Below are 61,019 nucleotides of genomic sequence, written 5' to 3' on the forward strand. Positions count from 1 at the left end.
ACGTCCGACTGTGGTATTTCTTTTAAAGCCCTGTCTGTGATGTCGCTCAGACGTCCGACTGTGGTATTTCTTTTTAAGCCCTGTCTATGATGTCGTTCAGACGTCCGACTGTGGTATTTCTTCTTAAGCCCTGTCTGTGATGTCGCTCAGACGTCCGACAGTGGCATTTCTTTTAAAGCCCTGTCTGTGATGTCGCCCAGACGTCCGACTGTGGCATTTCTTTTAAAGCCCTTTATGTGATGTCGCCCAGACGTCCGACTGTGGCATTTCTTTTAAAGCCCTTTATGTGATGTCGCTTAGACGTGTGACTACGGCATGCATTTTATTTATTTACCTTTCGACGCGTCGCTCTAGACACCCGATCGGTTTTCAGTTATTTATTTTATTCATCAAGTCCTGCAATATTATCGTTATTTTATGAGCATCATCCTTGTTCATGACGCATTCATGCATTCATTGATTATATCTTTTGTCCGAACTCTCTTGCGAGTACTTTCAAGTACTCACCTGGCTTGTTGATTTGGCCAGATGTTGATGAAGGCGATCTCATGGATGAAGAGTTTGATAGCGAGTCCGACGCCTAGAGGAGTCCCAGTCAGTCCCGTACGATCCTGTCTTGGTCATTGTATTATCCGCTTCCACAACCCCGAATAAATTCATCGAGCCTCACCTCGACGCTCGATGTACTGCCAGTAGAAGTCAAGTTATCCACCACCACTTTTCCTCGAGCTAGTAGCATGCCACCCCACCCATGTGTCATAACCGCCCTTATGTAAGATATTGGCGAGTTTGTAATAAACTGTTGAGCAGCCTCAGCTCAATCATGTAATATATTTGATGCTACTGGTTCTCTGTTGATCAAGCTTTTGTCTACCAGAAAGGATGACTTTTCCTATACTGGGTTTAAAAGATCGGTTTTATCAATAATCATATTATTGAAAAGCCGGTCGTGACATAATGGAATTTGGACTGTACAATTAGAAAAACTTAAAGATGTATTAATGTTGATTGCTTCATTCCATTCCACATTTTTACCGCTTGTTGCATTAAGGTCTGCGCTTCATTTTTATTATTTTGTGCGTAACTTAAAAAGTCTGATTTATGAATAGTTCTGGCATGCGACCACCATAACTAAAAGTGATGACATTTGTTGCAAGCTAAGATGTTGATACTTACTTCAGTGCTATCTAGTTAGGTGGTCATATAATTAAGTTCAAAACTATTACATGGTCCATGTATTTGACAACAACTTCATGTGTTACTACATGAGAAGTACAAAAATACTGCTAGTGAGAGTTCATTTAAATCCTTGTCAGTTCATCTCCTCTCTCTCACTCACTCACTCTCTCTCTCTCTCCATAATTTATTTTTAGTTCTATCTCTCATCTTATTACCCGAAATTCAATTGTTCCATGTTGCGTTACCCCATTTAGTCAGTGAACGGTTACGAAATGTTTTTGTACAGCGCCAAGCCTAGCCTTTTATTCTTATGCTTGTGAGAACTTGTCCAGTTTGCATGGGAGAACATATTCTATTCCTATTGCTCTCAAGTTGTTTGTTGACATGCCTACAAGAACTAAAATAATAAATCCTTTGTGATGTTTCTTTGTTGTCAAATAAAAGCTATTTTTATGCATATGTGTAGTATAAACATTTGCTATGGAGCAGTACACATATTTAAACTCCTCATCCCGGTGAGTGGTCCGACACCGCCATCCGAGGTCGTCCACCAACCCCGCCAGCTAAGGCCATTCACCAATGCCTCAGTGTGAGTTCGCTGTTGAGAACAAGCATGGCCACCTACTATTCGCGGTAGTCGCCTTGGCCGCCCTCGGCCACGAGCTCATCCACCATGGTTACTGGCAGCCGTTCAAGTGGAGCGCGGGGAACAGTCCAAGATGAAATCATGGCCACCATCTTCACCATGCACGGGGATTTTGTAGCAATTTGCAAAAAAAGGTTTACACATCTTCAGATTATGAAAAGCTAATAAGTTCAGACTCTGGAAGCAGAGATCGTCGTTTGTTAAAGGTCTGGTGTTTAGGTAGTGGTTGTGTGGTATCTCCACCGGCACTTTTTGTCAAGACCTCAAGAAGATATATCATCTCAAGGTGAAAAAATACAAAATCCTTTTACTGCTCTCTTTCTTCTCTCACTCATTCATCTTATTATATGCACACAAATTCATGTCATCCTAAATTTGATACACTGGTGCGGGAGCAAAAAATAGATGCACAAGTTCATCTCCAGTGACACACTCGGTTCAAATTCTAATTTTAGTTAGTGTAATTCTTATTTTTTTAGTTCAACGCCGATTTCTGACTTCCTCAGCCATCACCTCCACCTCGTGTAAGTACGCTGCCGAGAACAAGCACGACCACCTACAGTTCTCGGTGGTCGCCTTGGCTGCCCTCGGCCACAAGCTCGTCCACCATGGTTACTCGCAACCGTCCAAGTGGAGCACGGACATCAGTACAAGTAGAATTGAAGCCACCATCTTCACCAAGCTTTGCACAGCCGTCCAAGTTGAGCACACACAACAGTCCAAGGTGATGCATGCTCACTGATGGATTCAACATATTTTATTAGTTTGAATTCTGCATGTCTCAATTCTGTGGATGCTTACTGCTCTCTGAAATGGCGATGGTGTACAATACAAAAATCTGAATGCTCACACTTGCTACTTGCTATAGTTGATACTAGGCTTTTTTCCAATATGCTACTTGCTACTTGTAGTTGTCATGGGTGCTGGCTGGACAGGTTGTTTTTGTTAATATGATATTAGCCAATTACTTTTACAGACCTCTTATTGGAATTGGGGCTGCAACTAAAGTAGCAAAAATATGATGTATTTCAAATATCATGATGAAAACAAGGAACCTAACAACTCTTCATCTCAAGGTGACTAGTTTCTGAACCTATTATCTAAAACTAAAATGAACCATGGAAGTAGAACAAGTAATTATCAGTCTTGGCTGGGCATGGAACTGATTTCCCCTGGTCTTGGAACTGATTTCAAGAGTAAATTATGGAAAAAATGAACAAGTACTTAGGTCCAACTTGCAAACTAGTAGCAGTTCTATAGTGCAAGCATGCATCAAATTTCAAAAGCGAACCTGACTTATATATAAAATGTCTTGATCCATGCTATCAGAAATCTGAAAATAAACTCAGTATAGTTCCTATATTTTTAGTATATGTTCTACTGTAAATTAGTATGTGTTCTACTGTAACTTTTTTAAAAACAGTATATGTTCTACTGTAAAAAACATATATAAAATGTCTTGATGCATGCTAGCAGAAATCTAAAAATATACTCAGTACAGTTCCTATATTTTATTTCAGTTCAATTTCAAACTCTAATTCAGTCTAGTTCTGGTTTTATTAAACTTGCTATGGAGCTTCCATATTCCTAGTGCTGGAGAATTGGCTCAACCCAACCCGCAACTCCGTTTGCTCACATGTAAGTCCATGGTTTTACAAAGAAGCATGGTTTTACAATCTTCCAAAGGTATTTGATGTCCGCGACACTTGCATGTTTGATGGACACCTCACTCACCGTTCACCAAGGCCTTTCTCATTTCGTTTGCTTTGCTTTTACCAGGGATGCAAGGAAGGGATGAAAAGAAGTTGGGGCACAATTCTTGGATAATTGCACCATGGAGCACGTGGTCCTCAGTTAAAACAAACACAAAACAATTTCTAGTGCATTTCTAGTTGCTACTTGCTGCCACTGGTAAATTGGACAAGTTCAGAAAGTGTCATGGAGCAAGCTCAGTAGAGATTGTGCTGTTGACCTTTCTTACTGAAGCACCTTCCAGTTGTTACTTGGTGCCATTGTTAAATTGAGAAAGTTCAAAGACTGTCATAGGGCAAGATCTGTGATTTTTGGTCATTATTTTGTACGATTCATTTGGCACAAGCTTTGTGTGATTTTATGAAGCTTTATACAAAACGGTGTTCTATCATAACAAAAATTATGTTGTCGGTGTAGGTGTAAAACCATAAAACAACTTCATGTAGATCTATAGGAGAGAGCTTCACCTATAAAAAGTTCATTTGCAGATATAAAAGTATGTTTTGAGGGCAAGTTCATGACAGAAAAACCATAAGTTCATAAATAAAAAGTTTTGCTATTAAAAACCCTTTTTTGGAAATTTAGAAAAGAAAGAGATGTGAGACATTCAGAGAAGAATTGAGGAGGTTTCAGGTACATAGAATCCAGAAAGTTCAATGATAACAAAGCAAAAAGTTCGGAATCACAGAAAGAAGGTGTCCAAAAAAAGATAACACTATGAAAACACCAAAAAGAAATAAAGTTCACAAACAAAAGTTCAACTTGCATATAGAGGCATGTACAGAACTTCGTTGCAAAAAAATTTGTTTGAAGAAAACAAACATATCATTTTATTGTATTTAAATTCAATCAGCTCTACTAGATAAGCTACTCAAGTTCAAAGCTAACGACATCATCAATTTGAACAGGGAAACAAATTCAAAAGGTCAGTGAAAATCTAGTCCGAGCAAAATCTAGCCAGTGAAAACACGCTCAGTACAAACCATGTGGACATCAGTTCAAATACTCTTTTTTTCAGAACCATTCAAAATTACTCTACAAAAAATATCTCAGTACAAATACACACATACATCAGTACGAGTACTCTATTTTTTAGACGGGAAAACACGCTTAGTACAAAACCATATGGACATCAGTTCAAGTACTCTTTTTTTGGAACCTTTCAAAATTACTCTCTGAAGAATACATCAGTACAAACGCACACGTACATCAGTACAAGTACTCTGTTTTTTCTGACAGAAAAACAACATGATGAGTCTCACCGTAATCCAAATTACTCTTCAACGGTTGCGAATATGAGAAAACATTCAACATGACTAAGTTTTGCATTTTTTATAGCTATCCAAGGTTTATTATTTGCCCCATTTCGACATTTTTAAAAAAAATCACGTTTAAAATTAAATTTAACCGTATTCAAATTTGTTTTTAAACCGTAAGAAATTAGAAAAACATTTCAATACAAGAAAGTTGCGCATTTTCCACAGCTTTCCAACGCCGTATCATTTGCATCAATCCGACAAATCGTTTGCAAAAAAACGCAAAAATATATTTCGCTCAGAATTTCACTATTTTTTAAATTACTTTTAAATCGTATTGAATTAGAAAAAACAATAGATATATGAAAGATGCGGATTTTCACCAGCTTTCCAAGGCCATCTTATTTGCTCAATTCCGACAGACCGTTTGAAAATTGAGTCCGAAATACAATTAACGTTTTCGATATTGAAAAAACAGTTTCTTCAAAACTGCTCCTAAACCATGATGATTTTGCAAAAAACGTTTAATATACTCAAAATATAGTTGTCAAGAGCTTTCCAACGATATATTACACGCCACGTTCCGATAAAAAAAATGCAAAAAAAATTTGAACTAAAGAAGATGATATGTTAAACAGAAATGAAAGCATCCGTTCAACCGCTCGAAATTAATCAGTACAACTGCCTGAAAATCGCCAGTTGAAGTAGGGTAACAGAATAATATTCTGTTACACGTAACAGAATAGCCCAGATGTGTATATATATATATATATGTGTGTGTGTGTGTGTGTGTGTGTGAAATCTCTCTTCGTTCAATATTCTTTCATGAATTGTTCAAGTGACCAATACTATGTTTGCTAACTTCCAATAAATTTACCACCTCTACTTCTTATATGTGAAGTCATTACTCCCCATGGTATAAACATATGAAGCATATATAATTTCAGATTTACGATATTCAATTTATTCAACCATTACTCATAGGATATAAGTGAAGCACGTGAGTAATTGACAAACTACTCCAAAAAATATAAGTGAAGATCAATGAGTAGTCGAATAATTATGTAACTATGTGAAGACTCTCTCTCATTTAAGAATTTCAGATCTTGGGATATTATTCAAACAGCAAGCAAAATAAAATAGAATGACATTGCAAGGATAGCACATATCATGTGAAGAAGCAAAAAACTTAGGCTCAACCAAAACTAACCGATAGTTGTTGAAGTGGGATGCCAACCGAGGCATCCAAGCTTAGATGCTTGAGACTTCTTGAAATACTAATTAGGGGTGCCTTGGGAATCCCCAATCTTGAGCTTTTATGTCTCTTTAATTCCTTTTATATCACGGTTTCCCTAAATCTCATAAACTTCATACACACAAAACTCAACAAGAACTCGTGAGATAAGTTAGTACAAATCAACACAATAACCTTACCATTCTCTACTGTAGAAAATCACTAAAATTATTGTTTGATATTGCCTACTAAATGCCTCTGCATATTTAACACTCCTATCCTCAAATAGAATAATTAAACAAGCAAACATACGCAAACATAATAGCAATCTGTCTAAACAAAACAGTCTATAAAGAATGCAAGAGGAATCATACTTCCCTAACTCCAAAAATTCTGAAAAATTACCACGCTGTAGAAAATTTGTTGTTACTCATTGTGTCAAAATTTCAAGATTTTATCATGTTCTTACTATTCACCAATATTCAAAACATAACAACAAACTTTTTGTTTTCAAAACAACAACGTATAGACTTGTAAAATTAGCATGGTAAAGGCTATACTTGACTTTTTATATTGAACTAAAAGATATAAAACATGTATATGAATAACAGCAATCAAATATAAACAAAATAAAATGATGCTCCAAGCGAAACACATATCATGTTGTGAATAAAAATATAGCTCCAAGTAAAGTTACCGATGAACGAAAACAAAAGAGGGGATGCCATCCGGGGCATCCCCAAGCGTAGGCTCTTGGTTGCCCTTGAATATTACCTTAGGGTGCCTTGGGCATCCCCAAGCTTAGGCTCTTGCCATTCCTTATTCCGTAGTCCATCAAAACTTTCCCCAAAACTTGAAAACTTCACAACACAAAACTCAATAGAAAACTCGTAAGCTCCGTTAGTATAAGAAAATAAATCACCACTTAGGTACTGTTGTGAACTCATTCTAAATTCATATTGGTGTTGTATCTACTGTATTCCAACTTCTTCATGGTTCATACCCTCCGATACTACTCACAGATTCATCAAAATAAGTAAACAACACATAGGAAATAGAATCTGTCGAAAAACAGAACAATCTGTAGTAATCTGGAAAGTTTCCATACTTATTTAACTCCAAAAATTCTGAAAAATTAGGACAATCTAGGAAATTTGTATATCAATCTTGTGTAAAAAATTTAGACCAAAATCACGTTCCAGTGAGTTTTCAAATTTCCTGGACTGAGCACAAAAGTTTCTGTTTTTGCATAGAATCAAGTCAACTATCATCCACACTATATCAAAGGCTTTGCTTGGCACTTTATTGAAACAAAAGATATAAAACATGATTACTACAGTAGCTTAATCATGTGGACACACAAAAACAGTGGGGGTAAATGTTGGGTTGTCTCCCAACAAGCACTTTTCTTTAATGCCTTTCTAGCTAGGCATGATGATTTCAATGATGCTCACATAAAAAATAAGAATTGAAACACAAAGAGAGCATCTTGAAGCATATGACTAGCACATTTAAGTCTAACCCACTTCCTATGCATAGGGATTTTTTGAGCAAACAACTTATGGGAACAAGAATCAACTAGCATAGGAAGGTAAAACAAGCATAACTTCAAGATTTTCAACACATAGAGAGGAAACTTGATATTATTTCAACTCCTACAAACATATATTCCTCCCTCAAAATAATTTTCAGTAGCATCATGAATGAATTCAACAATATAAGCATCACATAAAGCATTATTTTCATGATGCACAAGCATAGAATTTTTATTACTCTCCACCCAAGCAAATTTCTTCTCATGAATAGTAGTGGGAGCAAACTCAACAAAATAACTATCATGTGAGGCATAATCCAATTGAAAATTAAATTCAAGATGACAAGTTCCATGGTTATCATTATTCTTTATAGTATACATGTCATCACAATAATCATCATAGATAGCAACTTTGTTCTCATAATCAATTGGAACCTCTTCCGAAATAGTGGATTCATCACTAAATAAAGTCATGACCTCTCCCAATCCACTTTTATCAATATTGTGAAAAGATTCAACGCCCTCCAAAATAGTGGGATCAATATTACCTAGAGTTAGCACTCTTCCAAACCCACTTTCATAAATATAATCATCATAAATAGGAGGCATGCTATCATCAAAATAAATTTGCTCATCAAAACCTGGGGGACTAAAAATATCATCTTCATCAAACATAGCATCCCCAAGCTTGTAGCTTTGCATATCATTAGCATCATGGATATTCAAAGAATTTATACTAACAACATTGCAATCATGCTCATCATACAAATATTTTATGCCAAACATTTTATTACACTCTTCCTCTAGCAATTGAGAACAATTATCGAAATCCTTATTTTCACGAAAGACATTGAAAAGATGAAGCATATGAGGCAACCTCAATTCCATTTTTTGTAGTTTTCTTTTATAGACTAAACTAGTGATAAAACAAGAAACTAAAAGATTCAGTTGCAAGATCTAAAGATACACCTTCAAGCACTAACCTCCCCGACAACAATGCCAGAAAAGTGCTTGATGTTACTATGCAACCTTCTTCTTGTAGACATTGTTGGGCCTCCAAGTGCACAGGTTTGTAGGACAGTGGCAAATTTTCCTCAAGTGGATTACCTAAGGTTTATCAATCCATGGGAGGCATAGGATGAATATGGTCTCTCTAAAACAACCCTACGGCCAAATAACAAAGAGTCTCTTGTGTCCCCAACACACCCAATACAATGGTAAATTGTATAGGTGCACTAGTTCGGCGAAGAGATGGTGATACAAGTGCAATATGGATGGTAGATATAGGTTTTTGTAATCTGAAAATATAAAAATAGCAAGGTAGCAAGCGATAAAAGTGAGCGAAAACGATATTGCAATGCTTCGGAACAAGGCCTAGGATTCATACTTTCACTAGTGCAAGTTCTCTCAACAATGATAACATAATTAGATCATATAACAATCCCTCAACGTGCAACAAAGAGTCACTCCAATGTCAATAATAGCAGAGAACAAGTGAAGAGATTATTGTAGGGTACGAAACTACCTCAAAGTTATTATTTCCGATCAATCCATTGGGTTATTCCTATAAGTGTCACAAACATCCCCAAAGTTCGTAGTAAAATAACACCTTAAGACACACATCAACCAAAACCCTAATGCCACCTAGATAATCCAATGTCACCTCAAGTATCCGCGGGTTTGATTATACGATATGCATCACACAATCTCAGATTCATCTATTCAAACCAACACAAAGAACTTCAAAGAGTGCCCCAAAGTTTCTACCGGAGAGTCAAGACGAAAACATGTGCCAACCCCTATGCATAAGTTCACAAGGTCACTGAATCCGCAAGTTGATCACCAAAACATACATCAAGTGGATCACGTGAATATCCCATTGTCACCACATATAAGCACATGCAAGACATACATCAAGTGTTCTCAAATCCTTAAAGACTCAATCAGATAAGATAACTTCAAAGGGAAAACTCAATCCATTACAAGAAGGTAGAGGGGGAGAAACATCATAAGATCCTACTATAGTAGTAAAGCTCGTGATACATCAAGATCGTGCCAAACCAAGAACACGAGAGAGAGAGAGAGGGATCAAACACATAGCTAGTGGTACATACCCTCAACCCCGAGGATGAACTACTCCCTCCTCGTCATGGAGAGCGCTGGGATGATGAAGATGCCCACCGGTGATGATTCCCCCCTCTGTCAGGGTGCCGGAACAGGGTCCCGATTGGTTTTTGGTGGCTACAGAGGCTTACGGCGGCGGAACTCCCGATCCAGGTTTTGTTCTAAAAGTTTGGGGATATACAACAGGTGTTGGCGTCGGGAACAAGTCAGGGGGGTCCACGAGGCAGCCACGAGGTAGGGGGCGTGCCCAAGGGGTAGGGTGCGCCCTCCACCCTCGTGGTGGCCTCGGGACTCTTCTGGTCCATCTACAATGCTCCGTGGGCTTCTTATGGTAAAAAAATAGTCTCCGTAAATTTTCAAGGTAATTGGACTCCGTTTGATAGTCCTTTTCCGCGAAACTCAAAAAGAAGGAAAAAACGTAAACCTCATCCCAGAAGTGCATAAATTGAACAAAATCTTTCACATTAGCCAGTTTTAGGTGGCACTTGTGCTTCAAAGATGAGTGGTCTTAGGCCAAAGGTTCATATCTCCGCGGTGCCATACCAAACAAACTCAAACATGGTGGCTTCGGCCACCGCCCTCCTTTGGAGGTTAAAATCCGTTTTCTTGTGTGTGTTGTATTTGTCTCTCTTGTGTTTTTGGTTCTCGTGTGATTCATTGTGTTGTTGATTTTCTCATCTAGTGCAAAGTGCTCCACATATACCCTTCTAGTAGTGTTGGATTTCACATGCTATGTATTTGGAAACTTAGACTAAAATGCTCCTTCAAAGCCTGATAAGAATTTCCATTTGGCCATGCCTTCAAGGGATATCATTGGTCAAAAGTTCCTGAGTACCCCGTGTCCACGGGCTTGTACCGTGCGCACGGCCCCCCCGTGTCCACGAGCTATGTACCGTGCGCACGGGGTCTGCGATTACTGGCCCTGAAGAGGTGGGGCGGGGTGGGGGCTTGGGTTCATTCCCACCAGCGCCCCCTCCACACCCCAGGGACCTCCAGCGTCGCCGCCGTCGCCTCCCCTCGCCGGTGCTCCTCCAGGTGCCGTCGGGGATCGTTGCTCCATGCAGATCCTTCGAGACGGGGTCCTCCTCCGGTATCTCCCTTCCCCCTCTCTATCTTTTCACTCCATGGATACACTTCTAGTTTTTAGGGTTCCTCTTTGATCTCTAGTCTAGGGAGGTAGTGCTGCATAGTAGACTTAACTAGGCAATTTGAGCACGATGTTTAGAGCCGAGACAACTCTCGGTGGCAGAGCATTGGCTATGCTTCAACAAAACTTACACTTACTTTTTTGAGGGAAACAAAACATGCACTCCACAACAGAGAAGGGTCACCTGTGAAAAGCATTTTTGGAACACGGGTGTCCTGAACGCTTTATTTGGAAACAAACCCTACACGGTAATATGAATGTATACTACACATGTGTAAAGTTTGATGACGAAACACATAAAATATGGCAATTCTTAAATTTGAAAAGTTAAACCATGCACACATTGTTCATCCCCCCAAAAAAATCCACGCTCTTGTCTTCTTTGTGTAGCACATGTTAATTTACTTCGTCATCAAACTTCACAGGTGTATAGTGTATGTCCATACTACCACATAAAATTTTTGTTAGTATTTTTTAGAACTTTTAAATATGGTTTTAAAACTATTTGAAATGAAGTGCTGACCCGCTCGCTTGCTCTGGAGCAACGTTGTGGCCCTCCCATGTTCCATACCGTCCTGACCGACAGACACTTTGCAACAGTTCAAAAAAAAAAAGCAGACACATTGCAATCCACCGCGCTCCTCTAGTCCCCGGTCTCCAATTTCAAATCCATCCGCCGCCACGTCATCGATCCGCGCCACCAGCCTCGCACCCGCACCCCATCCGACCCTTCATTTCAATCCAACGTCCCACACCCACCGTCCCACGGATCGACCCGGCAAGCGCCTCCCGCCCCAAACCCACCAAAATCCCGCGCTTCCCTCCCAAATCCTCTCGATATAAACCCGCCTCAGCCCCCAATCCCAACACAAGCTTCAGCAGCACTTCCTCTTCTTCCCAATCTCGCACACCTCTCGGAGCTAGGCGGAGCGGCGATGTCGGGGCGCGGCAAGGGCGCCAAGGGGTTGGGCAAGGGCGGCGCCAAGCGCCACCGGAAGGTGCTCCGCGACAACATCCAGGGCATCACCAAGCCGGCGATCCGGAGGCTGGCCAGGAGGGGCGGCGTGAAGCGCATCTCCGGCCTCATCTACGAGGAGACCCGCGGCGTGCTCAAGATCTTCCTCGAGAACGTCATCCGCGACGCCGTCACCTACACAGAGCACGCCCGCCGCAAGACCGTCACCGCCATGGACGTCGTCTACGCGCTCAAGCGCCAGGGCCGCACCCTCTACGGCTTCGGAGGCTAGATCCGTGGGTTCCGCGGGTGGCGGTAGCGGTAGTTGGGACTGTGTCTGTCGTGTGTCCTCTGTGATGTGTGCTGTGGGAGATGGGATTTGCTACCGCTTTGGCGTGCGTCGTTGTGTTCCGTGTCTTGTTTTCATAGGCTGTAATACCTTGTTGCGGTCAATGAAACTAGTTCTGTTCTGAATCCTTACCAAGTGCTTCGCTGTGTTGAATTCAGTTTTGGCTTTCTAACTTTGGTTGATCTGTTCTATTATACTTCTCGTTTTAGATAGTGTGTAGCTGAAGTGCAATTGATTTGACTTAGTTGAAACGCAATTGAATGAACGATTTACCACTCGTTGCAATGTGTAGAAGAGATGCATTCTTTTGATTTGGTTTGGTTTCACTGGGGAACGAATCTTGATATATTTTTTCTGTGCAGATCTACAGATGCAGAGATGTTATTGTTGGAGTGGTATGAAGTATGAACACTCCATAAAAATGTGAATCAAGACGGCAGATACCTATTCCTGAAATCCTGATCAAGTACTTTGCTGCGTTGAATCTGGTTTTGATTTTTATAAGTCTGGTTAATTTGTTCTACTGTATTAGCTTTAGTTGGTATAGCTTTACTGCTGCAACTTTACATTTGAGTTATAATTGAAATGGAACTGAACCAATGTTTACATTGGACAGGTAGCTGAACTGCAATGGGTCCGGTATTGAACATTCGAGTTGTTGCTGAAATGCAATTGAATGAATGATTATCCCTCGTTGCAATCTGTAGAAGAGATGGACCTTTCTGTTTGGTTTTGGTTTTACTGGGGAGTGATTCTTGAATTTTTTCTTGCAGATCTACATATATAAAATCTTAAATGTTTCAATGTTGGCGGGGTATAAATAATCTAGTCAATACAAATATGAAATCAAAACGCCAAATATGCCCTTCTATTTCCTGAATGATACAACGAGCATGTGGAGCAACTACCAGAATGTTTCTGAATGATACATCAAGCACTGGGGCAACTGTCAGACCATTTCCGAATGATACATCAAGCCTCTGGAGTCTGGAGCAACTATCAGATTTGAAATAGTACATCCGACAATTACAACTGCATGTAGTATGTAGAACAACTATCTGAGGCTCTGCACTAAACTGATATGTTTCCTAATAATCAGCTCGTTCCTCAGAGGAATGTACAGTAGAGATTATATTCCTTTCCTAATAATAATCTTGTTCCTCAGAAGGATATACATTACTACAACCAACTCATAGGATGATTTTTCTTCTTTGAGAAATTGTAAGTCGCTATCAATAATTCTCTAGAGCAGGAATTGCTTGCCAGTGTATGTTTTGCCAAACTCCCAATCCTTGGGCACAACATTGAAATTGGTCATTGTCGTGCCGTCACTCGAGGTGAGCTCAAAGGACACCGGCTGCCCTGTGAGATCTAAGTTGATGTGCCATATCTGGCCCCAGTTGCGGCCCATATCGAGCCAGCCAGACTCTGTTCCTTTGATCTTCACTGATCTCACATCACCAGCGCCACCGACATTGCTGATTAGGACTGTGAAGAAGAAGCTCTTCCCGGAGACCGAAAACCGCACGCCGCCTTCACGAAGGCACTTGACGCTGTTCATAAGAAAGCAAGTCAATCTCAGCAAAGAACCAGAGGCATTTTTTCCGACAGGTTAATGCTATCAGTAGCTTTATTTGTCTTCGTTTGTTCTCATGCGAATCCTGCAAACTACTTAACAAGTAATGAAGTGGCCTGACACCGATTAGTCCCAGATCATAGTAGGATTTATATTTCCATGTCAAATGCCCTCATATCAATTGTCCTAAGAAACATGAAATCTCCAGGATCACGAAAGCACATTGATAGCAGAATGTTGTACAAATCCATCATTCAGGAAACCATCTCAAAGAAGCACCTCAACTTTTCAAGCAACTAGACAACTTAGACGCACATATCGATTATTACACCCTTCTATAATATACTTTTCAGTTTAGCATTCGTGCACGTTTTTAACTTTATATTCTGAATGACTCAGGAGTAGAACTTCACTAATTTACAGATGCGATCGTAATCTGTTTGAATTCGAACACTAACAAATAAAATGAAGTGTAAGCACAAGCTAAGATGATTAGTTTCAGTTCAAGACGGTCCTAGTAGCACCAATAAATAATGAAGTTTTCTGTGGAAAAATAATCGAATGAAGTTGTTTCAAAGGGACCTCAAAGAGCTACCAACCAGTGCATAAATATCTAACACAAACATAGAATAACAAGGACAACCACAATTAATGTGCCACTACAACTTGCAGGGCCAATTTGATTGTCACCAGGTAGGTATCTCATGCATACCTGAGAAGCAGATAACTTGTGTAATAGGCTAATAGCTTTATTATTGATGATGTGCATTTTTGCTGTTCCGTGAAACAGTGGTTTGTTCTCTACCATACATCTATTCTTTCTCTTGGAAATAGTGCTGATTGCTATACGCTAACAGTAAAGGAGCTATATAACAGCTGATGAAGCTAAAGTCTGACATAGTTTAGTCGCAGAGCACAGCAGGATCGATATTGCTGCCAATTGCCCCAGGCTAATTGTCATCTGATGATTTGAAACATGAAATCTTGAGGATAAAAGAAGCACATTAACAGCACATTTTATTAAACCTGTCATTCATGAAAACATCTAGAAGAAGTACCTATTATTATAGATTTCTGCTACACCTTTTAAGTGTGGCATATATGCAGGTTGCTAACTTTATGTTCTGAGCAGCACCAGAATAGTGCTTGCTAATTTACCAAATTTGAGTGTGAAGTGTTACCATTTGCCATATCCTAATCTGTTTGGATCTTAAATACCAATCACAAACCACAAAAAGAGTAAAGCTAAGATAATTAAGCGGCCAGGCAAGTAACTGTCCAAAGTTCCTTTTTAACACAGTTTTAGTATTACAAATAATCAACTAAATTTCCCTCAAGAAAATAGATCAAGTTGTTTAAAGGATCCCAAGGAGCTACCAACTGGCATAAATATCAAACATAACCACAGAATATTAAGGACAACACCAGTTAATGCGCCACTACTATTTGTAGGGCCAGTTTGGTGATACCGGGTACTGGAGGGCACATCATGTAAACCCAGAAGCAAATAACTTGGTGATGCTAGTTCGGTGCAGATCAACAACTCTAGAAGTTCCAAAAACATTCTTGCAAACTCTCCATTAATATGGTTCAACCAGTCCTTACAGCAGTCAATATAATTTTTAAGCACTAACTGTCAATAGGATCCACATTTCTCAGAATTCCTCAGTTGTCAACAAAACCCAGGATAATCACTCAGATAAGAGGTGCTTAGTTTCTTTATGTTTTTAATTAATTTCTTCGTATGAGTTATCATAGCTCAGCATACAGATTCTGCACTCTAGTAACCATAGACCGTCGTGAATCGTGGAATAAAATTTATATGATGTGAAAATATATACAATGATGAATCCAATGATATATATTTGGTGGTGCATATGTTAATATATCTTTCTACAAACTTGTTTAAAGTATATAAAGTTTGACTTTAGACAAACCTAATATGCGGAGTAAATAAAAACGGAGGGAGGACAACTAGTTATCACCAGCTGCATTATCATCATCGAGATGATAGCGCTGTTTTAATTCCAACAGAGCCCCAAAGAAGAAAATAAACTGAAGGAGCCACGGAAGTCTAATGCTTACACCAATGAATAGGATGCAAATACTGAACCAAACTGTAGTACAGTACAACTATAATTGATCAAATCACGCAAATCGAGCATGTGATACTCTAGATAGTCAATGGCTCGATGCTGCATCAAAAGGCTCATAGGTGCTTTCCTCCTAACCCAAACACTGAATCACATTAGTACATTTACACTTGGTTCTATGCATCTTTGTACTACCTTGTTAGTAAAGGAAAGCCACATTATAGAGCATAAGAAGGCCAGGACAGCAGATAAAACTACCCTAATTCGAATCCTAACCAAAAGAACTTGCACTTCACCACAGTGGAAGAGGGCCCCCATGATCCCCCCCATACTTTCCTCACCAACGGACACTTGCAATTCAGCTTTTCCGGGATCCCACATTGCGGCAAACCAAAGCAATCTCTAGCTTGGCAAGCACTTTTCCAGCTCCACACAGATTGAATCAGGAAACCAAGGAAACTTTTGCCTTAGATCTAGCCGAACATGGAGTCCAAAGCAGAGTGAGATCGAGTGCAGGCAAGAATGGAGCATACGTACCGGCGGTACTGGATGGGCATGACGCCGGCCTTCCAGAGCGCAATCTTCTCGAACGCCTGGATGGGGAGGAGGAAATGGTGGTTGGGCGGGTTGCAGACGCCGCCGGCGTCGGCCGGGAAGCCGTAGTTGGGCGGGCAGAAGTTGGTGGCCGTGACGACGATGGAGGTGCCGGGGAGGCAGTACTTGAGGTCCTCCACGCACTTGACCTCGTAGCAGCCGCCGCAGGCGGCGCCGCGCTCGAACAGCGCCGTGCTCAGCCCCACCGTCGCCATCCCGTACCCGTGCTTCCCCAGATCCCCGAACCCGCACGCGCCACCTGCACGCCGCAACCCACAAAAAGAAAGCACAGATCAGCTCCGTACCCATGTCCATGGCCACCAGGATCGCAAGAACCAACTGTGGTACGAGCAGAGAAGCTCCGGTAACCGAGCGTGCGGTTAGTGGAAATTCCGTTGGCGGCAACATACCGAAAGAGGAAAACTAATTAATGCCTGCGGCATGGATGCGAGGAATTTTGGTAAAAGTGCAAGGACAGTTTGGTGGATTCGTTTCTTGGACTGCTACCATGACGAAGGGAGGGCGGAGAGCGAGGCGAGGTTTGTTCGTGCTTACCGATGGCGTCTCCGGGGTCGGCGGCGAAGTAGGAGGACTTGGCGTTGCGCCATTCGGAGAGGGCGGAGGAGCCGTAGGAGGAGGGGTGCTGGTGGCCGGCGGCGAGGGCCGGGAGGAGGAAGACGACGAGGAGGAGGAGCGGGGGAGCCATGGCTCCCAGCAAGCAGCTTTTCGTCCGTCCGCCCTCTCAGTGAAGTGAAGCAGGGGAGAGTGTGAAATGGAGGTGGAGCTGTGCTTCAGTGCTTAGGTGTTCTGTCTTTTTAATTTGCAGCTTCTGGGGCCTTCTTTGCCTTTATACATGTGCACACGGGCATATTTTTAGTGCAGTTTTTTTTTTCTTGAGTGCTCCAGCTTTTGATCAATTAATTCTTTTTTCCCCGGAAAAAGTGCATTTGCTCTTTTGTTTTGTCTTCTTTCCTGCTGCACCGCAGCTTCTTGCCTCGGTGAAATGGCTAATTTTTTTTTGGCTAAGTTAACATACTCTTATCTTCATTGAGAGGTCCATAAACCCGGGTTGATGTTGATGATCAGTCCTGCTGATGATGCTTAAAACAGTTGTGATGGTCGACAAGCCGTCGGTTCGGTGGTCTCATTCGACCCGGTACATCCGACCATACTAGGTGGTGTACTGTCGACATTGTGGGAGCCATGGAACACATGGCAGCAGGCCAGTAGCTCCGTGTCGGTACATCCCAGTTTGCAGCTATTTTCTTCTTCCATCCGTGAAACAGTTTTGCGGTTCGTTCTTTCGGCCCTTCAATCATCCGGGTGCCGAACAGAGACGCGCCAATCCGACAGGAACGGGCTCTGGATTCTGGAGCGCGGGGCACACAAGTACTCAAGGTTTTGGAATTTACAGCGGGCGGGTGCCCGTGACGTACGTGCATGTGAGGTGGTGTGGCGCTCTCCTTTCCTGTCTCCTTGTGGGGATGGCCGACGGGAAACGAAGATAATTGTAGCCTGGGCTGCAGTGCCACTGGCACTTCCGATTTTGAATTTCGATGGGGAGTCGAACCCGAGCAATTGATCGATCCAAGTTGGCTCTAGTCAACCGCTGTAGCAAGATCCGGTTATGTAGGCGATGAGGCGAAATACTAGTGGATGGAATGATAAGATCAAGATGGGAGTGTTTCTAGAAGATGGTCAAAGGATCTCTTATGAGGATTCTGTACCTTGCTTTGGAAGCAAGAGCAGCTCCAACGGTTTTCTTAAAAGACTTAGGCCTTCTTTGGTTCATAGGTAGAAAAATCACAAGAATATAAAAGTCATAAGAAATGAGATGACATGTATCTAAAATCCTATGAATAGGATGATTCACACCATAAGAATTTTTTCATTGATTTTAGCCTGATATTTATTTTCCTATGAAATGTGGAGGATAACAAAAATTCTTGCATAGAAATAGGATTCTATTTCTACAAACAAAAGGGCTTTAAAGGAATTTTTCCATACAAATCCTATCATATGAAATTCCTACAAGATTTCTTCAAACCAAAGGAGGCCTTAGTGGTTTCACTGGATGGCTGTATAATCTATAGGAAGTTGTTTGAAAGCAGTTTTTGTCAGTTTTCGCAAATTTCTTCCCCTGTTTTTTCTTCCAGTTTTCCATTAAACTTTTCTAGCTAATGTCCGAGGGACTACAAGTCAGTGGCGGCGCGATGGGGCGAGGTTAGTGGCGAGGTGGCAGCGGCAGCAGCAGCGTGAGGGTAGCTGTGACGCAAGGTTGGAGAGGCGGTGGGGCGGCACGGCGTGGCGGCAACACGATAGTGCGGTCCGGCGGGGCGACGCCGACGCGTAAAGTTTCAGCTTCTAGGCGGTTTCTAGCCGCCAAAACTTTTACTGGAGGATGATCTTCGTGTAAACCAAAGGGAAGATGGGCCTACTTTACATGATACTCTAAAGTTACTTCGGGTTTACGAGATCTGTTGCAGAGTGTTTTCTCTTCAACTTCCTGTTAATACCAATCTTTTTTGGGGGAGAAAAATTCACTAGAGGTCATCAAACTTACGCTAGCGTTAGCTTTAGTCCATGTGGTTATAAATACCCGCAATACGGTCATCAAAATTGCTCTAAAGGGTCATCTACAATCCATTATACGGTTTCTTGTACGTACACGCTGATATGGCAGTAGTCAACAGGTGCCACGCATGCGCTGACTGCCATGCCATCTTGTTCGCCTGAATACAAAGGAAAGCATGGGGTTTTGCAAAAACGCCGGAGAACAAAACAGCCCTCCTCGGCCGCTGTCTTGGACCGAGCCGTCGCGCCTTGGTCAGATCTCTCCCCTCGGCCTCCCCCCGTTCCCAAATGGTCCGTTCCCGCCGCCGCAGCCATTCCCTGCGGATAAGGAGCCGACTGAGGCTGCTCCTGCCGCTGCCGAGGAGAAGAAGATGGAGGTGGCGGCGCCCGCGAAAGATAAGAAGGCAGAGGATGCCAAACCAGAGGAGAAGAAGGCAGAGGACGCGGGGCAAGAAGAAGTCACCTTAGAAGGGGAAGAAGGACAGCGAGAAGCCCAATGAGGAAGGGAAAGCCAAGGAGGACATGAAGGAGGTGGCGGTGCCTCCTCCTCCGTCCAAGGCTACGCCGCCCTCACCGTCCAAGATGTAGCTAGCCACCGCATGAGTCACCGACGATCTTGAGATCCTTCCCCAGACCGCTGTTGAGCGGAGCATGGCCTCCTCGGGTGGCGGAAGCACGTCGTATGACTTGGTGGATCGTGTGCCTTACCTGTTCCTCCGGCTTCTCAAGGCGAAGAAGAATCATGACGGCGGCGACAAGTAGCCGCTGTACACGCAACTCTGCATCGGCGCACACACCGTGCGGATTCGAGCCGCCACGACCGCCGGCGAGTGGGACCAGGTGTTCGCGTTCCACAAGGCCAGCCTCACCGCCTCCTCGCTGGAGGTCGCCGTGCACGAGGAAGCCAAGAAGCCGGAGAAGGAGGGCGAGCCCACTCCGCCGGACGCGCACCTCGGCTTCGTCTCCTTCGACCTGCAGGAAGTGCCCAAGAGGTTGCCGCCGGACAGGCACTCACGCCGCAATGTTACACCCAGGAGGGGCAAGCCGAGGATTGTACCGCGGCCTGCGACGTGATGCTCGTCGTGTGGGTCGGCACGCAGGTTGACGAGGTGTTCCAGGAAGCGTGGCAGTCCAACTCCGGCGGCAACCAGGTCCAGACCTGCTCCAAGGCGTACTTGTGCCCCAAGCTATGGTACCTCCGCCTTAGCGTCATCCAGGCGCAGGACCTGCGGCTGCCGTCGCCGCCGGATGCCAAGGCGAAGCAGTTCGGCCCCACCTTCCCTGAGTTGTACGTCAAGAAGCAGCTGGGCGCCCAGGTGTTCAAGACCGGCCGCATCGCGCTCGGCAGTGCGGCGGCCGGGGCGTCCAACCCAAGCTGGAACAAGGACCTGCTGTTCGTCGCGCCGAGCCGTTCGAACCTTTCCTGATGGTCGCCATGGAGGACGTCTTCTCCGGGCAGCTGGTCGGCCAGGGGCGCGTGCCGCTCTCCACGGTGCACCGGTGCTCCGACGACCGGGTCGAGCCGCCGTCACAGTGGCTCAACCTGTGTGGCGACGAGACCGGGCGAGTACGCCGGGCGGGTGCACGTTTGTGTCTGCCTCGAGGGCGGGTACCACGTGCTGGACGAGGCGGCCAATGTGGTGAGCACGTGCGCGCCACGTCCAAGCAGCTGTCCAAGCCGCCGGTGGGGATGCTGTCCAACTACGCGCTCACGGCGGTGCGTCTCGTCGGCCTGCGCAAGATGGGCAAGCTGGAGCTGAGCATCCGCTTCACCTGCACGTCCTGGCTTACGATGATGCAGGTGCAGCGTCCGACGACGAGCTCATGGTGCCGTCGCCACGCTCGCCCACGCTGGAGACGACGAACCACCTCGGCAGCGACGACGAACCAGGGGAGAAGGGAGAAGGGAGAAGCAGGGGAGTGGCTCGGTCCGACCCGACCAGGTGGCTCGATCCGACCAGGTGGGGAGGGGATAATAACTGTCAGTTTTGCAAAAAAAAACCTGGCTCCCTGCGTATTCGAGCGAGCTGGCACATGTGGCAGTCAAAGCACACTTGGCATCGGTTGACTCGGGCCAGCTCATCGCATACGTACACAAAACCGTATAATGGACCGTAGATGACCCCCTAGAGCAAGTTTGATGACCGTATTGCGGGTATTTGTAACTACAGGGACTAAAGCTAACGTCAGTGTAAGTAAATGGATCTGTAGTGAATTTTTCTCTTTTTGGGGGAGGACTTTTTCTTCTTTCTTGTTTTTCGCGCTAAAGGTTCGACAACACCAAGGGCCTCTTTGATTCGTAGAATTCTAGAAATGCGGTAATAGAAAAAAACATAAGATTGGATTATGTTGCCCATCACAATCTTACATGATTTTGAGTTGTTTGATTGTATTATAGAAAAAACAAAAGACCCTTTTAGAGAAGTTTGAGTTGATGTTAGAAATCCTACGCAAAGTAGTAAAAAAAACCTAGGATTCAATCCAGTGAAGCAAACAACCAACATAGAATTTCTTTTCTAAGAATTTTAATCATTCAAAATTCTGATCAAATCCTTTGAATTGAAGGAGCCCTTAGTACGTGTTACCTCCAAAACCCGGAACGGCAGGTGCCCAAGGAAGAAACGTTGCTTCAGAGCGGAAAGCAAATGTGTAGCCGAAGCATGATCGATTCGAGTCCAAATATGCGCTGTTGCTTCCTTTTTCTGCTCCATTTCTTTTGTGTCTTGCGCAAACCGGGAGTGGCGGGGAATGGCGCATGAATGCATATGATGGACTCAACGGTGCCTCACCCGGGCCGGGGCCGGGGCCGCGTCCGCACGCAGCAGCGTCGGAGGCCCACCTTCGTCGTCTCCTGCCCGCACGGGCCTAGCTTTGAGCAGCGCTGCGCTAGGCCCGTTTGATACACTTTTGGGCCCTGCATTTTGAGCCCGAATTGTTGTTTCTTATTTCCCGGAGCCTACGGGGTTACACACTTTTGAGCCCAAAAATAGTCGCTGCACTTGTAAAATCCCAGTACCTGTCTAAATAAAAAAATCCCAGTACTTCCTTTGTCGACTTTGTTGTCTGAAAAAAGAGGTCTTTTTTGCCGACCATGTAGGCCGAACTCGACAGCATTGACTAGACTGTTGCGTGGGCGTTTTATGCGTGCGACATCTACTGTCCGTGGATGAATGGAGAGCACGCGATCAAGTAGCAGGTAACCACGAGGGCCACATCAGCGCTGGCAGCCTGCAGCTTGACATGGACGGGCGCACGGCTTCGAGCCACGAAGCACAGGTAACCGCAACCGCTCGTCACGATCGATCGGGACGCTCGCATATTGTCCTAGCTTTGCGTTGGCGAGCACACACGTCGCTGACTCAGCACACACGACGGCCTATCTTTATTTTTCCTTCTTCCTTTTCGTTGCCCCCTTCCGCTGACCTGATTTTCACGCTGCCCATAATTAGAGATACACAATTGAAAATAAGATAAATGATGATAAGCATGGGACCTCCATGCGTGAGACGATTGAAGAAACACCAGGTTTTAGTTGATTTCATCAGGCCGCTGGACTGAAATCCAGCTGTCGCCTTTCTCTTTCTCCTCGCCTCCTCGGGACAATGTATAATATTGATCTTCTTCCTCCTCTCCGCTGCATCGGCTCGGGTTCCGTCCAATCCTACCGGCTGTGAACCAAAAAAGCGCCACCCCTCCCCCCTTCCCTCCGCGCGCGCATCGGTTAATACTTGTCCTCGCCTCCGCTGCAACGTCGTGGACATCTCCGTTGCCCCTGTCTTCGACGAGGCTTGACCTTGTGAGATATGAGCATTGCCCTTCTTCTAGGTGGGTCACTGGACCAGGATTACTAAAGAGTTCTAGAACTTCACACCCAACGAGTGCAGTGTGGCACTCTACCAATGGAGATTTTCGATGCATGTAGTGGGTGAGACTACAAAAGGAAGACCTGCATGCTAGAGGGTCCTGGACCAGATAACAGGAGATAAACAACAGTTGTCTAGAAGGTGAATCATGCTATAATTCTGATGAAAAGAATACATCGCATCAAAGGGAGGACACTCAATGGTCGATTCTTAGGGCCCTCTCGTGTGACGGCATCCATCATCATTTGGCCAGACACAGGTGACTATGCCATGGGGATGCCGAAACATTTCAACAAGAAAGAAGGACAAAACCGATAACGAGGAGAACGGTATAATGAGCATGTGTATGACTCAAGATAATACCGATACACCTCAGGTTTTGTAAAGTATTGCGAAGCAAAGGGAATATCACATGATAACAAAAGGTTCACTCGAATGTCATTCTTGTACTCATAGGGATCGATATGGACGTCCACGTTTCCGCTATCAGTCATCGAACAAAGGGGTTTTGTTCATGTCTATGTTTACATAACCTACAGGGTCACAAGCTTAAAGTAATCATGATCTGCTAAGTTAGCAGGACAGGAGTAACGAGGATTTATTTGTGAAATAGTTTTATTAATATTCAAAATAGTTTTGAGAGGAACCAGAAGCATTTTGGGGTCACCGGAAGGGTTTCGAAGTTTATCGGACAATACCGGGTATTACCGATAAATAATATATAGGTGGAAAATGTTTTTGGAGACATTAAATTAATAATAAAAGACTCTAATAATTGTTAGGACTCTTTTATATTTAAATAAATATCGACGAGCCTTAAAAAGCCAAGTAGTGGAAGGTATTGGGCCACAAGGGGCCAATAAGGAAGGCACCCACTTTTTCCACGCGGGGAGGCTAAATTGGACCAGGGGAGGGATTCCTCCCTCCTCTAGGCCGGCGCACTAAGGAGGAATTCCTTCCCTCCTTGTGTTGGCCCCTCCTTCTCCCTCCAACCTATATATACTAGAGGATTTGGTGCTTTTAGAAAACACAAGTTTTTGGAGGCTCCTCTTGTTCTCTAGTTCTAGTTCTAGTTGATCCTAGTCGATCAATTAGAGCTTGACCTAGATCCTCTAATCCTCATAATTAGAAGCCCAGTGTGGTTCTAGTCCCCTCCCTCTAATTATCCGATGATGATTAACTCTGGACGGTGAAGCGCTATCGGATCGTGAAGACCGTACGCTTGAAACTCGTAGAGAGGCCATGCTTTCGGTCTTTCGTTCGAGGGACTGTCCGTGGGAGATTCACGGGATCGTTCATCTATGGTTCGAGGGACTCCAAGTATGATATACATCGACTCATCTTCTTCCGCTGCAACTCGGAGTCAGTAACAATCGAATCTAAACTGTTAATGCATCTTCATATTGTTCCTGGGTGATCGTACGGAGATTTTTTCATTTTCTATTACGTTTCCCAATAGGGGAGCCCCGTGGGCCACACACGCTCCCACCACGATGCGTGAGGACGCGTGGAGGGGTCGTGTGGGACCCCTAGTGCTTCTTTCCACCGCATATCGATACCTATATTTTTGTTCGCTCCAAAAACCCTAACCATCGAGAGTTTTTCAGTTTTTGCCGCTGCACCTCTCTGTTTTGTGGCGATCCAATCTGGAGGCCTTTTCGAGTATAGTCCAATCTGGAGGCCTTTTCTGGTATTATGTAGGAGGGAAAATCATCAAGGTGGCCATCTCCATCACCATGACCGTCCGTGAGTAGCTACATAGTTTTCTCTAAGGATGGCAATGGGTCGGGTATGGATCGGGTTAAAATATATCAAATCCATATCCATATCCATGAAGACAGTCTCTGCCCACCCATGGAAAAACCCATGGGCGAAAAATTGTGTCCATGTCCAAACCCGATGGATATCCATGGGGTCCTCTCAACACATATACATAAGACATAATTGAAAGTGCAATCATGCTCTTAATCATATTTTGATGTTGATGAGAACATGTATGCTAGGGACTAATCATGTTTATCAAGTATATCTCAGGATTGTGTCCAAAGACCATGTGTGTGGATCATGACTAGGGACAATATGCATATAACTCAAGAATGGAGATACAAGACATTGGCTTTGTTTATGGTTTGTTCAGTATAGGGATCCCGCACTATTAAGAGGGGATCGTTGGATCTAGTGAAAGACTTGCTCAAAACCCACAACTCCTACTTTTTCTCTCCGAACGTCGGGTACTCTACGGACGTCCGGTCCCTCTCAGCTGTCCGGACGTCTGGCTCCCTCCGGTCGTCCGGTGTTCCTTTACAGAATGATATTTACGGGTTTCCGAAACTCTCCGGAAGTCCGACCTCCGGACGTCCGGCAGGTCTCGGACGTCCGACACTTTCACCACAGAACTGTATTTACGGATTTCCGGGCTTCTTTGGACTTCCAGGCTCTGGACGTCCGACACGTCTCGGACGTCTGTATCCTGTGCACTGATCTGTGGCTCATATATTCCCAGTGGCCGGACGACTGATGCGTGTCGGACGTCCGGACTTATTTGTGCCACCGAACGTCTGGTATTGTCCGGACGACCGACCTATCATGTGCACTAAAGTATCCCAAACGGTCATTTTACCATACCCACTATATATATACCTGTCCCTTCCATGGGATAAGGTTGACCATTCACTTTTAGCTTGCTAAGAACACTCTTCACTCTCTCTCTCAACCACCTACACCTAATCCTAGATCCCCAAGTGATCTAGGAGCATTTGAGAGAAGTTCTCCGATCAAGTGATAGATCCACTCCTTCCCCTTCTTTGCACCAAAGGAGAGCAAGTCTTGAGCTTTTCCCCAACGTTCTTATTACTCTTGGAGGTTGGAGACTCCTAGGCGGTAGGAGTCATTCGGAGAGGAATCAACCTTTGTGATTACCCCCGGAAAGTTTGTGAGGGTTTGGAGATCACCCCAAGGTCTACCACTAGTGGTTGAGAAACGCCTCCGTGGTGTTGTTTCAAAGGGATAATAGGGTGAGCCTTCGTGGCATTGGTGTGCCTTCTTGGTAACATCCACCTCTCTAACGGTGACTAGCTCTCCTCCAAGGAAGTGAACATCGGCATACATCCTCGTCTCCCGGGGTTGCGGTTATTCCTAACTCTAACTCTCTACTTGTGGTTACTTGTCTCTTTGCACTTACTTACATCATATTGTGCTTGCTTACTTATATGCTTGTGTTACTTGCTTAGTACTTAGTACTCACTTGCAATTGTTAGGCTCACTTTCATATTCCGCATTATTGCCTAAAATTGCTAAGTAATAATTAAACTTTGTAATTATACCTATTCACCCCCCTCTAGGTCCATCTCGATCCTTTCAATTGGTATCAGAGCCTCGTGCTCTATTCTTGTGGCTTAACCGCCCTAGAGAGAGATGAACCCTGATGGGACTCCCCTGGTTGCAGATCCAAAGGATAAAGGCAAGGCTTCCTCTGAAGTCAAGTCCTTTACGTCTGAGGATCTAGAACAGGCCCTTGCTAAGAAAAAAGAGGAGCATGATGCTTCTCTTGAGGCCTTGGTCCAAATGAGATTAGCCACGTTGTCCACGGTGCTTGCACCACTCTCGGGTGGTGCGGCTTCGAGGCCAACTGTGCCTGCTTTGTCACTTGGTCAACAACCTCCTAGCAATGAACACGCCAGTGTTCCTTGTATTTATGCAAGACCTCAGGTTGAGAAACCAAGATATAATCCTCAAGGCAAACCTCCTTTACTTAGTGCCACTTCTGATTTTGCTTTGTGGAGAGTTGCTATGCAGGATCATCTTTGACATGGAAATGATGAGATGCTGGAGATCATGGAGTATGGTTATCATGTGGTTGATCCAAAGAACCCTACACCAAGAGAAATTTATGACAAGAATCTCAATGACACTGCAATCATGTGTATAAGGAGTGGTATGGATGAAAAGCAAAGGAGACCGTTCATACACATCACAAGTGCTAAGGAACTATGGGAAAGTATTATAAGATCCAAGACTGGCACCTCTACCCTCCGGAGTGCTCAATATGAAATTGCCAAGGGGAAATTGCAAAACTTTTGTATGGAGAAAGGTGAAACCCCCAATCAACTCCATGAGCGTCTCATGACTCTCACTGCCGACATTGAGTCATGTGAGTGTGACAAGACACAAGATGGATTCAACATGACTAAGCGATTCCTTATGGATAAGTTGCTTCATGCTCTTGCCCCATATCACCATCAAATGGTGTGGGACATAAGACAACACCATACCTTCAAGGAAATGACCAGAGATGACATCATATCCACCTTCCAACTATTTGAAGAGTCAAAGGCTAATGCCACAAAACATCTTGCCATGCATGGTACCCCATCATCAAAGATCAATCTTGCATTGAAGGCCAAGCATGTATGTGAAGATGAGCAAAGTGAAGAAGAAGAAGAAGATGATGATGATGAAGATGGTGATGAGATTGAATCCGATGAGGGCCCTTCCTATGAAGACATGGCTCTCTTTATCAAGAAGTTTAGCGCGGGAAAATTCAAGGGAAGATTTCAAAAGAAGATAGTAAGAAAATGCTACAACTGTGAAGAAACCAACCATTTCTCAAACGAGTGCCCCTATGAGAAGAGAGAAGATAAACCAAGGTTTCCCAAGACCTTTCCCAAGAAGAAGTTGCCAAATCCTTTGAACTCCAAGCTTAAGAAGAGAGATGGAAAAGCAATGATTGCTCAAGAAGAATCCAATCCGGATGATGTTAGTGGTGTTGCCGGAGTTGCTCAAGACTCTCAAAACCTTTTGAGGTTAGTAAATAAGAGTGGTGATGTGGTCACCTACAACTACATGAAAGACTACAAGGGCAACGCTCACAAGTGCCTAATGGCAAAGGCCGTGGTAGATGATGGAGAGGACCAAAGTTCTCCTGACAAGGTAAAGGTAACTCCATGATCAAACCCTCCTCTTTTCACTCCTTCTACTCCTAGTGATGAGTATCTTGATGCGGAGGATAATTATGAGGATGATGGTCTAGATGATCCTATGCTTGCTAAACTTAATAAGTTCATGTGCTCCCTCAAAGGAAAGAAGCTCACTATGTTTCATATGCTTATGGAGATGGTGAGTAAGCACACCATCACCATTAAGGAAGTCGAAACCCTCGTCACCGAGGAAAAGGAAAAATATGAAATCCTTGAGCGGAAAGTCCAATATGAGGCAGCACGAAATGATGAACTATGCTTAAAAATTGGTGCAAATATTGATGTTCATACTAATGATCTTGCCTCCTTGAAAAAGGCTATTGACTCTTGCGAAGAGTTGATGAATGATAAAAGTAAGCTTGTGAAGTCTCATGCTTCTCTTTCTAAGGAATGTGAGCTTCTATCCGTGTCCCTCAAGACAAAGGAAGAAGAGCTCACCCTTCTTACAAAGAGTTTTGAGACGCTCAAACTTACTTATCTTGAAACTCTAGCCAAGGCTTACTCTTCTCCTATTATCAATGTTGATGCTTGTACTCCTAACTCTAGTAGTGATCTAGCATCTATTCTTGAGGAAAATCGCTTTCTCAAGGCTCAAATCGAGAAAGGTCTCATGACATGTGCTCAAGGGCAAAAGAACCTTGATGAGATATTGAGCCAATACAATGAGGTGTTTGCCAAAGAGGGACTTGGGTTTGACCCAAGCACAAGCAAGAAGAAGACATCCTCTCAAAAGTGCATGACTCCTCTAAAGGAAACATTTGTGCGAGAAGGGCATAAGGAGAAAGGTAAGGTTGGTAGTGGGAAGGCCACAAGGGGCATGCCCACTCTCAACAAGTCAAAAGTATTCATGCCTCCATCCTATGTACTTCGTAAGACTAAGGATGGAGAAGTTTATGCAAAATTTGTTGGTCCTCGAAATGCATTCCGGTTCTATGCTATTTGGGTCCCTAAGACCCTTATGACTAACTTGAGAGGTCCCATTGCAAAATGGGTGCCTCTAACCAAGTCATAATTGTGTGTAGGTTGCTTTCTCCGGTGGAGTAAAATGGGTGATTGATAGTGGATGTACCAATCATATGACCGAAGATAGCAAATTGCTCTAGATTTCATGGAAGCCATTCAACCATTCATGAGAATTTTGTTTGGTGGAGGTTCAAAAGGACAGGTACTCAGGTTGGGCAAGGTGGCTATCACAAATGACATGTCTCTTGCAAATGTCATGCTTGTCCAATCCCTTAAATACCATTTGCTTTCTGTTCGCCAATTGGCTCCTGTTGGTTATGATAAACTTTTTGTACTAACGGATGTGAAAGTCTTTAAGAGAGATACTCTCGAAGTGGCCTTTGTTGGAGAGTTGGATGTCAATCTTTACACGGTTGATTTCTCGAAAGAGAGCACATTCCATGCAACTTGTCTAATGGCCAAGGCCGACAAGGGGTGGCTATGGCATCACCGGCTAGACCATGTTGGGATGAGAAATCTTCAAGATATCTTAAAGGGGAATCACATCCTTGGACTAACCAATGTCTCTTTTGAGAAAGATTGTGTGTGTAGTGCATGCATAGCCAGGAAGCAACATCAATCAAAGCACCCACCCAAGAACATTGTGTCTACTTCAAGGCCCCTGGAGCTCCTTCATGTAGATCTTTTTGGGCCTCCTTCATGGGATAGTCTTGGTGGGAAAAAGTATGGACTTGTCATTGTTGATGATTACTCAAGATATACATGGGTGTTTTTCCTCAAGTACAAGGACAAGACGAAGATCACCTTCATAGATTTTGCCAAGCAAGCACAACACAAATTTGACAAAGAAATCTTGGCAATAAGAAGTGACAATGGCTCTGAGTTCAAGAACTATACCTTGGAAGAATTCCTTAGTGATGAAGGGATTGAGCATAAATATTCAGCTCCATACACTCCTCAGCAAAATGGTGTAGCTGAAAGGAAGAACCATACACTTGTAGAGATGGCAAGGTCCATGTTGGATGAATACAAGTCACCATATAGTTTTTGGGCCAAAGCTGTCAACACTGCATGCCATGCATCAAACCGGCTCTTCCTCCGCACTATATTGGAAAAGACTCCATATGAGCTTCTAACTGGGAACAAGCCAAATGTCAAGTACATTCGTGTATTTGGGTGCAAATGTTTCATCCTCAACAAAAGAGAATGGTTAAGAAAATTTCAATCCAAAACAATTGAGGGCATATTTGTTGGCTATGGATCAAACTCTCACGCCTATAGAGTCTACAACAAATCCAATGGATGTGTTGTAGAAACTTGTGACGTGGTGTTTGATGAATTTAATGGCTCCCATGGGGAGCAAGTTGATCTAAGTGATGTAGGTGAAGAAGATTCTTCTCAAGACATTTTGACCATGGGTGTTGGTGCACTTCTTCCTATGGAACAAGAACCTCATGATGATGAAGAAGAAGATGGAAGCTTCACACATCATCAAACTACTTCAACACCCATACCATCACAAGTTCCTATTGCTCAACCAATGTCCTTAGCTCAAGGAGAAGAAGATGATCAAGTTCCTCTTCATGATAATCTTCAAGAACAAGATCATCATTAAGGGCAAGAACAAGAAAGTCCAATCATTGATGATGAACCTTGACAAATGCAACATGAACAAGAAGATCTCCCTCCACACATCAATGATCCATATGTTGAGGACGTGGTTGATGGACATGAAGTTGAACCTCGAGAAACTCTAACCTCCATCATGCCTCGAGTGGCCGGTCGTGTTGATATTGACAAAATTCTCACCGGCATATCGGAAGGTAGAGTCACTCGTAAACATTTGACAAACTTTTGTGTTCACTTCTCTTTTGTGTCTAGTGTTGAGCCCCTCAAGGTACAAGATGCTTTGATGGACAATGATTGGTTAGTTGCTATGCAAGAAGAGTTGAACAATTTTGAACGCAACCAAGTGTGGTCATTAGTCAAGAGGCCACCTACCGAGCACAACGTCATTGGAACAAAATGGATTTTCAAGAACAAGCAAGATGAAACTGGTGTAATCATCCGTAACAAGGCAAGGTTAGTGGCACAAGGGTACTCACAAGTTGAAGGTTTGGACTTTGGTGAGACCTTTGCCCCCGTTGCCCGTCTTGAATCCATTCACATCTTACTTGCTTATGCCACTTTCAATGGCTTTACATTACATCAAATGGATGTGAAGAGTGCTTTCCTTAACGGTCCTCTACAAGAATAAGTATATGTGTCACAACCACCTGGGTTCGTTGATCCCGATCACAAAGACTATGTGTACAAACTTCATAAGGCTTTGTATGGCCTCAAACAAGCACCTCGTGCTTGGTATGATCATTTAAAGAAGTTTTTACTCGATGATGGTTTTGTGAGAGGGGTGATCGATCCCACTCTTTTTACTAAGAGGGACAAGGGTGATTTGATCTTATGCCAAATCTATGTAGATGATATCATTTTTGGTTCTCCTAACATTCATTTGTGCAAGAAGTTTGCGGCTTCAATGACCAAGAATTTTGAAATGTCACTTAATGCGGATTTGAAGTTCTTCCTCGGATTTCAAATTCAACAATTTCAAGAAGGAATTTTCTTGTCTCAAGCAAAATACCTCAAGAATATCCTAGAGAAGTTTGGTATGACCGATGCTAGTCCATGTAAGACACCCATGCAAACCAAAATTGCTCTCACTGAAGATACAAATGGTACTCCTTTCGACCCATCTATTTACCGCTCTATGATTGGTTCATTGCTTTATCTTTGTGCATCTAGACCAGACATCATGTTCAGTGTATGCATGTGTGCTAGATTTCAAGCTTTCCCTATGGAAAGTCATCATAAGGCGGTTAAGCATATTCTTAGATACCTTGTTCACACCCCAAAGTTGGGTCTCTGGTACCCCAAGGATGCTAAGTTTGATCTCATTGGGTACACGGATGCTGATTGGGATGGAGAAAAAGTGGATCGTAAGTCCACATCCGGTGCATGTCAGCTTCTTGGATGCTCCTTGGTAAGTTGGTCCTTGAAGAAACAGAATTGTATCGCCCTCTCTACCGCAGAAGCTGAATACATTGCTGCCGCCAGTTGTGCAACTCAGTTACTATGGATGAGGCAGACTTTGAAGGATTACGGTATCACCTATAGACATGTGCCTCTTCTATGTGATAATGAAATTGCCATCAATATTGCTGAGAACCCCAAGGATCATCTCCACACCAAGCACATTGATATTAGGTATCACTTCTTGAGAGATCATGTTGAAAAGGGTGATATTCACATTGATCACATTTGTACAGATCTGCAACTAGCAGATATTTTCACCAAACCATTGGATGAAGCAAGGTTTTGTCGACTTAGGCGTGAACTTGGTATCTTGGAGCTTGACAATATTATGTGAAATCTAGTACCCATTCATGCATGAAATTAATGTCTTGTCTAGATGTAGGCATATATGTAGGGGGAGACACTCAACTCATGAGTATCCTCACCCTATGAAATGCATAAAAAGAACAAACACTCTCAAAGCTACCATGACATCTAACTATGGTGCTTTCCATGATGGAGTAGTGATTATGCACTCAAATTTCAAATCTTTCTGTGCCATGTCACGTATACTCATACATGGTGGCAGTAGCCACCACTCGTATCATTAGAACAATATTCGAGTGGTATGTGTTTATTATTGTGGGGTTAGGATACTAGTTACTTAATAAGAAATTCTTACTATGAACGGTAATCGTCATCTCCTCATCATGATCAGTAGCAGATAAAATTGCTCCTAGTCCTCTCACCAATTCTGGCGCCGGTCGTCCGTGGCTTACTGGACGTCCAGACATTTCTTCAACACCGGACGTCTGTAGATCTCTGGACGTCCATAAAAACTTCTCTGTTGCACTCAGACTGGTCGTCCGGCCTATCCGAGCGTCCGTAAAATCCTCTCTGTTATATTTCTCTTTCCTGGCCCACGAGCCGGACGTCCGTGCATTCCCGGTCGTCCGGACCTTTATTCGACATCGGTCGTCCGTAGGCTGCGGCCGGCTCCTATATATAGCGCGGGGTAGGTTTTCGGGTCTGTTACCCTCATCCTCTTGCTCCATCTCCTCTGTTCCCCACCGCTGCCGCTCTAGTCCCGCGGCTCCTCGCCGCGGCCACACGCTGCCGTGCCCCTTGCTGGGGCCCCTCTCTGCTCGGGGTCCGTGACGTGGCCTCGCCCCTCGCCACGGTTCCTCTGTCCGCCTCTGTCTCCGCTCAAGATCCGACAGTCATACTTGGCCTATTGCCTGATTCGCTCCGGTCGCCGGCTTCCTCCGTGTTCCTCACTCCAAGGTAGCCCCTATCTTGTCTCCCTCATGCATCGATTCCTCGATCTATGGTGGGGTGTTGATTTGAGTCTTCCTTCTCCCCTAGGTCGTGATGCCTAAGACCAAGCACTCCGCATGCAAGCAAGTCACCGGTGGTCTGGCTCGTTTGTATCGTCGTGGTGGCTCGTCTAGCAACTCCTCCTCAGAGGGATCAGACTATGAGGATGAACTTGAGGAGGTGGAACCGGCCCCGTTTGTTGATGTTTGCATTTCTACACCCAAGCCGGGAACTCGTCGTCCCACCTTCCAGCCTCCTCCTCCTCCGGTGCAACCCCACGGTGATGCTCGTCATATATCCCTTGAGCCTCCATTACCACTCGGCCGCCATATTAAGCGGTTCAACAAGGTTCCCACCGCTTCTTATCTTAAATTGCATCGCGATGTTGATCAATTTACTGTTGTTAGGGATTCTCAGGATAGTCGTTTTCGCACTAATGTCCAAGCCGACATCTTTACCACTATTGTCATTCCTAAAGGCTTGTCTCTCCATGTCTGCATTGACCTAGAGCATATTCGCACTCATCCGGATAAATATCCGGGGGCTATTGAGTTCATTGAGTCATCTAATCTTGCTGCTCCATTTGCATTTCAACATGACTTTAACCAAGCTGCCATTCATCACTTCTATGCCACATGCTATTTTAGTCCAAATAACACTGTCACTTGGATGACCTCCGATGCTGTGCTCACATCATCTTATGCTCAATTTGTTAATGCCCTTGGGTTTCGTGACACCGGGTTCAAAATCCACAAGGATGATCCCAACCATAGGCCCAAGGGCATTGAGGTCTGTGCGGATCTTCTCAAACCGATAGAAATGTTGACTAACATAGAGAAACAAAAGGGTCTGAACCAAGTCTCCATTTGGCGCTCCCCTTTTTACATCATCTATCAGTGTGTCATCTGCACCATCTATCCCAAGATGGGAGACAAAGGCTCTTGCAATAGCTATTGCATTGATCTCATGCATTGCCTCTTTGCATCCCCCCAAGGGAAGATAAATGTTCCACACTTTCTATGGCATGAGATCCGCCTCGCTATCCTTCAGCACAAGCGGGCCTTTCCTCATGCCCCCTTCCTTCAGGATTTTATCGAGAGTGTCGCTTCTTTTCCCATTGCCCGCACTCACGTGTATGAGCGATGGGTTATTCCAGCTCACATGGCGGCTGATCATGTTCCTCCTCCTCCTACTCCTGCTCGTCGCACCGCAGCTAGTGTTCCTTCTCATGCTGCCCGTTCTCCTTCCAGTTCTACACCCTTTGGGCGCATTGCTCGCTTTCTTGGGAAGTCTCACTCTGCAATGATGAAGATGTTCACCTTTCATTGCTCCCAACATCACGATGTTGTCACTCGCATGGTCACTTCCAAGAATGCTCTGAAGGCTCGTCTGAGAGACTCCGGAGTGTATGATGTGAGTCATGATGAACACCTTCCTGACGAGCCTCCTTCTTACTTTGGTTTCCCCTCGGGTCCTGAGTGGGCTGATTTCTTCGACGAGGCGGGTGGCAGTGGTGCTCCTGATGATGATGATGATGATGATGAGGATGATCTCTGATGCTGTTATGTTTCCCCCCTTTTTTTGGGATATTTGATGCCATGGGGGAGTAGGGTCTATGCATGCTTTTGAGCTCATTATGATATTAGCTTGTTTAATGTGTAATCGAACTCATTGCTATGATTGTGGACTAGCTTCTATCGAACTTATGTATGAGATTGACGAAACTTCTGTTCTATGCTATGAGTGATGAATCTATATGGAGCTTACTTCTTGAGTATCTTGTGTATGAGCTTTGGTTGTATTGGTATCATTTTGAGGGGGGGGGGGGCTCTTCATGTTTAGTCTCTATGGTATCATATTGAGGGGGAGCTCACTCCTTGCTTATTCTTGATTTTTGAGCTCCACAACAAATCCTTTCGATTACTACCTTTCTTATGTGTGTGCATATATGTTGTCATCAACTACCAAAAAGGGGGAGATTGAAAGTGCAATCATGCCCTTAATCATATTTTGATGTTGATGACAACATGTATGCTAGGGACTAATCATGTTTATCAAGTATATCTCAGGATTGTGTCCCAAAGACCATGTGTGTGGATCATGACTAGGGACAATATGCATATAACTCAAGAATGGAGATACAAGACATTGGCTTTGTTTATGGTTTGTTCTTGAGTATAGGGATCCCGCACTATTAAGAGGGGATCGTTGGATCTAGTGAAAGACTTGCTCAAAACCCACAACTCCTACTTTTTCTCTCCGGACGTCCGGTACTCTACAGACGTCCGGTCCCTCTCAGCTGTCCGGACGTCTGGCTCCCTCCGGTCGTCCGGTGTTCCTTTACAGAATGATATTTACGGATTCCCGGAACTCTTCGGACGTCCGACCTCCGGACGTCCGGCAGTTCTCAGACGTCCGACACTTTCACCACAGAACCATATTTACGGATTTCTGGGCTTCTCCGGACTTCCGGGCTCCGGACGTCCGGCACGTCTCGGACGTCCGTATCCTGTGCACTGATCCGTGGCTCATATATTCCCAGTGGCCGGATGACCGATGCGTGTCGGACGTCCGGACTTATTTGTGCCACCGAACGTCCGGTATTGTCCGGACGTCTGACCTATCCTGTGCACTAAAGTATCCCAAACAGTCACTTTTCCATACCCACTATATATATACCTGTCCCTTCCACGGGATAAGGTTGACCATTCACTTTGAGCTTGCTAAGAACACTCTTCACTCTCTCTCTCAATCACCTACACCAAGTCCTAGATCCCCAAGTGATTTAGGAGCATTTGAGAGAAGTTCTCCGATCAAGTGATAGATCCACTCCTTCCCCTTCTTTGCACCAAAGGACTTTGTGATTTGAGCAAGTCTTGAGCTTTTCTCCAACATTCTTATTACTCTTGGAGGTTGGAGACTCCTAGGCGGTAGGAGTCATTCGGAGAGGAATCAACCTTTATGATTACCCCCGGGAAGTTTGTTAGGGTTTGGAGATCACCCCAAGGTCTACCACTAGTGGTTGAGAAATGCCTCCGTGGTGTTGTCTCAAAGGGAGAATAGGGTGAGCCTTCGTGGCGTTGGTGTGCCTTCGTGGTAACATCCACCTCTCTAACGGGTACTAGCTTCCCTCCAAGGAAGTGAACATCGGCATACATCCTCGTCTCACGGAGTTGCAGTTATTCCTAACCCTAACTCTCTACTTGTGGTTACTTGTCTCTTTGCACTTACTTACATCATATTGTGCTTGCTTACTTATATGCTTGTGTTACTTGCTTAGTACTTAGTACTCACTTGCAATTGTTAGTCTCACTTTCATATTCCGCATATTGCCTAAAATTGCTAAGTAATAATTAAAATTTGTAATTGTACCTATTCACCCCCTCTCTAGGCCCATCTCGATCCTTTCAATAATATAATGTGCACATAATTTGTTGCACCCATGAGTCAATGTCTGTGTGAAAAGGAGAGACAGATCGGGTAGAGGGGATATAGAGTTGCATTGTCGCATGCCAGTGGTGCTAGTTGTTGCAGTGCTCCACCATACATGGAGGTAGCAACTGACAACACCGACCATCTCCCGGGGTGCAATAGGAGTAAGAAGAGGAGACGAGGCTCATACTTAATGATGATTCATTAACGACGAGATAAAAGGATGAGAAGGGGGCTGAAGTAATATTAAGGTGGGGATTGAATGTCAACTAATAAAAGTTAGGGTGTGGATTGTGCAATTTGTATTGCATGTTATAGATGATAATGGGTACAATTATAGTGGGACATGTGACTTTGGGGTAGGGATAGCAGAATATGTTGGGAATCGTTGCATGGAAAACAAAACATTTTCTACGCACACGCAATGATCAATCCATGGAGATGCATAGCAACAAGGAGGGAAGTGTGTCTACGGACCCTCATAGACCATAAGCGGAAGTGTTTCACAACACAGTTGATGTAGTCGAACTTCTTCGTGCTTCAACCGATCAAGTACCGAACGCATGACACCTCCGTGTTCTACACTCGTTCAGCTCGGTGACATCCCTTGCCTTGTTCATCCAGCAAGACGTCAAGGTAGTAGATGAGTTCCGTTAGCACGACAGCATGGTGATGGTGATGGTGAAGTGATCTTCGCAGGACTTCGCCTAAGCACTATGAAAATATGACTGGAGGTGTAAACAGTGGAGGGGGGCACCGCACACAGCTAGGCAATTGTCTCGGTGTGCTAGGCGCCCCCTCCACATATATATAGGTGGGGGGAGGAGGGAGCAGCTAGGAGGGCACCCCAAGTAGGCTGAATCCTACTTGGTGTCCTCCCAAGTGGCGCGCCCCCTACCATATTTGTCAAAGGGGAAGGGGGAAGGAAGGGGGAATCCTATTCCCTTTCTTTCCTTTCCTCCTTCCCCTTTCCTTCTCCACCTTGGCTGACCCATTTGGGGGGGGGGGAGCACCAGGCCCTTGTGGCTGGTGCATTTTCCCTCTTGGCCCTTAAGACCCATATCTTTTGCCGGGGGTGCCCGGAACCCCTTCCGATGATCCGATATGTACCCAGTACCCTCCAAAACACTTCTGGTGTCTCAATACCATCGTCCTATATATCAATATTTACATCTCGACCATTTCGAGACTCCTCGTCATGTCCGTGATCTCATCCGGAACACCTAACAACATTCGTTCACCAAATCACATAACTCATATAATACTATATCGTCATCGAATGTTAAGCGTGCGGACCCTACGGGTTCGAGAGCTATGTAGACATGATCGAGACACCTCTCCAGTCAATAACCAATAGTGGAACCTGGATGCCCATATTGGCTCCTACATATTCTACGAAGATCTTTATTGGTCGAATTGTTGTGACAACATACGTAATTCCCTTTGTCCATCAGTATGTTACTTGCCCGATATTCAATTGTTGGTATCTTCATACCTAGTTTAGTCTCGTTACCGGAAAGTCTCTTTACTCGTTCCGTAATACATCATCTTGTGACTAACTCCTTAGTCATTTGCTTGCAATCTTATTATGTGTATTATCGAGAGGGCCCAGAGATACCTCTCCGATACTCGGAGTGACAAATCCTGATCTTGATCTATGCCAACTCAACAAACACCTTCGGAGATACCTGTAGAGCATCTTTATGATCACCCAGTTATGTTGTGACGTTTGATAGCACACAAAGTATTCCTCCGGTATCCGGGAGTTGCATAATCTCATAGTCGAAGGAATATGCATTTGACATGAAGAAAGCAATATCAATAAAACTGAACGATCATTATGCTAAGCTAACGGATGGGTCTTGTCCATCACATCATTTCTCATGTGACCCCATTATCAAATGACAACTCATGTCCATGGTCAGGGAACCTTAACCATCTTTGATCAACGAGCTAGTCTAGTAGAGGCTTACTAGGGACATGGTATTTGTTTATGTAATCACACATGTATTTAAGTTTTCGATCAATACAATACTAGCATGAATAATAAACCTGTATCATGAATTAGGAAATATAAATAACAACTTTATTATTGCCTCTAGGGCATATTTCCTTTAGTCTCCCACTTGCATTAGAGTCAATAATCTAGTTCACATTGCCATGTGATTAACACCCAAAGAGTTTACTAGAGTCAATAATCTAGTTCACATCGTCATGTGATTAACACCCATAGTTCACATCGCCATGTGATTAACACCCAAAGAGTTTACTGGAGTCAATAATCTAGTTCACATCGTTATGTGATTAACACTCAAAGAGTTCTAAGGTATGATCATGTTTTGCTTGTGAGAGAGGTTTTAGTCAACGGGTCCGCAATATTCAGATCTCTGTGTACTTTGCAAATTTCTATGTCTACAATGCTCTACATAGAGATACTCTAGCTAATTGCTCCTACGTTCAATACGCATCCAGATTGATACTTAGATTCATCTGGATTAGTGTCAAAGCTTGCATCAACGTAACCCTTTACGACAAACTCTTTATCACCTCCATAATCGAGAAACATTTCCTTATTCCTCTAAGGATAATTTTGACCATTGTCTAGTGATCCACTCCTGGATCACTCTTGTACCCCCTTGCCAGACACGTGGCAAGGTACACATTTGGTCTGGTATACAACATGGCATGCTTTATAGAACCTATGGCTGAGGCATAGGGAATGACTTCCATTCTCTCTCTATTTTTCTGCCGTGGTCAGGCTTTGAGTCTTACTCAACTTCATACCTTACAACTCAGGCAAGAACTCCTTTGCCTGATCCATTTTGAACTCCTTCAAAATCTTATCAAGGTATGTACTCATTGAAAGTCTTATCAAGCATCTTGATCTATCTCTATAGATCTTGATGCCCATTATGTAAGCAGCTTCACTAAGGTCTTTTCTTTGAAAAAATTCTTATTCAAGTATCCTTTTATGCTATTCAGAAATTCTACATCATTTTCGATCAACAATATGTCATCCACATATACTTATCAGAAATGTTGTAGTGCTCCCACTCACTTTTTCATAAATACAGGCTTCACCATAAGTCTGTATAAAACCATATGCTTTGATCACCTCATCAAAGCGTATATTACAACTATGAGATTGTTGCACTAGTCCATAGATGGATTGCTGGAGCTTGCACACTTTGTTATCACCTTTAGGATCGACAAAACCTTCTGGTTGTATCATATGCAACTCTTCTTTTAGAAACCATTAAGGAATCCAGTTTTGACATCCATTTGCCAGATTTCATAATCATAAAATGTGGCAATTGCTAACATGATTCAGACAGACTTAAGCATCACTACGGGTGAGAAAGTCTCATCATAGTTAACCCCTTGAACTTGTCCAAAACCTTTTTGTGACAAGTCGAGTTTTTGTAGATTGTAACATTACCATCAGGAACCGTCTTCCTCTTGAAGATCCATTTATTCTCTATGGCTTGCCGATCATCGAGCAAGTCCACACTTTGTTCCCATACATGGATACTATCTCAGATTTCATGGCCTCAAGCCGTTTGTCAGAATCTGGACTCATCATAGCTTCTTCATAGTTCATAGGTTCTCCTTGGTCTAGTAACATGACTTCCAAGACAGGATTACTGTACCACTCTGGTGCGGATCGTGCTCTGGTCAACGTACGAAATTCAGTAGTAACTTGATCTGAAGTTTCATGATCATCATCATTAGCTTCCTCTCTAGTTGGTGTAGGCATCACGGGAACATTTTTCTCTGATGTACCACTTTCCAATTTGAGAGAAGGTACATTTAACTCATCAAGTTCTACTTTCCTCCCACTCACTTATTTCGAGAGAAACTCCTTCTATAGAAAGGATCCATTCTTGGCAACAAAGATCTTGCCTTCGGATCTGTGGTAGAAGGTGTACCCAATTGTTTCCTTAGGGTATCCTATGAAAACACACTTCTCCGATTTGGGTTCGAGCTTATCAGGCTGAAGCCTTTTGACATAAGTGTCACAACCCCAAACTTTAAGAGACGACAACTTAGGTTTCCTGCCAAACCACAGTTCATACGGTGTTGTCCCAACGGATTTAGACAGTGCCCTATTTAACGTGAATGTGGTTGTCTCTAATGCATAACCCCAAAACGATAGTGGTAAATCGGTAAGAGACATCATAGATCGCACCATATCTAATAAAGTACGGTTACAGTGTTCAAACACACCATTATGTTGTGGTGTACCAGATGGCGTGAGTTGTGAAAGAATTCCACATTGTTTTAAATGAAGGCCAAACTTGTAACTCAAATATTCACCTCTGCGATCAGATCGTAGAAACTTTATTTTCTTGTTACAATGATTCTCCACTTCACTCTGAAATTCTTTGAACTTTTCAAATGTTTCAGACTTGTGTTTCATTAAGTAGATATACCCATACCTACTCAAATCATCTATGAGGGTGAGAAAATAACGATACCCACCATGTGCTTCAACACTCATTGGACCGCATACATCGGTATGTATTATCTCCAATAAGTCATTAGCTCGCTCCGTTGTTCCGGAGAACGGAGTTTTTAGTCATCTTGCCCATGAGGCATGGTTCGCAAGTATCAAATGATTCATAATCAAGTGATTCCAAAAGTCCATCCGCATGGAGTTTCTTCATGCGCTTTACACCAATATGACCTAAACGGCAGTGCCACAAGTATGTTGCACTATCATTATCAACTTTGCATATTTTGGCATCAATATGATGAATATGTGCATCACTACGATCAAGATTCAATAAACCATTTACATTGGGTGTATGACCATAGAAGGTTTTATTCATGTAAATAGAACAACAATTATTCTCTGACTTAAATGAATAACCATATTGCAATAAACATGATCCAGTCATATTCATACTCAACACAAACATCAAATAACATCTATTTAGGTTCAACACTAACCCCGAAGGTAGAGGGAGTGTGCAATGGTGATCGTATCAACCTTGGAATCACTTCCAACACACATCGTCACCTCGCCCTTAACTAGTCTCTGTTTATTCTTCAACTCCTATTTCGAGTTACTAATCTTAGCAACTGAACTAGTATCAAATACCCAGGGGCTATTATGAATCCTAGTAAGGCACACATCAATAACATGTATATCAAATATACCTTTGTTCACTTTGCCATCATTCTTATCCGCCAAGTATTTGGGGGTAGTTCCGCTTCCAGTGACCATTTCCCTTGTAGTAGAAGCACTCAGTTTCAGGTTTGGGTCCAGCTTTGGCTTCTTCATGGGAGTGGCAACTTGCTTGCCATTCTTCTTGAAGTTCCCTTTCTTCCCCTTGCCCTTTTTCTTGAAACTACTGGTCTTGTTTAACCATCAACACTTGATGCTCTTTCTTGATTTATACCTTCACCGATTTCAACATCGCGAAGAGCTCGGGAATCGTTTTTGTCATCCCTTGCATATTATAGTTTATCACGAAGTTCTAGTAGCTTGGTGATAGTGACTAGAGAACTCTGTCAATCACTATCTTATGTGGAAGATTAGCTCCCACTTGATTCAAGCGATTGTAGTACCCAGACATTCTGAGCACATGCTCACTAGCTGAGCTATTCTCCTCCATTTTGTAGGCAAAGTACTTGTCAGAGGTCTCATACCTCTGGACACGGGCATGAGTCTGAAATACCAATTTCAGCTCTTGGAACATCTCATATGCTCCATGGCGTTCAAAATGTTTTTGAAGTCCCGGTTCTAAGCCGTAAAGCATAGCGCGCTAAACTATTAAGTAGTCATCATATCGAGCTATCCAAACATTCATAACGTATGCATCTGCGCCTATAATAGGTCTGTCACCTAGCGGTGCATCAATGACATAATTCTTCTGTGCAGCAATGAGGATAATCCTCAGATCAGACCAAGTCCGCATCATTGCTACTATCATCTTTCAAGTTAGTTTTCTCTGCGAACATATCAAAAATAGGGGAGCTACAACGCGAGCTATTGATCTACAACATAATTTGCAAATACTATCTGGACTAAGTTCATGATAAATTTAAGTTCAATTAATCAAATTACTAATGAACTCACACTTAAATCAACATCCCTCAAGTTGTCTAAGTGATACATGATCCAAATCAACTAAACCATGTACGATCATCACGTGAGATGGAGTACTCTTCAATGGTGAACATCTCTATGTTGATCATATCTACTATATGAATCATGTTCGACCTTTCAGTCTCCAGTGTTCCGAGGCCATGTCTGTACATGCTAGGCTCATCAAGTTTAACCCAAGTATTCTGTATGTGAAAAACTGTCTTACACCCATTGTATGTGAACGTAGAGTCTATAATACCCGATCATCACGTGGTGTCTCGAAACAACGAACTTTCCCAACGGTGCATACTCGGGGAGAACACTTTTATCTTGAAATTAGGAGAAGGGATCATCTTATAATGCTACCGTCGTACTAAGCAAAATAAGATGCATAAAAGATAAAAATCGTCACATTAAATCAAAATATGTGACATGATATGGCCATCATCATCTCGTGCTTTTGATCTCCATCTCCAAAGCATCATCATGATCTCCATCGTCACCGGCTCGGCACCTTGATCTCCATCGTAGTGTCGTGGTCATCTCGCCAACTATTGCTTCTACAACTATCGCTAACGCATAGTGATAAAGTAAAGAAAATACATGGCGTTTGCATTTCATACAATAAAGAGACAACCGTAAGGCTCCTGCGGTTGCCGATAACTTTACAAAACATGAACATCTCATACAATAACGTATATCACATCATGTCTTTACCATATCACATCACAACATACCCTACAAAAACAAGTTAGACATCCTCTACTTTGTTGTTGCAAGTTTTACGTGGCTGCTACGGGCTTCTAGCAAGACCCGTTCTTACCTACGGCAAATAACCACAACGGTGTTTCATCAAGTTTGTTGTTTTAACCTTCTTCAAGGACCGGCCGCAGTCAAATTCGATTCAACTAAAGTAGGAGAAACAGACACCCGCCAACTACCTTTATGCAAAACTAGTTGCATGTCTGTCGGTGGAACCGGTCTCATGTACGTGGACATGTAAGGTTGGTCTGGGCCACTTCATCCCACTATACCGCCGATTCAAAATAAGATGCTGGTGGTAAGAAGTATGACTATCACCGCCCACAACTCTTTGTGTTCTACTCGTGCATATCATCTATGCATAGACCTGGCTCATGATGCCACTGTTGGGAATCGTTGCATGGAAAACAAAAATATTTCTCCGCACATGCAATGATCTATCCATGGAGATGCATAGCAACGAGGGGGAGAGTGTGTCTACATACCCTCGTAGACCGTAAGTGGAAGCGTTTCACAACACGGTTGATGTAGTCGAACTTCTTCGAGCTTCAACCGATCAAGTACCAAACGCACGACACCTCCGCGTTCTGCACATGTTTAGCTCGGTGACGTCCCTCGCCTTCTTGATCCGATAAGACGTCGAGGTAGTAGATGAGTTCCGTCAACACGACGACGTGGTGACGGTGATGGTGAAGTGATCTTCGCAGGGATTCGCCTAAGCACTACGAAAATATGACCGAGGGTGTAAACGGTGGAAGGGGGCGCAACACATGGCTAGGAAATTGTCTGGGTGTGCTAGGCGCCCCCTCTCACTTATATATAGGTGGTGTTGGGGAAGGTAGCAGAAATTCAAAATTTTCTACACATCAGCAAGATCAATCTATGGAGTAATCTAGCAACAAGGGGAAGGGGAGTGCATCTACATACCCTTGTAGATCGCTAAGCGGAAGCGTTACAAGAACGCGGATGAAGGAGTCGTACTCGCAGCGATTCAGATCGCGGTTGATTCCGATCTAAGCACCGAACAACGGCGCATCCGCGTTCAACACATGTGCAACCCGATGATGTCTCCCATGCCTTGATCCAGCAAGGGGAGAGGGAGAGGTTGGGGAAGACTCCGTCCAGCAGCAGCACGACGTCGTGGTGGTGTTGGAGGAGCGCGGTACTCCAGCAGGGCTTCGCCAAGCACTACGAGAGACGAGGAGGGAGAGAGGTAGGGCTGCGCCTTGGGAGAGAGAGACTCATGTGTTGGGCAGCCCCAAAACCTCCACTATATATAGGGGGAAGGGAGAGGGGGAGGCACCCTAGGGTTTCCCCTAGGGGGGCGGCGGCCAGGGCAGATGGGATCTCCCCTTTGGGTGACTTGGCCCCCAAGCCAGGAGGTGGGAACCCTAGATGGGGCGCCTCAAACCCCCTGGTCACGTGGGAATAGGTGAGGGGGGCGCACAGCCCTTAGTGGGCTGGTTTGCCCCCTCCCCTTGGCCCATGAAGCCCCCCCAACACTTGCTGGGGCTCCCGAAACACCTTTCGGTCATGCTGGTCATCACCCGGTACCTCCGGAACACTTCTGGTCTCCAAAACCCTTCGTCCAATATATCAATCTTCACCTCTGGACCATTCCGGGACTCCTCGTGACGTCCTGGATCTCATTCGGGACTCCGAACAACATTCGGTAACCACGTACATACCTTCCCTATAACCCTAGCGGCATCGAACCTTAAGTGTGTAGACCCTATGGGTTCGGGAACCATGCAGACATGACCGAGACAAATCTCCGGCCAATAACCAACAGCAGGATCTGGATACCCAGGTTGGCTCCCACATGTTCCACGATGATCTCATCGGATGAACCATGATGTCAAGGATTTAATCAATCCCGTATACAATTCCCTTTATCTACCGGTATAGTACTTGCCCGAGATTCAATCGTCGGTATGCCGATACCTTGTTCAATCTCGTTACCGGCAAGTCTCTTTACTCGTTCCATAACACATCATCCCGTGATCAACTCCTTGATCACATTGTGCACATTATGATGATGTCCTACCGAGTGGGCCTAGAGATACCTCTCCGTCACACGGAGTGACAAATCCCAGTCTCGATTCGTGCCAACCCAACAGACACTTTCGGAGATACCCGTAGTGCACCTTTATAGCCACCCAGTTACGCTGTGACGTTTGGTACACCCAAAGCATTCCTACGGTATCCGGGAGTTGCACAATCTCATGGTCTAAGGAAAAGATACTTGACATTTAGAAAAGCTTTAGCATACGAACTACACGATCTTGTGCTAGGCTTAGGATTGGGTCTTGTCCATCACATCATTCTCCTAATGATGTGATCCCGTTATCAATGACATCCAATGTCCATGGTCAGGAAACCATGACCATCTGTTGATCAACGAGCTAGTCAACTAGAGGCTCACTAGGGACATGGTGTGGTCTATGTATTCACACATGTATTGCGGTTTCCGGTCAATACAATTATAGCATGAATAAAAGTCAATTATCATGAACAAGGAAATACAATAATAACCATTTTATTATTGCCTCTAGGGCATATTTCCAACAGTCTCCCACTTGCACTAGAGTCAATAATCTAGTTCACATCACTATGTGATTGTAATGAATCGACACCCATGGGGTTTGATCATATCTCGCTTGTGAGAGAGGTTATTAGTCAATGGATCTGAAACATTCCGATCCGTATGTATTTCACAAATCTCTAGGTCATATTGTAAATGCTGCTTCCACGCTCCACTTGGAGCTATTCCAAATGGTCGCTCCACTATACGTATCCGGTTTGCTACTCAGAGTCATTCGAATAGGTGTTAAAGCTTGCATCGACGTAACCCTTTACGCCGAACTCTTTATCACCTCCATAATTGAGAAACATGTCCTTATTCCTCTAAGGATAATTTTGACCGCTATCTGGTGATCCACTCCTTGATCACCTTTGTACCCTCTTGCCAGGTATGTAGCAAGGCACACTTCCGGTTCGGTACACAACATAGCATACAATAGAGCCTACGTCTGAAGCATAGGGGACGACCTTCGTCCTTTCTCTCTCTTCTGCCGTGGTTGAGCTTTAACTCTTAACTTCATACCTTACACTCAGTCAAGAACTCCTTCTTTGACTGATCCATCTTGAACACCTTCAAGATCATGTCAAGGTATGTGCTCATTTGAAAGTACCATTTAGCATTTTTTGATCTATCCTCATAGATCTTGATGCTCAATATTCAAGCAGCTTAATCCAGGTTTTCTATTGAAAATCACTTTTCAAAAAATCCTATATGCTTTCCAGAAATTCTACATCATTTCTGATCAACAACATGTCAACAACATATACTCCTCAGAAATTCTATAGTGCTCCCACTCACTTCTTTGGAAATACAAGTTTCTCATAAACTTTGTATAAACCCAAAATCTTTGATCATCTCATCAAAGCGTACATTCCAACTCCGAGATTCTTACTCCAGTCCTTAGAAGGATTGCTGGAGCTTTGCATACTTGTTAGCATCTTTCAGGATTTGACAAAACCTTCTGGTTGTATCACATACAACCTTTCCTCAAGAATATCGTCGAGGAAACAATGTTTTGACATCCTATCTGCAAGATTTCATAAATCATGCAGTAATTGCTAATATAATTCCAACAGACTCTTAGCATCGCTACGAGTGAGAAAGTCTCATCATAGTAAACTCCTTGAACTTGTCGGAAAATTTCTTAACGACAAGTCGAGCTTTCTTAATGGTGATACTTACCATCATTGTCCGTCTTCCTTTTAAAATCCATCTGTACCCAACAGCCTTACGACCATCAAGTAGTTCTTCCAAAGTCTATACTTTGTTTTCATACATGGACCCTCTCTCGGATTTTATGGCCTCGAGCCATTCGTCAGAATCCGGGCCCACCATCGCTTCTTCATAGCTCGTAGGTTCATTGTTGTCTAGCAACATGACCTCCAAGACAGGATTACCATACCACTCTGAAGCAGTACGCGTCCTTGTCGTCCTACGAGGTTTGGTAGTGACTTGATCCGAAGTTTCATGATCACTATCATCAACTTCCACTTCAATTGGTGTAGGTGCCACAGGAACAACTTCTTGTGCCCTGCTACACACTAGTTGAAGCGACGGTTCAATAACCTTATCAAGTCTCCACCATCCTCCCACAACTTTTCCTCGAGAAAGGACCCACTTCTAGAAACAATCACTTTTGCTTCCGGGTCTGAATTAGGAGGTATACCCAACTGTTTTGGGTGTCCTATGAAGATGTATTTATCCGCTTTGGGTTCGAGCTTATCAAGATGAAACTTTTTCACATAAGCGTCGCAGCCCCAAACTTTTAAGAAACGACAACTTAGGTTTCTCTAAACCATAGTACATATGGTGTCATCTCAACGGAATTAAGTGGTGCCCTATTAAAGTGAATGCAGTTGTCTCTAATGCCTAATCCATAAAAGATAGTGGTAATTCGATAAGAGACATTATGGTATTCCCCATATCCAATAGGGTGCATCTATGATTTTCGGACACACCATCACACTATGGTGTTCCAGGCGGTGTTAGTTGTGAAACAATTTCCACAATGTCTTAATTGTGTGCCAAACTCATAACTCAGATATTCATCTCTACGATCATATCATAGATATTTTATCCTCTTGTCACGAAGATCTTTAACTTCATTCTGAAATTACTTGAACCTTTCAATAATTCAGACTTGTGTTTCATCAAGTAAATATCCTCAGCATCTACTCAAATTATCTGTGAAGTAAGAACACAAGGATATCCACTGCGTGCCTCGACACTCATTGGACAGCACACATCAAAATGTATTACTTCCAACAAGTTGCTCTCTTGTTCCATCTTACTGAAAAACGAGGCTTTTCAGTCATCTTGCCCATGTGGTATGATCTGCATGTCTCAAGTGATTTAGAATCAAGTGAGTCCAAACGATCCATCTGCATGGATTTTCTTCATGCGCACATACTAATAGACATGGTTCGCATGTCTCAAACTTTTCAAAAAATGAGTGGGTCCAAAGATCCATCAACATGGAGCTTCTTCATGCGTTTTATACCAATATGACTCAAATGGCAGTGCCACAAGTATGTGGTACTATCATCACTATCTTATATCTTTTGGAATGAACATGTGTATCACTATGATCGAGATTCAGTAAACCATTCATTTTAGGTGTAAGACCATTGAAGGTATTATTCAAATAAATAGAGTAACTATTATTCTCCTTAAATGAATGACCGTATTGTGATAGACATAATCCAATCATGTCTATGTTCAACGCAAACACCAAATAACAATTATTTAGGTTTATCACCAATCTCGATGGTAGAGGGAGTATGCAATGCTTGATCTCATCAAGCTTGGAAACACTTCCAATACATATCGTCATCTCACCTTAGCTAGTCTCCGTTTATTCCGCAGCTTTTATTTCGAGTTACCAACACTACCGGACCGGTATCTAATACCCTGGTGCTACTAGGAGTACTAGTAAAGTACACATTAACATAATGTATATCCAATATACTTCTATCGACCTTGCCAGCCTTCTCATCTACCAAGTATCTAGGGTAATTCTGCTTCAGTGTCCGTTCCCTCATTACAGAAGCACTTAGTCTCGGGTTTGGGTTCAACCCTGGGTTTCTTCACTGGAGCAGCAACTGATTTGCCGTTTCATGAAGTACCCCTTCTTGCCCTCGCCCTTCTTGAAACTAGTGGTTTCACTAACCATCAACAATTGATGCTCCTTCTTGATTTCTACATTCGTGGTGTCAAACATTGCGAATAGCTCAAGGATCATCATATCTATCCCTGTTATGTTATAGTTCATCACAAAGCTCTAGTAGCTTGGTGGCAATGTCTTTGGAGAAATATCACTATCTCATCTGGAAGATTAACTCCCACTCGATTCAAGTGATTGTTGTACCCAGACAATCTGAATACAAGCTCAACGATTGAGATCTTCTCCCTTAGTTTGTAGGCTAGAAAACTCGTCGGAGGTCTCATATCTCTTGACGTGGGCACGAGCCTGAAATCCCAATTTCAGCTCTTGGAACATCTCATATGTTCCGCGACATTTCAAAATGTCTTCGGTGCCTCAATTCTAAACCATTTAACATTACCGAACTATCATGTAGTCATCAAAACATGTATGTCAGATGTTCGCAACATCCACAGACCACGTTCGAGGTTTAGCACACCGAGTGGTGCATTAAGGACATAAGCCTTCTACTGTCCGCATAATTGCTACTGTCAACTTTCAACTATATTTTCTCTAGGAACATATCTAAAACAGTAGAACTAAAGCGCGAGCTATGACATAATTTGCAAAGGTTTTTTTTGACTATGTTCAGGATAATTAAGTTCATCTTATGAACTCCCACTCAGATAGACATCCCTCTAGTCATCTAAGTGATTACATGATCCGAGTCAACTAGGCCGTGTCCGATCATCACGTGAGACGGACTAGTCATCATCGGTGAACATCTTCATGTTGATCGTATCTACTATACGACTCATGCTCGACCTTTCGGTCTCTTGTGTTCCGAGGCCATGTCTGTACATGCTAGGCTCGTCAAGTCAACCTAAGTGTTTCGCGTGTGTAAATCTGGCTTACACCCGTTGTATGTGAACGTTAGAATCTATCACACCCGATCATCACGTGGTGCTTCGAAACGACGAACTTTCGCAACGGTGCACAGTTAGGGGGAACACTTTCTTGAAATTTTAATGAGGGATCATCTTATTTACTACTGTCGTTCTAAGCAAATAAGACGCATAAACATGATAAACATCACATGCAATCAAATAGTGACATGATATGGCCAATATCATTTTGCTCCTTTTGATCTCCATCTTCGGGGCTCCATGATCATCATCGTCACTAGCATGACACCATGATCTCCATCATCATGATCTCCATCATCGTGTCTCCATGAAGTTGTCTCGCCAACTTATTACTTCTACTACTATGGCTACCGGTTAGCAATAAAGTAAAGTAATTACATGGCGTTATTCAATGACACGCAGGTCATACAATAAATTAAGACAACTCCTATGGCTCCTGCCGGTTGTCATACTCATCGACATGCAAGTCGTGATTCCTATTACAAGAACATGATCAATCTCATACATCACATAACATTCATCACTTTCTTCTGGCCATATCACATCACATAGCATACCTTGCAAAAACAAGTTAGACGTCCTCTAATTGTTGTTTGCATGTTTTACGTGGCTGCTATGGGTTTCTAGCAAGAACGTTTCTTACCTACGCAAAAAGCCACAACATGATATGCCAATTGCTATTTAACCTTCATAAGGACCCCTTTCATCAAATCCGATCCGACTAAAGTGGGAAAGACTGGCACCCGCTAGCCATCTTATGCAACAAGTGCATGTCAGTTGGTGGAACCTGTCTCACGTAAGTGTACGTGTAAGGTCGGTCCGGGCCGCTTCATCCCACAATACCGTCGAAACAAGATAGGACTAGTAACGGTAAGCATATTGAACAAAATCAACGCCCACAACAACTTGTGTTCTACTCGTGCATAGAATCTACGCAATAGACCTAGCTCATGATGCCACTGTTGGGAAACCTAGCAGAAATTCAAAATTTTCTACGCATCACCAAGATCAATCTATGGAGTAATCTAGCAACGAGGGGAAGGGGAGTGCATCTACATACCCTTATAGATCGCTAAGCGGAAGCGTTACAAGAATGCAGATGAAGGAGTTGTACTCATAGCGATTCAGATCGCGATTGATTCTGATCTAAGCGCCAAACAACGGCGCATCCGCGTTCAACACACGTGCAGCCCGATGACGTCTCCCGTGCCTTGATCCAGCAAGGGGAGAGGAAGAGGTTGGGGAAGACTCCGTCCAGCAGCAGTATGACGGCGTCGTGGTGTTGGAGGAGCGCGGTACTCCAGCAGGGCTTCGCCAAGCACTACGAGAGACGAGGAGGGAGAGAGGTAGGGCTGCGCCTTGGGAGAGAGAGACTCATGTGTTGGGCAGCCCCAAAACCTCCACTATATATAGGGGGAAGGGAGAGGGGGAGGCGCCCTAGGGTTTCCCCTAGGGGGGCGGCAGCCAGGGCAGATGGGATCTCCCCTTTGGGTGACTTGGCCCCCAAGCCAGGAGGTGGGAACCCTAGATGGGGCGCCCCAAACCCCCTGGTCATGTGGGAATAGGTGAGGGGGGCGCACAACCCCTTAGTGGGCTGGTTTGCCCCCTCCCCTTGGCCCATGAAGCCCCCCCAACACTTGCCGGGGCTCCCGAAACACCTTTCGGTCATGCTGGTCATCACCCGATACCTCCGGAACACTTCCGAACTCCAAAACCCTTTGTCCAATATATCAATCTTCACCTCCGGACCATTCCGGGACTCCTCTTGACGTACGTGATCTCATCCTGGACTCCGAACAACATTCGGTAACCGCGTACATACCTTCCCTATAACCCTAGCATCATCGAACCTTAAGTGTGTAGACCCTACGGGTTCGGGAACCATGCAGACATGACCGAGACAACTCTCCGGCCAATAACCAACAGTGAGATCTGGATACCCATGTTGGCTCCCACATGTTCCACGACGATCTCATCGGATGAACCATGATGTCAAGGATTCAATCAATCCCGTATACAATTCCCTTTGTCTACCGGTATAGTACTTGCCCGAGATTCGATCGTCGGTATGCCGATACCTTGTTCAATCTCGTTACCAGCAAGTCTCTTTACTCGTTCCGTAACACATCATCTCGTGATCAACTCCTTGATCACATTGTGCACATTATGATGATGTCCTACCGAGTGGGCCTAGAGATACCTCTCCGTCACACGGAGTGACAAATCCCAGTCTCGATTCGTGCCAACCCAACAGACACTTTCGGAGATACCCGTAGTGCACCTTTATAGCCACCCAGTTACGCTGTGATGTTTGGTACACCCAAAGCATTCCTACGGTATCCGGAGTTGCACAATCTCATGGTCTAAGGAAAAGATACTTGACATTTAGAAAAGCTTTAGCATACGAACTACACGATCTTGTGCTAGGCTTAGGATTGGGTCTTGTCCATCACATCATTCTCCTAATGATGTGATCCCGTTATCAATGACATCCAATGTCCATGGTCAGGAAACCATGACCATCTGTTGATCAACGAGCTAGTCAACTAGAGGCTCACTAGGGACATGGTGTGGTCTATGTATTCACACATGTATTGCGGTTTCCGGTCAATACAATTATAGCATGAATAATAGACAATTATCATGAACAAGGAAATACAATAATAACCATTTTATTATTGCCTCTAGGGAATATTTCCAACAGGTGGGGGGGGGGGTGGGAGGAGGGAGCAGCCAGGAGGGTGCCCCAAGTAGGCTGAATCCTACTTGGGGTCCTCCCAAGTAGCGCGTCCCCCTGTCATATTTGTTAGAGGGGGAAGGAAAGAGGGGGAAGGGGGAATCCTATTCCATTTCTTTCCTTTCCTCCTTCCCCTTTCCTTCTCCACCTTGGCCGGCCCATATGGTGGCGCACCATCCCCTTGTTGATGGTGCGTTTCCCCTCTTGGCCCATAAGGCCCATATCTTTTTGCCGGGGGTGCCCGGAACCCCTTCCGGTGATCCGATATGTACCCGGTACCCTCCGGAACACTTCCGGTGTTCGAATACCATCGTCCTATATATAAATCTTTACCTATTGACCATTTTGAGACTCCTCGTCATGTCCGTGATCTCATCCGGAACACCTAACAACATTTGGTCACCAAATCACATAACTCATATAATACTATATCGTCATCGAACGTTAAGCTTGCGGACCCTACGGGTTCAAGAACTATGTAGACATGACCAAGACACCTCTCTGGTCAATAACCAACAGGGGAACCTGGATGCCCATATTGGGTCCTACATATTCTACGAAGATCTTTATCGGTTGAACCGTCATGACAACATACGTAATTCCCTTTGTCCATCGGTATGTTACTTGCCCAAGATTCAATCGTTGGTATCTTCATACCTAGTTCAATCTCGTTAACGGCAAGTCTCCTTACTCATTTTGTAATACATCATCTTGTGACTAACTCCTTAGTCATTTGCTTGCAAACTTATGATGTGTATTACCGAAAGGGCCCAGAGATACCTCTCCGATACTCGCAGTGAAAAATCCTAATCTCAATCTATGCCAACTCAACAAACACCTTCAGAGATACCTGTAGAGCATATTTATGATCACCCAGTTATGTTGTGACGGTTGATAGCACACTAGGTATTCCTCCGGTATCTGGGGGTTGCATAATCTCATAGTCGAAGGAATATGTATTTGACATGAAGAAAGCAATAGCAATAAAGCTGAACGATCATTATGTAAGCTAACACGATGGGTCTTTTCCATCATATCATTCTCCTATTGATGTGATCCCGTTATCAAATGAGAACTCATGTCCATGGTTAGGAAACCTTAACCATCTTTGATCAACGAGCTAGTCCAGTAGAGGCTTACTAGGGACACGATATTTGTTTATGTATTCACACATGTATTTAAGTTTCTGATTAATACAATTCTAGCATGAATAATTAACCTTTATCATGAATAAGGAAATATGATATAACAACTTTATTATTGCCTCTAGGGCATATTTCCTTCAAAATATTGCCCATAAAGTTAGACTATTGGATTGGGTTTGGGTATATCCATGGGTACAAGATTATGCCCATGCCCTACCCACGAGTAATCAGGTCGGGTTTGGGTGCCACCATGGGCACAAAAGCATATCCAAACCCTGTCCATACATGTCGGATATCCATGGGTAAAATTGCCATCCTTAGTTTTCTCTCCCTTGCTTCTCAATGCAAAGATCACATGAGCTGCCATACATGATTGTGATCCATGTGATGTAATATGTTAGTGTGTTTGTTGTAGTGTGATGAATTGTCACTTTATGATCAAATTTATCCATGAATCCTTTTGAGATCTATTTGGTTTCTTTGTTGCATAATTCTTATTCACATATGCTCCCCGATCTATTGTCTTTCTTTCGCCAAGTTTGACTAGACTTGTATTGTGTTGCAATCTTTCAAATAATCTACCGCAGTGATAGAAAGTGGAAAGGCATGTATTGCGTTGTTGCCACTAGGGGTAAAACTATGATTGCACAGTTTTCCTTTGAACACACGGTGAAGACAATATATCATCTATTTCATGTCATCATACTTAATGCAATACTCTATTTTATAACTTAATACTTTAATATGCATGCTAGGTATCGGTCTTGGGTGGAGTATTAGCTATAGTTGTAGTTGGATAACGGTCTATATATGTTTGGATGTGATGCTCATTTATTAGTTATGCCATGTATCATGTTATAAAGAATGTACTTTAATTACGCAACTGTAATTTGTTCACCACACCATGCAATCTTTTGGAGAGAAGCCACTAGTGAACCTATGGACCCCGGTCCATTCTTCTTCATATTTCTTTCAACCTTGATCAAACACTCTTTTTAAGATTCTTGTTCTTTTACTTTTTTGTTGCAATCAATCTTCCATACACGCTTGCATTTAATCCTTGTAGTTAGCAAGGCTAGTGAGACTGACAACCTCACTAGTTTCGTTTGGGGCCAAGGCAGATTAATATTTGTGTGCGCATGTACTTATCATTGGCTGGGTTGCAAACTCCTAATGGTTTAATAAACATTCAGGTCATCCACTTTGAGGGAAAATTGTTGTTTGCTACAAACCCTTGCACTTGGGGGCCCAACACCTTCCTAGTCCAGTGGAAGAAATGATCATGTGGCTCGCTGGAGAGAGGCACATCAAAAACACTTTGATAATCAAATTGAATAGACATTCAATATCATACTAAACTGATTGATATGATATTCACCCGCTATTTTGGCGATGAGAGTTAGAACCCCAAAGTTAGACACCTAATGGACACTAGATCTCTATAGAAAGCATTAAAATTTTGGAAAACTTGCTCGTATGCAATAGACCAAAATTTCTTATAGAATAAGTTCAATATCTATCTTGATCAGGCGTGGTGTTAGATTTGGTTGCTTTCAAAGTCCCGCACCTCTGATGGAGCAATTGGTTGTTAAGAAAATGTATTCTGCATCCGAGACTAAGCTGCAACCCTCACAGGTTGAAGAGGCAACCGAAACCCATTCCTGGGCCATCAATCCAAGGAGCATGATGTAGAAACTGTATATGTGGGTTATAGGCTCCTTAGGATCATAAATGATGTTGTCATCGTTCCGTAGAAGGTGAATTATGCATCTCTAACGCCACCCATTAGCAGTCGCGTGGACGAAGATCATTTAGTGGCCCCTTGGTAGGTCCTGATAGAAGAAATGCAGGATCGCCTCAGGGTAGGTTAAATACAAGGACTCGGCCCATTAGGCATGGGATGGCCCAAGACCTATCGAGAAGCCCACTTGTCCGAGCCTGTTCCATGAAGCACACTCAGCTTGGTCATTGGTGCGCTATCAAGACATACGTTGTGACGCCATGAACCGAGCATTACCACAAGATACTTAATCAAGAGTAACGACACGAGATCAATGACCCATTACCACGCCCCAAACGACTCGACCGTTGTAAAACCCTAGCCTTGTTAGCCCTCTATAAGGAAAGGTCAGGGTGCCCTCGCGCGGTATGCAGACATAAGCACACAGAGACACACTTGTACGATCTTTGTATTGAGAAATCCTCATACGAGGCCATATAAATATCCAACAAGAGTAGGATTTTACCTCTTCAATAGTGGGCCTGAACCTGGGTAAACTCCCTCATATGAACCCCGTCCTAGATCATCTTGTCGCGCTCCCAAATTCATAACAATGTGTATTGTCACGAAATCCCACGACATATCTAGTGCCCACTTTGTTGCAAAAATAAAAATAGCTCACACTTAAGAGTGAATTTCATTCCCCCCTCCTAAAGGCAACACGCCAACACCTGCCCCGTTTGAAAGGAGAGACTAGGTTGTTTGGCTCTCCAATCCATGCAGGGGCGGAGCGTCATGGAGACCAAACTGGGCCATGGCCCATGCTTCCCTCTGAATTTCCTCTCTAAAGTTGGCACGAATTTGGCCCAAGAACCGTAGATGGCCCGGTGAGTAAGTGATTGACCCGTCCTTGACGTGTTCTTCAATCTAATTGACGATCCACCGCTAAATTTGGCCTGTTCGAGACATTGCCTCTTGAAAAAAGGCTAGGATCCCGGATGACCTAAAAAGAATTCCATTTGGAAATAAGTGGCGTGGTTTCACTTGATAATTCAAGAGTTTGTGCAACGTGTGCTTAAATAGAGTTTTTTTTTCTTTTTCGAATCACTTGAATAGAGTGTTATGATAGACTCTACCTAGAGTTCGCTGAGATAAGCAAAATTAATTGTATCAGCTTTCGCCATCAATACCATATGCCACGAGAGTCTGTCGATAAGAAAATGAAGTAGGCTGCGGTCCAAAACTCAGCCAATCCGAGCATCGTCAACTGATAAAGCAGTCTATTTTACTCGACCCGATCCCCCATCAGAGCCGTCAACAACGAAGATAAGGATCCGACGGCCAGAATACGTAGCCAAAGCGTACTGCAACGCCACTATGCAAGAAGCAAGCATACATCCCCAGGTTCCTCCCGGCTCCACCGGATGGGGACGGTCGGCACGCCTGCGGGAAAGGGGGACACACCCCACCACAGTGCGCGCGCAGACCCGTCGCATCTTGCAAAGCCGTGCAAGAAAAATACGTGGATGCCTTATCCCCTCCCCCCACGTCGACCCACTCCACGGAGCCTGCCTGCCTGCCTGCCGCCGAGATGATAACCATCACGCCCGTATTTATCATCATCTTTTTTAAATTCCTTCTATTCTATTCTACTACGAACTGACTTCTTTATCCCGTCCCGCGCGCATCCGCACCCCCCTCCTCTGCCACGGCTCCTCATTCATTCTTATCCTCCTCCCTCCGGTACCTTTATAGCTTCCGACCCCCCCGCTCCGTCCTCCAAGCTATCATCCTGCTAGCACCCGTGATCTCCAGCCATTCACGCTGCGTCGATCGTTTGGTTTCGTGCGTGCGTTGTTTGTGATCGTGTGATCTGTTCGGGAGATGGAGGCTTACATGCTGTTCCCGCGGAGCAATGGAAAGAGCTGCGAGGAGGAGCAGGAGGAGGACATCGGCTGCCCGTCCGAGTCCGAGGTGTCGGCGGCCGGCTCCATGCTGTCGTCGGACGAGGAGCTCGACGACGACGCCACCTCCAGCTCCAGCTCCTCCGGATCCACCGACAACTTCCAGATGTCCTCCCTCATGGCGCAGCTCCCGCTCAAGTACGTGATCTCTGCCCGGACACCGCGGTTCCATGGAGGCTCTATCTTGATTGAAGCTGTGATCTGACATGGTGTTCTTTTTCTCTTGGCGCAGGAGGGGTCTGTCCAAGTTCTTCGACGGCAAGTCGCAGTCGTTCGCGTCGCTCGCGGCGGTGGGCGGCCTGGAGGACCTGGCCAAGCCGCCGGGCAAGCGGATCAAGACGTCGCGGAGCTGCGAGGTCGGGCTGCAGGACGCGCACCGCCGGCGGTTCGCGCGCCACAATGCCGCGGCCTTCAAGAAGGTGTCCAAAGGGCGGCTGTCCGCGCTCGGCAGGGCGCCGCCGCTCCGGCCGCTGACAGCGAGCGCGGCGAGGCCCAAGGGCTTGCCCGTGCGGGCTCCGCTGTTCGTTTAGGAGATTTCGCCCGCAGATTAGTCGTGTCGGTTGTGGCGTGCTCAAAGAGCAGTTGGTGCGGTTGTTACGTGGATTTTGACATGGTAACTGACCGGAAGGTGGCCGGCTGGTCGATGGATGTGTAAATACAGAAATGAGAAACATGCCTTGTTCAGTATCCTTTTTTTCCTTTTTTGTGTGTGAATACCTTGTTCAGTATCTACTCTCACTGCGCTTATAGTTCCATCACTCGTCTATTGTTCAAGTTAGATTTAATATTAAGTCTTGACAATAAATTTAGTATATGTTTCCTGCACATAGTAGTCAGCTTCACTCCTTTCATATAGGAGTTACAATGGGATTTCACACTAAATGAGGGATCTTCAGAAACCACGCCGAAAACCTCTCTTGCACCTTAAGCAGTCTACCGCCTTCAATTCGCCGCGGGTCGCACACCGTCACCGGAACCAGTGTCCGAGGGAAGGATTTCACGGTCTGGCCAACTCCACTCGACTCCGGTTCGATCAACTTAGAAGATCGTTGGCTACTAAAATTAATACTCCCTCCGTTTTAAAATAGATGACCCAACTTTATACTAACTTTTGTAGAAAACCGAAAAGAAATGCTAATAGGAGGTAACTATGGATATGTCGCTAGAAAACCGAAATGAAATGCTCAAGACAGAAAAGTAGGCAGCTTGTTAGAGTAGGATTGCTTCGAAAGCGTCGTCGCTAGGGTTCTGGGCCAGCAAGAACACGACGGCTTGGGGGCAGCCCCTATTACATGAGATGGATCCATCGACCCCGAATGGGGGCTTAAGTAGCCACATAAAAAAGTTTTCTTTATGTGGAAAATCATAGTTTTTATAGCTTAATAGTGCTCAGGCAAATCGCCGAAAGCACAAGCAGCCACCTGGGCAGGTACATCAGACTCCCACTCCACATAATGGTTCTCAGGGTACATACGACCAATATTGACTAATTCATCTGCTACCGAGTTTGCACTACGACGATATACTCTAATAATAAATTTGGAGACCCACATTTTAAGCTGGTACTCATATCCTCAATGACAGCCGCATACAGCAAAGAGTCGACCTTGCTGATGTCCATGGCCTTAGCCAGAAGTTGCGAGTCCTTCTCGAAGATCACCCGTAGGACTCCTAGGTCAGCAGCTAGCGATACAACATTTGCCAAAGCATAAACTTCAGGTGCAAAGACATCGGACACATCACACAAAGAAGGGGAAGTTATTAAGAGTAAAAAGAAGCATCTTATGTAAAGTGCCTTTGTCAAAAAAGTTAACAGTCATTCCCAAGTCCTTGGTGGCCTTCGGATGGATGATCTGCGGCTGTGGTTGCGAACTGATAACCTGCAATACGAGTCACACGATGTAGATCAGACGGCGCACATGCTCTCACGACTGAAACTTGATCATCAACATCAGAAGTGTCGATTTCTCTGGGCTCGTCAGGTCTGGGTCCTGACAGACAGTGCCTCATTGATGTGCTGCTAATGGCAAAGCTGGTTGTCTTCCAGGAGGGTGGACAGAGGCACATGATGGTGGCGAAGATGTGGTGTTCTTCTTCTTGGCTGGCAAGGTCAGCACTGGTCACTTGTGGCTTGGCTTTCGGCTACGTGCGCGAGTGTGCCAAGGGAACCGTGTGTACTTCGCCGCTGAGGTGCCTACCTGTTGGATTGAGCAGAGCACTGCGCACAGAACCATGGATTCAATATTGCTCTAGCACAAATCATGTAAACAAATTTGGTAAATTTAGTTTCGGATACAAGGTTGCATCTGGTAAAATGGGTCACCATATAATATAACTGTATAAAAATATCATTAAATCTCACCGGATTTGGAGCTATTTCATCTGGTATTCCAGTTAGTTTTCACACCAGCTTGTGCAATGCATGAATTCTGAAGGGCTAGATTATTGATCAATTTTCCAAGTTTGGGTGTGCATACTAGACATACTACACCAATGGTGTCTAAACTGAACAAATTAAAGGAAGAAGTACCAACTTAGCAAAACACGCGAGAATGAGCAATGCCAACTAGAGAGGGCGGGGGAGGGGATTCAAGAACAACCCACTTGTTGACACCTCAAGCACTCCAGATTCATACTAGTCAAAGCTAATCTAGATAATCATATTCTACTGATATAATCTCTCTAAGATATTTGTTAGACTTGTGTAATCGGTAACTCTTTATCGATAAATCTGTAGATACTAAAATAGGTATACGCACATATAAGTTAACAATGCATTCCATATGAGGATGTGATTGTGCCATCATTTTAACTTATTTAGATAATAGAATTTATTTCAGCAAAATGTCTAAACAAAATTTGAGAGAGAAATATAGTTTCCATGCAAAAAAGTGGATATTTGGTTCCTACAATAGTAAACTATCATATTTTATATTACTAACACAATACGTGTTTAAAAAACTGGAGGATACAATAAAATCAGCAATCATAGTTTTATCACAAATATTGTATTAAAAATTAGTTAAGACCTAGTTACAATGAGTTGTGCAAAAGTAAAAATGCTTAGCATAAATATGTGACAATCATTTAATATGATTCATCATGGGGCCACCAATTGTTCACAAATCTGGAGAGGCCGGGATTATTCTCAAGTTAGATTATGAGAAAGCTTACGATCCTGTGAACTGGGATTTCCTAGTAGAGATGTTAACATCTAGGGGGTTTAGGGCTAAGTGGATTAGGTGAAACCTGTCCATTCTACAACAAAGCTCCTTTTGTGTTAAGATCAATGATGTTTTAGGTCCTTATTTT

The 61,019-nt window shown here is 44.0% G+C and overlaps 3 protein-coding genes across 3 annotated transcripts; 2 read left to right on the top strand and 1 right to left on the bottom strand.

Moving 5' to 3' along the window:
- The first annotated feature begins 11,729 nt into the window (after window positions 1-11,729).
- Window positions 11,730-12,307, top strand: LOC119365110 (histone H4-like). Its single transcript, XM_037630708.1, has one exon. The coding sequence runs from the start codon at window positions 11,808-11,810 to the stop codon at window positions 12,117-12,119; it is 312 nt and encodes a 103-aa protein (XP_037486605.1). The 5' UTR covers window positions 11,730-11,807; the 3' UTR covers window positions 12,120-12,307.
- A 710-nt stretch (window positions 12,308-13,017) lies between these two features.
- LOC119365109 (expansin-A10) lies at window positions 13,018-17,244 on the bottom strand. Its single transcript, XM_037630707.1, has 3 exons — window positions 16,995-17,244; window positions 16,383-16,698; window positions 13,018-13,729 (listed from the first exon to the last, which is right to left on the bottom strand). Exons 1-3 carry the CDS (start codon window positions 17,143-17,145, stop codon window positions 13,420-13,422), a joined length of 777 nt encoding a protein of 258 aa, XP_037486604.1. The 5' UTR covers window positions 17,146-17,244; the 3' UTR covers window positions 13,018-13,419.
- A 40,165-nt stretch (window positions 17,245-57,409) lies between these two features.
- LOC119365111 lies at window positions 57,410-58,406 on the top strand. The gene is made up of 2 exons (XM_037630709.1): window positions 57,410-57,845; window positions 57,940-58,406. The coding sequence occupies exons 1-2, from the start codon at window positions 57,628-57,630 to the stop codon at window positions 58,235-58,237; spliced, it is 516 nt and encodes a 171-aa protein (XP_037486606.1). The 5' UTR covers window positions 57,410-57,627; the 3' UTR covers window positions 58,238-58,406.
- Window positions 58,407-61,019: the final 2,613 nt, after the last annotated feature.

The sequence above is a fragment of the Triticum dicoccoides genome, chromosome 2B (assembly GCF_002162155.2).
Source record: "Triticum dicoccoides isolate Atlit2015 ecotype Zavitan chromosome 2B, WEW_v2.0, whole genome shotgun sequence".
Lineage (NCBI taxonomy): Eukaryota > Viridiplantae > Streptophyta > Magnoliopsida > Poales > Poaceae > Triticum > Triticum dicoccoides.

What these genes read in the sequence shown, in the direction of transcription:
- LOC119365110 (XM_037630708.1), top strand. Translation starts at nt 11,808, where the DNA reads ATGTCGGGGCGCGGCAAGGGCGCCAAGGGGTTGGGCAAGGGCGGCGCC.
- LOC119365109 (XM_037630707.1), bottom strand. Translation starts at nt 17,145, where the DNA reads ATGGCTCCCCCGCTCCTCCTCCTCGTCGTCTTCCTCCTCCCGGCCCTC. An exon ending in CGACCCCGGAGACGCCATCG is followed by an intron (nt 16,699 to 16,994) that starts GTAAGCACGAAC and finishes TGCGGCGTGCAG; the next exon opens with GTGGCGCGTGCGGGTTCGGG. An exon ending in ATGCCCATCCAGTACCGCCG is followed by an intron (nt 13,730 to 16,382) that starts GTACGTATGCTC and finishes TCTTATGAACAG; the next exon opens with CGTCAAGTGCCTTCGTGAAG.
- LOC119365111 (XM_037630709.1), top strand. Translation starts at nt 57,628, where the DNA reads ATGGAGGCTTACATGCTGTTCCCGCGGAGCAATGGAAAGAGCTGCGAG. An exon ending in ATGGCGCAGCTCCCGCTCAA is followed by an intron (nt 57,846 to 57,939) that starts GTACGTGATCTC and finishes CTCTTGGCGCAG; the next exon opens with GAGGGGTCTGTCCAAGTTCT.